Source organism: Dipteris shenzhenensis, chromosome 9, assembly GCF_047967505.1.
Source record: "Dipteris shenzhenensis isolate YYH24624 ecotype China chromosome 9, Dip_SZ_1.0, whole genome shotgun sequence".
Lineage (NCBI taxonomy): Eukaryota > Viridiplantae > Streptophyta > Polypodiopsida > Gleicheniales > Dipteridaceae > Dipteris > Dipteris shenzhenensis.
Window position 1 is genome coordinate 20,171,069 of NC_141604.1, and position 72,089 is coordinate 20,243,157.

Below are 72,089 nucleotides of genomic sequence, written 5' to 3' on the forward strand. Positions count from 1 at the left end.
ATGTCACCATCCATGCCCTTTTTGGCTACTCTTGCCATGTGTCCCATTAAAAGATGCTCAAGACTCTTAAAATATTGAGAAAGTCAAGAGTCTCCCCACATGGATCCCATAGGGACCCTCTCTTTTCCATATGTCCACATCCTCCTTATTCCACATAGGAATTCTAGAAGGATTCCTCTTGACTCCACACTCCTCCACATGCCTTCCACACGCTTGGCATGTGGCCTCTCTTATATTATTGGAACACATCAATATGAGCCCACCTCTTTATATGACTCACTCTTCCTATTTTCTAAAAACCCCATAATATCCCATACACAAATAACTCTCACCTCGTACCAAGGTATTTATAATTCATACCTATGGTATTTACAATGATAAGGTACATGTCTCTGTGTTATTAGATCTTGAATCAAATACTACAACAAAAAGTTATGAGTCTTTGTGTTTGACAAGTTTAATTGATTCCTTATTGCTGAAAGTCCTATATAATGCTAACACAATGTGATTCCGAGTAACAAACATGACAATCATGTTCCCATGAGTTAACACTAGCTTCACCCAAGCAAGCTCCCCAATGTCCTCAAACAAGAGGTCAAGGCACATGTGTATCTAGTGCCATAGGTGCCCCATTATCTTTTTTCTTCTTTTTCTTAGACCCCCTAGTGCTGGCCAATTTACTCCATTCCTTCCTAAGTTTTGGAGAGAGTGCCAAAAGCTACCCAAATGTGATTTGTGTAGTCTTCTCTCTAAGGTCTGTCAATAGATCATAACTAAGAGTCCCTTGTCCAAGAGGAAAATCAGATTGTCCAATCTTTCTTTGGGATGATTTTTTCTTCTTATGTTTCCATTCTTTCTCTTCCTCCTCTTCCTCGTCACTCCTAGTTTTACAACTTCTTGTCATTAATGGCATCAAAGTTTCTTCCTCATCTTCCTCCTCTGAACATGTTCTTTCTAAGAGTACTACACCCTTATCTTCTCTTATTTTCAATTTTGGACATTCGGGATGATAGTGTCCCTTCTCTTGACATTCATAACAGGTAACATTGTTTTTATCCCTAGGCTTATCCTCAGTTCATGGAGCCCTACGTGGCTTGGCATTCACTAAGTGCAACTTCAAATCAGCAAATTCTGTCATCAATTGTGCAATATTATGATCCAATGAGGGAGCAAATACCTAGGATGTTGAGGCTATCTCTACTCGACGTGCGAAGTCATGACACTTATAGATGGCTAAAATGCGGACTCAATTTGATGGGCTGCCTCCTTCTTCAAAGCAATGCGAAGAGCCTCTTTGAAATTATTGGTATTTTTGATTAGAACCTTTCCACGCAAGGTAGAATCCAAGCCATAAACAAATTTGCTCATCTTGAGATGTTCCATTGCCAATGAACCTTTAGAATCTCCCGTAGAAGATGAAGAAGACTCAACCACATGCAAAGCAGCTTGTTGGTACTTGATGAATAAATCCTCATATCTCATAGTGAAGGTCAAAACTGACTCTCCTTCCTTTTGAGAAATCTTCTCTAGCTGCAATAACAAGGAATTTGGTGACTCCAATGTCCCAAATCTCTCCTTCATTGCCTCAACCAAGCTTTCCCAATCATCCTTGGTATCTTTTGGCAAGGCCTTGTACCAAGTTAAGGCCACACCCTCCAAGAAATCTAGAAGTATCTCAGTGCATTCCTTCATAGACCAACTAGTCAAGTGACATGCTCGATTGAATTCCCGAAGGTAACTCCTCGGGTCTTCTCCTTCTGATCCACGAAACACTGGAATGTTGTACATCTTGCACATAAAATGAGCACAAAAAGGAAAATCTTTGCTTGTAAACAAGATGAGATTGTGAGGTTATGATAGGAAAATCCTAGGCAAAACCTACCCAGCATCTCCACCAAAAGATGTGACACAAAACTAGGGGTTTGGTTTTGGTCACGTCTCAACCCACAAATTGAAGAAGAGAGAAGAGATTTGGGCATTAGATGAAGCTTAAAGAGACACTCACTCTATCTTCTCAAATCAAAACAAAGATATAGACATCAAAGGTGAGGTTGTAATCTAGCATTAGAAATAAGAAAGGCTGAGGGGAAGCATTGATTTGAGCTAATTGGTCAGCCCCAAAAGTAAGGGTGAGCCATTGTTGGAAGAACATCTTTTTGCTCAACACAATGTGAACCGATGTGAAAGGCATGAATTGATAGGGCTGATTTGGGTGAATGGGATGGTTGGGACGAAACATAGATCTCAAAAAGACAAAGATTTTGATATCAGTTTCATTCAAAACGGAGCTTGGAACAGAAAGTTATGATGGTTTTACGAAAGGTTCTCAAAACTGCTCCAAACAACAGACCTGACCAGTCAGACAACAATAACTTTTATCCTACTAAATGGAACAAATATTTGAATACATCAATAGATAGATCTTGAAAAGATGAAGATTGTGATATAAGTTTCATTCAAAACGGAACTTGGAGTAGAAAGTTATGACCATTTTGTAGAAGACTTTCAAAACTGTCCATACCCGATTGCAGTTATGGAAAGGGCAACGATCTCCTTCAGTAGAGAAGTAGCTTCCAAGATACATGGCGAATTGAGGTCGCCCAAGGGAGTAGAGAATACCCTTAAAACAGATCTAGAAATGACTCACTCATCTGGGTACACTAAGCTTTAGAGCGAGGAGAGAGGAGCTGGAAGAAGGATGAGGAAAAAGAAGCATGAACTTTATTCAAAACATCAGAAGCAAGAAGAGGGATACAAACTGAGAGCCGAATGCTCTAGGGAGAAGGGAAGAGATAAGCAAAGCTAGATACAAGTGATGGCATAACTACAATGAGAAGAACCAGATGCTGGAGAGGGAGGAGAGAGGTCTCTTTTATAGAGCAATTCTCACCCTCCTTCACCTTGTTACATTTTCAGCCAGTAGATTCCTTCACCCCCTGGTGACATAAGGACATGAGTCACCATCAAATGTCCTTTTGGGCACATTTTGACAAGTGTCCCGTCACAAGATCCTCATGACTCTTTAAAAATTGAGAAAGTTAAGAGTCTTTCCCCTTGGAGCCCATAGGGACCCTCTCTTTTCCATATGTCAACATCCTCCATATACCACCTTGGAATTCTAGAAGGATTCCTCTTGACTTTACACTCTTCCACACTCCTCCACATGCCCTCCATGTGCTTGGCATGTGATCTCCATATTATTTTAGTACATTATGGAGGCCATGTAATCATCTGGCCCACTCAAAATACATGACTCATTTCTATTTTCCCAATTACAATGCAAATAATATATCTCCCAAACCATTCTATCCCTATACCAACGTATTTATAATTCATACCTGTTGAATTTACAATGATGCACTCCACTTATAATCACATTTGCAATCATTTTCACTAATTAGTCTAATTAGTGTCAAATCCACATTAATGATTGCATGAAATAAAGTAGTCGACATCAAAAGATTGACAAGCCACAACGAGAGTAGCCACAAAGAGCTGTCTCCTACCACCAACTTCTTTGTCACGCTTGTTGGTTCTTTGTCTCCATGGCTAGCTTTTGTCACCTTGTGGGCCCCACAAATCCTCCCACAGGTTTCAAAACAAAATATCATTTTTTGTTGTCACAATAGTATCAATTCGACCTAGTTCCTATCCCAAGCAATTGAAAATTAGGGTCCTCAAAATCTACCTATCAAAACGGCCATGGCGGAAGTGGTCCAACAAGCATGGTGTTGACATGATCGTATGTTCTCTACCAAGAATCCTACCCATGGATTCAAATATGTGCAAGCACTGCCACATGCAAGCACCAATGTGATGGTCACAGTAGCTTAAGTCCATGTGGTATACTACCACTTCACAATAGATCTGATGTTGCACGTAGTATTGGTGCAATGAACGAGGTTTCACGCGAGATGTTGGCAAGTAAAATTTCATCATAAGGAGAATTGAGGCACTCCATTTCACACCGTGAAAAAAAATCGATGAGCAAGTGTACTATTCCATGTCATCATGACTTGCTTGTTGATTTTGTAATCTCCCCACTCATGCCTATTGCAGCATGCCCCAAAAGTGGTTCCGTGATTAGCTACATCCAATGATGCATTGACTCAATTGTTTCTGTGATATATAATTTTTTAATTATTTATTTGAAAAACAAAGTGAGATACAAAGTTCCCATTGATATAACAGGCAAATAACAAGTTAAGTGCATATCATGTATAGTCATGTCGCTTGATTTTTCTGTGACAAATATTAGCCTGCCTATTGATGCATAGGACTTGAAGAAAGTGCAACGCGCGTACCATACCTACATCTTGAATGATTGAAAACATGACACCTTGTTTGTCAAGCATGCTTTTCTATTGCATTGGGAATGGTTAACCTCCAATCATGTACTTTGTACAACAATTGTGCTAGTTGTAGTTAATCCTGAAACCACCATGTTGGTTGCCATTATGCTTACATAGTGAATCCTAAACTTAGAGTGTGCTAAAGAGACTTGCTAAAAAGTGGTCAATCAGTGCTAAAATAATGCTACAAATGTACTACTTAAAGTGTTTAGAAGTGTTTAAACAATGTTAAAAAGTGGTCAAAGAATATCTTAAATCTATCATTAAGGAAGAAATAGGGCCTCAAAGATCCTTGTAAGACATGGATTAAGTTAATTGGAAGTGAACCTACTATGGTAGCCCATGAGCTAGGGGCCCCATAGCATTGACTTAATTGACATGAGTATCTTTATTTTAGAATTGGATAATCTTGGCCTTTGGATGGAGGTGGATAATGAATGGATCAAAGGTGTAGGATGCTGATGGGAGGCACCTTTGGTGGGCTCCAAATTGGCAAAGGTTGACAAAAGTCCAAGGTGTAGTAAGACTTTGCCATATGTTGTGGACCATTGGATCTTGGATAGATCTATGGTGGAGATCAAAGGATCAAATGAAGGGCCTAGATTTAGGTGCATTTTGGAGGGTGTAGATGCAGGCACTTGATGTCAATGGATGAGATTCAAGCGACCTAGATTCAAGAACCTTTTTATTGCATCTCCACCCTTGGATCTCTTTGAGATCAATGTCCCAAATCCCACCATCTTTTTCTTGCATCTCCACCCTTGGATCTATTTCAAGTGGATGGCTTGGAATGATCCGCCTTCTCTTTTGATCTCATCCCTCTCTCATAGATCCTTTCCATTTTCAAGGGTTCAGATTTGATCCCTCTATGATCTATTTTTTGATGGTATCCTTGGGATCTACACCTTGTTCTAATGGCTAGGAGTGTTCTACCACAAATTTGAATGTATCCCTTGGATTGGAGATTAGATCAAGGGCTGTGAGTGACAATCATGGGTCTAAACTATGGGTTAGAGGCCTCCTCACCTGTAAATGATTTTGTCATCTTCAACATACCATTTCCCCACACTTCAGAGCACTATCTTTGAATTGCTCTCTAATCCCTTGAAATTAGGAAACACTAATTTGAGGCCCTTTTGAGACCCCATTTTTAACTCAATGCAAACCACCGTGCTAGTTGTAGCTAATCCTACACCAATTAACCTATACAACAACTGTGCTAGTTGTAATTAATCCTAAAGCCAATGCATTGGTTGCAGTTACGCTTATCCACTAAATGTTTGTGGTCAAATAGTGCTAGAAAAGTACTAAAAGGGTTCTAAAATGTGTTAAAAAGTGACCTAAAGTACTCAAATAATGCTAAAAAGTGATCCAAAAAGATCTTAAATCGCCTTAGATCCTAAAAAGACACCAAGCTAGTTGTAACTAATCCTAAATTACTTAAATTATACAACCAACGCTATTGCAGTACATATTAGCACATTTGTTTTACAAAAAATCGGAGTGCTTTTGATACAAGAAAGCACTTGCTACAAAACAATGTGCTTTTCATACAAGAAAGCTTAGCAAATGCTTGAGATACTCAACCTTTATTTCAATTGACAAAACATATTTGCTCAACTATTGAACTACTTGACTTTTCTTCTAATTGGAATTATGATCATCAGGTTGATAATGAACTTGAGCATGTGGCCCATAGAATGTACAAAGAAACTCCCTCGATGTTGGAACCATATGTGTTATTTGATGATACTAAATTGGGTAGGTTGCCCATACATGATAGATCTAGCATGATTTATGCCAATCTACGCTTGTGGGAGAGACCTACCACCACTTTTGTGATCAAGAATGGGATGAGCTAGAGGTGAAACATAGCACTTGGTGGATCCAAAGGTTGGAGCAAAAGTGCTAGGAGATGTAGCAAGATGGTGGAGCACGAGACGGGGGTGGTGTAGGAGGGCAGGGGATGGGAGATGAGGGTGGAGCTATGTAAAGTTGACGACTGGCTACATGGTATTTTAAACAGCCACTACCCATTGGGCCACCATGCTAAAACTTGATGACCAATTAAATAGCCTAGAATTTCCTTTTGAAGGATAATTTGGATTTTAAAGGGCACTACAAGGAATTTTTTCCATTTGGCATTTCTATCAAAGGGGAGAAGAAGGGCCAAACCCCTTTGAAGGATCAAATTTAGGTGTTGGGTTACAATAATATTGGGGCTATAATGGGTGGATAAAATAATATTGGGGTTACTATAATGGGTGGATCAAATGCTTAATCAGATATGGTGATCCCATCCATGCATGATTTTTTCCTATTAATTTCATCAAGAGGTGAAACTTTTACATTGGTGTCAAAAGTTTGTATGCCCTGATAAAAATATAGGTTTGAAACATTTGCCAGGATTTGAAATTTTTATGAGGGAAAAAAATAATTTCCACCAGCATTTACAACTTTTTCTTCAAAATTCATAATAAAATATAAGAAATTATAATATATTCTATCAATATTATGAAACTAAAAAAACTTTCGGCAATATTTTATATTCATATATAAGTATAGCTTCGATAAAAACATCCCTCGATCCCATCATGCAAGCTAGATCTCTATAATTGCAGCAAGCCAGGTGGATGTAATGTCCAATGGCTATTTAACTGGATACAAGCCTGGTGGCTAAAAGCAACCAAATCAAGTCATGCCACTTAATCCTAATTGAGTTTGGAGGGGATCATAGCACCATCATTTCACCTAAATGGTGCTCTCTTCTCCATTATTTTAAGCTAATTAACTAGCCCTTTCCTACCTATTGTTATGTTATGTTACATAAACCGATTCCATGCAATTAAAGTAACCTAAGTAATAAGGATCTTGGTGAAAACTGGGAATAGTTAGAAGTCATGAATGTAATTGAATGATAGCACAAGTCCAATTAAGCAAATTAAGCAAAATTTTACCCCACCTTGGTGGATAGACTCATTGAATTAGAGATGCACTATCATTATTATAAGTGTTCACATCCCAATTAAGCCAATTAAGCCACGCATGTCATTCATCTATGGCCATCACACAAGCTTGGTGATTATAATTGAATTCCAAAACTGAACAAGGAAGATGATTTCCTCCATTGTGGCCCGGTAGAATTAGAGATGTAACATCCTCCACTTCAGCCATCATGCCTCTCCTTGCAAGAATTGCATCCTCTCGTACTTACTCCTTGCACTCCTTTTACTTCTTGCACTTCTAATTACTCCTTACAATCCTTGCACCCGGAAAGAATCTTTTGTTCCTCATAATGATCAGGATTTCACCTCATAAGTCTTCACCGTGCAATTTTGTTTCTCATATTTATTAAGGGAGTGTGAGATGTCACCTCAAGGGTTGATTGAAATTCAACTTTTGTGGGTAATACCCATCATGTCTAGCATTAGAGTATTTTGAATCATATATTAGTGTAGAATACAACCATAGCTTTGGCTATTCTTTGGAATAAGAAAGACTCTTCCATGTTTCTTCTCTTTTTAGACATTAATTTGTGTATATTGTGGACATTGTACTTTATATTCAATTTTAAATGCCAAGAGGCTCTTATTCACATGGATGATAGCCAACCCTTTATAATAGGAACTCCTCACAAGCCTACATGATTTTTCATTATTGGAGGAGAAAAAAAATAAAAAAAGAAAGAAAAAAGAGAAAAGAAAGGAAAAGCAAAATAAAAAAAGAGAAAAATGAACTGTGGGTTATGCATAGGAATGAATTTGGCTTATTGTTTATTTTAATTAAAATATGTTGCATGAGAGAAAAGAGGAGTTATTTTATTTCTTTAGATTATTAATAATGAAAAAACATTATTTTTAAAAGGAGAATTATCTAAAATCAATTATAGTAGAATTTTTAAAAAATAGAGTACTATACAAAATATGTTTGAATTTCTAGTTTTTGCATTATTAGTACAAAATGATAGTGTTAGTAAATAAACTTCTTATTTGAAAAGGAATATAGTGTCAAAAAGTTTATTTTTATTTGGATCACAATTTTTTTTTTTAAAGGAAGGATATTTTCATCAAGTTAACTTTTCATTTTGGAAGGACTTTTGGGCTCTCTTCAAAACCGAATAAGAAAAAGCTTTAAAGTGTTAGTACTTTTATCATTATTTCCCAAGATAAAGGAAGATAGTGGGGTAAAATCTGCTTTTTCTAATGGGCAATCTTCTCCTTTTTTGAATCACTTGGGTGACACACTTATAATCATGAGCACTATATTGAGGGATACTACAAGGATACATGTATGCAATATAAACACGAGTATCTTCACATAGACACACGATTGATGGAAGAGACCCATTTCACTTGTACACCCAATATCCATAATGACAAATGCAAAGGCACTTTCACGCATGCACAATCACACATAGGCGAGCTTGCCTACCAGAGGCTACAACTCTCTCTCTCTCTCTCTCTCTCTCTCTCTCTCTCTCTCTCTCTCTCTCTTGCGTGCACGCGCGCGTGCGTGCAGGTCACCGTGTGCAAACATGAGCATGTATAGGGGCTTGAGCTAGGGAAGAGACTAGACTTGGTACATCAAATTCTATGAGTCTAGTGAAAGAGCCAAAAGGGGAGGAACTTCAAAAAAAAAGACATGGCCAGCAGTGGTTGATACTGTCCCCTTTTTTTTTTAATTTCAATCGTGGGACTTGTACAAGCATCGAGGTCCTACGAGAGATCTGTCTCAAACAGTTCAATCGTGACTTGAAATATTTTTCCACATTAGAACATTGATGGTGATGTGTAGCTTCAGCTATGGTAACTTCGCTAGAAGAAGATCCAAATATCTGATGGCTCCTCAATCCTTGAGGCGATTGCACATCACAAACACTAATGAGTCATTTGTTTGTCAATTGTATAAACATGCTATCTCTAAAGAATCTTATTATCTTGTCCATTCTTTCCCATTAACACTAAGGGCATTAGCACATGATTGGCATAACATGGGTTTAGGATGGGTGGCCGTGGTCTATGATGGGTCTAGTTATACCATTTTTGACCATGGCCTCAAGACTCTAAATACCAAAATGGGATCCCCTTTCTAAGGGATTGAGAAGGATGGAAGATGATGACAGGTGTCCTAGTCCCTACCTCTTGAACACATGAGATGATGCCGTGTGTCCTCTCCCTCCTCACCCATCTCGAGTTGTGATAGAATACATTTGACTATGGATGGGATCACTTTTTGGCATGCCAAAGGCAAATGGCTAAGCATTTGTTTTGCCTTTCTCTATCTGTGGGGATTGTGCAAAGGCCTTAAATGAATGCTTTCATGGAATGATAATGTGAGAGGGGATTTAAAGGTTGTCATAATCCAAGGTTGATGTTGTCCTTAAATCAATGCTATCATGGAAGAGGGAGTCAAAGGTTCCTAATCTAAGGCTGAGGTTGTCCCATGCCTTTAGCAAGCCTAGTGAAATTTTCACCTTGTTCTTGTTCCCATCCTATGTGCTAAGGGCCTTAGCACATGGATGGGGGTAGCATGGGTTTAGAATGGAAATCATTTTGTCATCATTACTTCCATCCTAGACCAAGTGGTCTAGGATGGATTTAGAATGGGAGTAGCAACATTTTCTCCCATCTTGGACCATGGTCTCTAGACGTTGGCAACAAGAATAGGTTCCCTTTTTTTAGGGATTCAAAAACATGGAAGGATGACATGTATGCTTGTCCCCACGTGGTCCCCACCTCTTAAACAATTGAAATGATGCCATGTGCCCTCTTCCACCTAAACCCATCCCTAGTTCTATTTTTGTTAGCACATGGTGGGATATGGGAATAGGATAGAAATATGCATGGGACCACCTGGGACTACCTTTTCCCATTCCCATCCTATTTTTTTCCATGTGGGAAGCCCCTACTTGGGTCAAGTCACCTTTGCTTTGAAGTATTTGTATGGCGCTAAGAATTTGATCTGGATACAATACGTAATCACGAATTTGATATGGATACCTTCAAATATTATTGAGGGCTAGTGTATGGCGTTAATAGAATGCATAATCTCAATTTTGATATGATACATAAGTACCTTCTCTTTGAGTACGGTTGAGTAGGGGCACATATTTCACCTTCTCTTTCAGTAATTGAGTGCTAAGTGTATGGCGTTAAGAATCAACGAATTGGCAGACGTTCAGGTCTGGTACGGTAGTCCAAGAAAGTGGATCTCATCCGAACATAAGGAAGAACACGAATTTTATGTTCCAATCCGCCGACGGTCATTTTCATTCATCGCTCAAGCAAAAGGCCGGCATATACCCTGCCCACCTTTGGCCTCCACCTTTGGTGTCTCGTTGTTGCATCAACTACATGTGATGTATGATATTCTCCACCCAACCTCATTTTAGGTGACATATTCGCAGCCTTCCACTATTTCCATCTTAATGACGTTGGATATATATTATCCTTGGTTGTCTTCTGCCATGAGGCCATCTCGAGCCTCGTAGGCTTTGACCCTTGGTGAGGTTTCCTTGATTCTTTCAATGTGCGCCTTTGCTTACCCGAGGAGATGCTCACAGATGTTTAGCGGATGATTATTCTATCATCAGCGAGATCATTTATTTGCAGCAGCCGACAGAAAAGCTATATATACTTGCTGCTCCATTCCCTCGATGCAGCTACGAAGAGGCTTTCTTGGGTTATCTGACATGGGATGGAGGAGTCCTAGGTTTGCCATTCTTCTCACCAGCAACACTTGCGACTACATAATCAGAACGTATGGGGGACTGGATTCCCTGTATTATGTACTTTTGAGCGAACCCGGAGAGGTCTGGGATACATTTCCTGTCATCAACGGCGTCTTTCCGTTAGATGAACAACTGGAAGATTATGATGGTTTCGTAGTCACTGGGAGTCGTGTGGACGCATATGGCGACGAGGACTGGATTCTGAAGCTATGTGAATTGCTGCAAACAATCGACACAAAAAGAAAGAAGATACTAGGAATATGTTTTGGGCATCAGGTGTGTATCAGCAAGCCTGGGGCGATGGTGTTGTCATTTGAAAGTTCGCAAACATTATATTTCGCAGTCTTATGTTAAGACAACATTAGAGCGTCGTTGCTTTCATAATTCGTGAAGAAATGTTCGCCTCGCCTGGATGTATTACAACATTTGTCTCCTTCAAGTGGAATTTGCAGGCTGCGGTAATCCAAGCGTATCCATTCCCCGTGCGCTATAGTTTGCGGATTCTTACGCTGCTGCATTTGAGTGCGGCTACGATCGTTTAAACATCCCTACCAAAATCTCTTTGACGTGTACACTGAACAGGTGCTTACTCGAGCCCTTGGGGGGCAGATTGGAAGGTCTGCTTGTGGATGGGAAATCGGAGTGAAGAAGGTGGACGTTTCGGATGCTTTGCTATCCAAACCTTATGGGCTAAAGCTGCCATCCTCGTTTAATATTATACAGGCACATCGAGATCAGGTGCGCAACTTGTCAGGAAAAATTACGTTTGGTGTAATCATCCCAGAGTTGCACCGCCTCGTTTGGCATTCTTTATCTTTCTTGATACTTGATACGTCAAATTAAGTTCAAGGACGTATCCTATTTACTTCAACCTCGGCAATGTGGCAGGTTCTCGAAGTGCCACCAGCCGGGGAGGTGCTAGGGTGGTCAGAGAAGACAGGAATCGAGATTTTCGCCATTGGGGATAACGTTTTGGGGTTGCAAGGCCACCCAGAGTTCACAGTGGATGTTCTCGCAAACTTGTTAGACTGCTGTACTACAGAAGGCTTGATGCCGGTGGTTATACGCATTTTTCTAGCACTTGCTGCAAAACGCTCAATTCGTTTACAAGCAAACGACTATCTTTTCTAGCTCATCGTGAAGCATTGGAGTTAGTCCGTGAGATGTGTGTATGATCTGTGGGTGCAGGAGGAATTGGCAGAGGCGGCAAAGGCGAGCATGCAGGAGGAGCAACCTGATCGCGATGTACTGCAACGTCTGTGCAAATTGTTCCTTAAGGGTGGAAGTGGGGAAGAGGAACCAGGGCTGCATGCACCCACCTTAATGTGCTCATGCGGTGGTGCAGGCGAGCTGCAAGCGCCAGCTACCTTAGTATGTTCATGTGGTGGTGGAGTGTTAGAGCTGGGCAACGAGCTGGAGGCATGCCTCCAGTTTGGTGATGTAGAGGAAGCACCCTCATTGTGCTCTTCTGAAGTTTACAACCCCGTCGAGGTCGGGGGTCGGCCAGAATTTAATGGTGGCCATCAGATATTTGGATCATCTCTTGCAAAAGATGCCATTGATGAAGCTGCAAGTCCCCATCAGTTTTCTAAGTAGCTAGGAAAGCTGACATTATAGGTCAAGATTGACAAGTCTGTGACACCTCGTCTGGAGCTTGATGCTTGTAGAAAGCCTGCGGTTGAAAATTCCCAAAAAAAAGCTTCCTTCCTCAAGCTTTTCACTCATAATTTAGCATCAGGCTCCTTATCGTTATTCGCCCAATCGTGCATGTCATTCCGAAAAAGTCACCTCTTACTCTATCAGAAGTGTTTTCCATTTTCTAAGCCAATTTATAGTTTCCTAACCCAACCATCCATAAGCTATAACATAAAAACAATAATGAATGTACTTGCTTAGTTTCTAAGCCACCTAACTCAACTTTCCATAATTTATGACAGATATATTAAAAAACAATCATGAATGTACACGTCATGATTATACAATTTTGACCTTGGAATAGAACAGCATTGTATAAGCACTTAAAGGAAGCTCATTGAATATCTAAACTAAATTCATATTATAAAACCTTCTACAATCTCTTTATTTGAGTGTTTCATTTGTATGTCTTCAAATTTTAAGCCACATTAATCACAACAATATGTGTGGGTGTTGCAACAATTACATAAAAAATTAGGACCATCGTATCATAATTCATGAATCATATATTGCAAATGGATGAGTAATCACATGAGGATGTCGTATAGTTTGCATGATGAGTATTGTAAAATGATCAACTACCCCAACTTGACTCTTAAGACTAGATACCACTAGAAATAGCAAAAGTGCCAAAGCATTCCCATCACCATCATAATTTTCTTATCCCACTTAATCCAAAAATGGGCTTCAGCAACAATGCCACAAGGGTAGCCTCTAACCAGATACAAATAGTCACTTCGATCTCTCCTCCCAACCGTATGGTGGCTATTGTTATCCTAGTCCTACAGAAGGTCTTTGTTTTGAGGATTTCATTATGGCATCATTGATTTGGATGATCTTTAGATTGAGTAGGATAGAAAAGTATGAGGGGTGGATGATCGCTGCTCTTTATGGTCTCCAAAGTATAAGGGGTAAGAAAGTCATCATGGCAATTCTTTTCTTTCCAAGGTTCGAGGAAGACAAGTAGTTGAGACATCAAGCATATTATCCATCAGGTGCATGAATGTCCCCTCAATGGATGAAAAATTAGAATGAAAGTTACACGAATGAAAACCTCACATCCAGCACATGATTCATGACTACAAGTGAGGAGAGAGGAATATTCCTCCATTGATTATATGAGAAAAAGGTCATATGATGAATGAAGGATACATTTCTTGAATGATTACTTGAAGGTTTCTGCTTTTGCATGAAAAAGAAATTAATACATGTTTGTTGTATGGACATATCCACAAACAATAGTAAAATATAAAAAGTTGAATCATGAAATTCAATGCATGATGGGCATAAAATGGAATGTACACCACATTGATTCAGAGGATTTGGCATGATAATAATGTGCATCCATATTGAAACGTATGCTAGAGGATAAAAGTTAACCATTGTTTCTCTATCTTTATAAATGGATCTCCATTACATGCATTGTGATATATGCTTGATTGAAATGTGGTTTTTCACTTATTTCTCTAACTTTATGAATCCAATTCTATTACAACCATTTGTGATATATATGCTTAAATGTAGATCCACTTGCGTATTTGGAAATGTTCAATTTGCAAGAGTGTAAAACCCCCATTATATAGCACGTGTGATCAAGGGGTATTGAAAACACTCCCTACTTACAGATTTTTATAACCTATCTATACCCCTTTTGTAAATTTGGAGATGATTAAAGTATCCCTTATGTATGAAATTTTATACTTTTGGAATTTAAAAACCCCATATCTATGTATACTTTCTGTTTAAATTCTTAAAAATATAAAACCCCTTTTGTTGATCACATGTGCTAGCTTTCATATTTCTTAGTGGCATCCTCAGAGTAGAGCACATAGGGGAAGCTTAATACATTGGAACATGTAGCACCAGACAAGAAGAATAAAGAGGTTAAGTGTAACGCGAATATTTGCAAATGCCAAAGTACACATTAGCTTAAAAATACAAATACACCAAAATAAATGAAAGAGAAGAACGGAAAACCATGAAATGGAAGACGACACAAGGCAAAGCATAGGGTACATAAGAAGATGCCATGATACAAATGAAACAAAATCCCAAATGCTAGTGCCTGCAAGAGAGAATCACACCAAATACCAGGTGCACCCAAATGTGTATGCCATAATAGTGTGAAATATCACCAAAACTCAAAGCTCAAAGCATCAAAAGATGCATCTGACTCATGTGCATATACTATGCATCCATATGAGCAAATCTAGCCCAAAAGAAAATTCCAATAAGTGCCAAATGACTCAAGCATAAACACCGTCCACTGGCATATGCATCAATAATGTCTCATCCAAGAGAGCATAGCACTATCAGTGCATCACCTGCAATGTGTCAAAGCTGTCCCTCAGCTTAAAATAGCATCCATGTGCAAAGCGTCCATAAAAAATAGCATCCCACAAGGCAATTTGGGCCTATCAGCGCATCCAACAAGGACCGCAATGCATCCAAATGGCCTATAAATCATCCACTGCAACCCAATGCACACCACGAATGAGCGCACACTGCTCAAACTGCAACCAGAGTGATCTGCATAAGGTATGCTCAAGAAATCATAGTCCCACGGTAATGAGCGCTACTGAAAATAGAACCTGAGATGCCTCAAAACATGGGCACCATTGCATAATCGGAATCAGCAAGAAAATCTGCAAATATCTCTCTTTTGCCAAAACTCCAAAATCCCAACCGATGAGTGAGAAATGGGAGTCAACACTTATCCAATGCCATGTGGCATAAATCTAACGTTTCAAAACCTTAGAATGAAAAATGCATAACAGAGAGACGAAATCGAATACACAGAGATCTATAACTCTGAAAATCATCCACCGAATCGCGCAAGAACTAACAGGTAGGGGTTTTTGGGCGTCCGGAACGCAATGGGACAAACGGTTTTGGAAACCGTGGTCTCAATCACTGGGTCCAACACACGGACTGAAAAACGTTTTTGGAAACAGAGCTATCTGTAAACTCCACCGGAGTGCGAATGATGAGCAACATAGAAGTTTTAGGACCTCCTGAGTCCATCGGAACTGACAGATCTGCAAATGGTTGCTCCAAACTTGAGTTCCAACACCCGGGTAAAAAACGCAGGAACTGACACAGTGACTCAGAAATCCAATGAAATGATCCCGCATTTAAGAATAAAGGTGTTTCCAGGCTCCTGAAGTAATGTGGATATCAAAAGCAAGCAATAGTTGCCTCTACAAGTCAATACGGAGTCTCTGTCATCGAACGGAACAGGGAAAAGCTCAAAAAACGACTTTTTTCTTTGAAAGCTCTTAACAAGCTCTCAAAAACCACTTCACAAAGCCAAAGTGACTTTTCCAAAGGTTCCTCCAAGGTCTCTGCATATTCGGATGCAAGTAAAGTCGCCCACAAAGCTTCCCACAGAGCTTCTCCTTCCTCCCACAGAGCTGCTGAGCTTCCAGCATTCACACACGCTCAGCTAGATCACCCTGGCTCTGATACCAGTTGAGAGTGCTCTCAACGGAAGCAAGAACGGAAGAAGGAGAGAGAGAGACAGAGAGCCACACAAGTTTGGTAGGTGCAGAACCACCCTAATCTTCTTTTTCATTCATTTATATATGTGTTTAAGTATTGTACATAACTGGGGTTAAGGCACAGTGACCTTTAACCCCCACAGAGCGTGAGGGAAAATTGCTCTTTTGAAGATCATCGAGTTCAGCATCATTACGTTTCAATTTTTGGGGAAAGATAATGACCAGGGAGCTCTCTTTCCTTGCTTAAGTTTCAATTCGATCGTGTTTTGAATTTTCAATTTGTATTGTATTTCTAACTATTTAGGGTGTAGGAATTTCCCTAGCAAAGGGAGAAAATTTGGCAGTTTTCAGTTTATAGTTTAAATTTACAGTTGGTTTATGCTTGTATAGTGAAGATTTTCGGAAGTGGTACATGCCTTTGGAATTTTCATTTTTGGCAATGTCAGAAAAAAAAATAGCAAATAACTCTTTTAGAAATTGGAAGCAGAGGGACAAAATTCAAGGATGGATCTTGTTGAATCGAGGGCCCGATCAACACACTAGTGTCCCATCCTACAGGCCCTACTTAGTGGGTAGGATTTTAGTTTTAGAAGATGCTTTGCAGCAAATTATGAACCAATAGTTACAGGTTAACACTGGGCAAGATGAGTTGCATTAGATGGTGCAAGCCCTGTCGGCTAGGCCATCAAGGGATGACAAAGGCAAGGCTCCAGCTTAGCCTAAGCCTAGTGTGCATACGATTGAACCTACAATAGTCACGATTCCTAATATTGCAAATTATAGACGAGAAAAGTATTATGGTCGGATGACTAAGTGCAATTCGGATGTCATAGAAGTCTGGTTACACAAGTGGGAGGAAGCCTTCGCTATTTGTGAAATCAAGACTGATTTTAAAAAATCCGTGAGGCTACGCATTTGTTTATTGAGGCTGCGGATAGGTGGTCGATAAAACAACGAAAATATAAATTAGCACCTACCACCTGGGAAGGGTTTAAAGTAGACTTTCTTCCACCTGACGAAGAGTCATGAGCTTGGGATACTTATAAGAAGTCTTCGCCAGAGAAATTTATCAATAGCAGAGTACACAAACAAATTTAGAGTGTGTGTTATGAAGATATCAGACCCTCTCCCTCTGTTGGTTCAAGTTAAAGATTATATCTATGGATTGAACGATAGAATAAAAATGGAAGTTCGGGCTAAGTATGTGACTACATTGGATGAATCTATTGTAGTAGCTCTGAACTACAAAGATGCCAAAGGTAGACCGAGTGGGTTTGTGCAGGCAAGGATTCAGCATGAGTACCCGAAGAAAAGTGGGTTTCAGAGGAAATAGACTTCAAAGACTAGTGCCCCACGGCCAAGTGGCCAAACCAAGCAAGTGAAGCCGGTTGTGGGACCATCTAAGACAAGTACCACCGTTGGGGTGAAAAGGAAAGTAACTCCAATGGCAGCCCGGGCTTGATCAAAGTCCTTGTTGACCCCATAACAAAAGGAGAAGGCAACAAAGCAAGGATTGTGCTTCGGTTGCCTTCAGCCTCATCAGTGGAAAGATTGTCCACTGAACAAAGACCGTCGCACGGCTAATATGGTTATATCTGAATGCGACGCAGAGATGCAGGAGAGTCCCAAAGCGAAACACATGCATGAGTGTAGAGAGTTGATACCTCACTTGATATGCCAGCAAGCTTTGGGACACATGACGACACAGGAGGCACAACAAACTCTACGACGTATGACACGGCGTAAGCGGCAGATCTTTACGGCATGCAAATTGGAGGAGGTGATTCATTCCTTCCATGGAGGTGATCCCAATTTTGGATGGAGCCTATTATTCGAGGGGAAACCACCTATCCCTATCACAGATCCAAAAGCCTGGCACACATGTCACATAGTATTCAGCCCCACCTAATGACCGTGTAGGCATGGGACCGCATACATATGCTAGCTCGCTATACGATGCACCACAGTAGGCTCCACCTGATATGTCATCTATTCCCTGCCCCACCACTTGTCAACTGTTCACTACACAAAATGTACGAGAGCCACTGGGCCGACTACATAACCAGAGAGCATAGGATCATGAGGGGCTACGTACTGAGCACTTTGCACATGGACATGCAGTCCTAGAACCGATTCTAGCCCAGATGTCAACCATTCTGTATGCCATGGGTTCCCACCCAGTTGGAGTACTATACATAAGACATGTGATCCCATGGCCCCAGAAAACTATCGTACACTGATGATTGGTCATACCTTGGCCAAGATCTATGGGTCGGTTCTAGAGAGGCAACTGAGTACCTACACCGAGGCACATGGGCTAAGAGCCATTGGGCAAGCGGGCTTTCGAAGACAGCACTCCACCTTGGATCATATTTTCACCCTCAGAGCAGTCATTGAGGAGGCAAGGTCGAAACATCAGAAGGTCTATGCATGCTTTGTGGATTTCAAGAAGGCCTTTGACACTGTTCCACACGCTCGATTGATCAAACAGCTACAGGAGATGCACATACCAGAGAGCATTATTTGGGGAGTTATGAGCCTATACGAATCTGTTTGAGGTAGAGTTCGGGCTCCGGGAGGCCTGTCAGATTGGGTAGAGAGCACCATTGGAGTAAAACAGGGCTACCCACTCTCACCGACTCTATTTGGGCTCTACATTGACGAGATCACTTCTTTTATTGACCGCTTTGGTGGCGAGGGATCACCACTTGCTGACCTGATGATAGAGATCTTGTTATATGCAGATGATGTTGTTCTCCTATCAACTTCAGCTGAGGGCCTACATAGACACCTGGATGCGCTAGAGGAGTTTTGCCGTGAATGAGATCTGTCTGTTAACCTTGGGAAAACCAAGGTTATGATCTTCAACACCTCCCCAGCCACATTATTGAGGTTATCATAGCCCACCAGTCCCTTCTTATACCGAGGCCAGCCAATTGGGATAGTGCAATCCTACACATATTTGGGAGTAGTGATGACAGGGCCACTTTTCAGGATGACTCAGGCAGCTAGAGCTTGGCTCACTCGAGGATAGGGAGCTCTGGCACAATTAGAGAGACAGTGTTTTCAGGCACATTTTCAGGACCCACCTATGAAGGGATGGCTTTTTGATACCCTTGTTAGACCGACGGCCATGTACGCAGCACCCTTTTGGGGATGTGATATTTCAACGACAGAGTGGGCGAGATTCAAGAGGCTTCAAGTCACCATGGGCTCCAGGATGATTCAGAGTAAGCCCTCAGTTCCCCACTAGATCATGCAGGCTGAGTTTGCCACAACACCCTTATAGATAGATGCCCTCTTCCAGACAGTCACCTTCCTTCATAGGGTCCGGAGTCTACCTACATGGCGACTTCCAAGCATAGCACTAACCTCCTCCATACGACTGGTAGAGTTTGGCAACCTACAGGATTGTATGCACAGGTATCCCTCTGGCTCACCAGACATGGTATACATATGGACGACTGCCTCCTTTCCAGAATAGTCTGGATGCCCCTCCCTCACTACTCCCCTCGCGTGATGAGATTATCCGTATCATACAGTTAGACCTCCTCCAGCTACACATATCTCAAGTTTGGATCGAAGCCCACGAGCTTCCCACCAAAACTCGTTCATACCATGATCACTTCTTATGGATATCTGACGAGGGTCTCATCATCAGACCACAGTACCTCGAGGATCGATGGGTCTCACATGCCCTGAGGATTGCCATTGGACAGATGCGGGTCTCGTTACACTAGCTTGAGATTGAGGTAGATAGATCCGCAGGGACCCCCAGAGAGAGACGAATTTGCAGGCTATGCACCTCCGGAGCGATCGAGACAGAGGAGCACTTCCTATGTTTTTGCCTGGTCTACTACCAGATACGTGGACGATATCATTGCCTCTTCCTAGAGGGTTCTGGCTTTGGCCCACTGACATGACTGGTTCATTTCTATGATCAGGTATGCATTGGTTTATACCTCCTAGAGATGAGGAGACACAGAGACTTGCTTCTACGGCAGATGAGATAGCAGCAGGCAGCGCATGTAGTCGATTAGATTGACAGGAGGCAGAGGCATGTTACTGATTTCTTCACCCTAGAGGTAGTACCAGATCACTCCGAGCCAGCCGACGAGGTGATATCTGAGCTTCATGCTGACTGGAAGAGACGTTAGAGGCCTACCACCTGTACTATATAGACTCGCTCAATTTCTGCCCTCGGAAGGAATCACTCCAGTCGAGGAGTCACCCTTCATATGAGCCTCAGGATCCGTCGCACGCATAGACCTCGTCCGCCGCCACCCTGCACCTCTACTCAACAGATGCTGATTCAAGAGATCCTCTCTGCTCACCAGGCTACTTTTGCACTAGATCCACAGGATACACTCGGCCACCGACTCCGATGATATACATTGTTTTGTAGCCCTTTTCGGAGTTTATATTTCATACATTTCATAGTTTCTTTTTTAGTATTGGACAAAGGTTTAGTATACCTTTGTCCCTTTCAACCCCTTGTGGCTTGTATGAGACTTCCTATTGTGTTCATTGTCGCATAGTCCAATGAGGGCTCTTGTCGACGTTAATACATCTTTCTACACTCTAAGTCTTTGACTACAGGGGAGTGTGCAAAGTTATCGCCTTGGCATTGTGGGCCGTGGTTAATTCTGAAAAGAATAGGCAAGCTGGCCTATAAATTAGAATTGCCACAAGGATGTAGGGTGCATCCCGTGTTTCATGTTTCTCGTTTAAAGAAGTTTTTGCACCTTGATGATTCACTAATTGAGGGTATTGTTTTGTTTCAGGAGATGGAGAATAATGCAAGATGCAAATCAATAAGAATCCTGGACCGAGGAACAATGCAAGTACACAATCGAAAGATACCCACGGTGTTGGTTGCATGGCATGGTTTACCTCTATCTGAGGCTACTTGGGAATCCGTATACCAATTACGGAGAGCTTTCCCAGATTTCATCATCGAGGACGCTGATGCCTGAAGAGGGAAGGAATGTTACGCTCAAGCTGAGGTGGCATGACCTTGGAAGGGTCGGTGGGCATTTTCCTTTAGAGGATCAACTTTTGTAATATATTTTAATGTGCTTTATGTAAATGATCAAAGGAATCAATGTCAAGGTCCTTGGTGAGGACGACATGGCGGGGACTACAGGGTTCTAAGGCTAGAGACTTAGGTGTACCAAAATGTGTGAAAAGCCTAGGGGCAAGTGCAATAAATGTATCCCAAGAGAGGGGTAAAATGGTGCACTAAGGATGGGCCTCATAATGTTGACATTTGGCAAGTAGAATCCTCTAGGGAGTTGTGGGCTCTGTTGAATGCATGAAGGGAAAAAAAAACATGTGTTGTGTTGTTCGTGCATGACAAAGGTTGGCTGGGAGGTTTATGCAAGCACCATGGTCCATGATGTTTGTGATTTATTCGTATTTAGTTTTCAGATTTGCGTTGAGCGTAATTGGCCTGTAACACATTTCAATTATCTAGATGAGTGCTAGGGCTGTCCTCTTGCACCATACTTGTTTCTCTTTGTGGCTAACGCTTTGGGTTACTTCATGCATGCTACCAGTCAGAGCATCTTGAGGCTTTCTCTACTGATCAGGCAAGTGCATAACTATTGGACATTGAGCTCGCAGATGACACATCAGTGACAGTCAGGGGTGACCAACATAATCTAGCTATTGCTGCCACATCCATTGACAAGTTCTTCCTGGCTTCAGGAGGACTTGTTAATTAGAATAAATCAAGCGGTAAAGTTATTTGGATTGATGCTCAGCAAGATACTCTAGACTGGGGAGTACACAAAGGTTTTGTTTGGGTGCCTAGAGGCACATTCACCAGATATTTGGGCTTTCAGATTAGTCTTGCTGTGTCATCTATGCAACAGTTTGATCATGTGTTAGAGAGTATACGAAGGAAGCTAGCATACTGGTATGCTACTTCTTGCTGGTGTTTTCATGCTGATAGTATCAAATAGGTGAGGAGATTGCTCAAGCGTTTCCTGTGGAGTGGTGGGGATGGTTCAATGGACACTAGAGCCAAAGTTTCATGGGACACTATCATTCTTCCTACAACATAGGGAGGTCTAGGGATTCTTGATCTTGAGCTATAGAGTAGAGCTCTCCTAATCAAGCTTCTCGTGAGAGGCTTGACTCCAAGAGACCAACCTTGGAAGCGATTTCTTTACATCATATTCTTCAATGTACACCTAGGGCAGCTAGTGAGTGGCCAAGAAGAGTCAAGTGGATATTCTTGGTGGATCATCATATTCAGCCGTCCTCTCCATTGGTGAGAAGGCTCACTCAGATTTGGGATCACTTCCGTCCATCTCTCATCCATGCAGTCCTAGCCTCTAGAGAGGAGTTTGCCAAGCATCCCCTTTTCCACAACACCTTGGTGCAGTATCAGGGTGTCATCCTTGGCCAGGAGCATAGATCCAGTTTGGCATGATGGCGTGCTCACGAATTGTCTATTGGTGAGTGGTTCAGGGGAGGTCAGGAGATCATAGAGGACATTATTATTGCTAGATATTAGCCTCTCCCACCGATTGCCATTGCTAGACTCCAGATCATGAGAGCCATTCCTTAGCCATGGAGAGATCCTCACTGAGCCCCAGGAGGATCCTTAGCCTATACTCACATGTTAGCATGTTTCAGTGTGCTTGGCATATGTTAGGTGTGAAATTGGGACCAACAACTTTCCTATATTATTTTGCGGACACCTTTCATAAACTTGAACTTATGCAGCTACTGGATGAACAAGACTTATACTGGTAGAGGATCAGAGTTATAGGATGTTTGGGGAAGGTATGGTCACTTAATTCTTCTTGAGTGACTGTCATTGGAGCCGGGCTGGAGACTTTGGATATTTCAAGAGGAGACCTCTAGCAGAGTCAAATTGGGATCCAGATGAGTGGTCTCGATTGGCCCCCTCATCATCAGATTCTCCTTTTTCCTTCTTTCAGTACACGACAAGGGTAGGATATAGGATTCAGCAGAGAGATGCTCAACACTCACCCATAGCTATTCAACATTGGCGGGCACAGGGGATTATTACTGAGCAACTTATATTGAGTTTCTGGACTCACCTTTGGGGGATCATTAGAGCCAATACTTTCTTTAGCTTACCTTACACAAAGGTATTTCAGTGGACTCATGGTCGTCACATTAGATGGTCAGACCCTCATTGTGCATGAGGTGCCAGCTTGCAAAGTAATCTTGCAAGCATTGCTTATGGAGTTTTAAATATTCCCATGATGGTTTGGATCGGTATTTTCAGACTATTCTCTTGTGCTACATCCGAGTCCTTCACGATGACGTGGGGTGTAGCTTTATGGTGTAGAGGGTGTGGTTCCTTTGCTCTATATAAGTTTGAGCCTAGTGATCATGCTCTTCTGATGTAGTGCCACCTGAGGAGTGGTCCTACAAATTTTAGCACCATGGATCTGCAGAATTTGTTGTTGATTCCCATCCCATCTCAGGATACACTGTCTTCCTCACAGGTAGGATCGGCTTGGGAGATGATCTCCAATATTACTTTGTGGCAGATTTGGTGTTCAAGATATACTCATATCTTGTGTGGCCATCCATGCATGCAGCTTATACACTGGCTTCTATTTGGGCATAGATTTTATTCACCAAAAGGAGGTGGGAGAGATGTACAAGGACCTCCATTGCTGCTCGAGAGAGATTGATCTCATTTAAATTATTTTTCCATTTCATGCCATTGGGGATGTTGTGGCATTTTAGACTACCCTCATGGCTTTTTTGTCATATTCTAGAGGGTAGGGATAGAGGTCTACTCTCCCCACTCTTGTATAATTGGGGTTTTGATTGGAATAAATTGCCACTTTATTTAAAATGCAAAAATTAACTTCTTGCAACTGATTATATAGTTTACCAACGGTCAACACCAGTCAAGGCTGACTTGCTGCAGGTACTTTGACCAAGCAAGAGAGGGGAAAAAAAATTCTTCAAATCTGGCTCAAATCAGCAACAATTAGCATGAGCTCAGTCGTTTTTAGTCAACCTGTCTTCAGCAGCATAAACCGGCTTGATTTGGCACAAAACCCCCTAAATATGGCAGCAAATTTGATGTAGAAATCCAAAAGAGAGAATTTGAACCCTCCAAGGATAGCCTCAAATGCTGATGGATAGCTGCCTTAACCAATGGTAGCAACGTTAAAACTAGCGGGAGACCCCCCATTCAAGGCTAATCACGGCTGGTCCAAAAACGACAGATGTAGAAATGACCACTGTTTGTTGTATGGTAGCGGCCGGTTCATAATTAAACCCCCAGTTGAAGAGCGACGACCTTCTTTTGCTGAATGGCCGATAGCTGACAGATTGAAGAGCAACAACCTTCTTTTGCTGAACGTCCGGTAGCTGACAGATTGAAGAGCGGCGTTTTCTTCCATGTGGGCAAACAAAATGGCGGTTTCTCCACATTTGTGGCCTTAATGTGACCTCAACGTAAAACAAGAACGACCGAATTACGGCGTCAAGACGCACGGCTAGCAAAATTAAGGCGACGGCTTGATGTGAAATGCCCCCTTCTCTCCAACACTACATCCACAATCTTGAAACGACGATTTCTCTTGGGGAAAGCACTCCCCAAAAACAGCCTAGATGCACGTGACGTGGCCTTTGCAGCAGAAGACAAAAACAACAGTCCAACATCTTGATCAAATCGTGACATGATCACTTGAAAACAAAAAATGACGGCCGCAGTCGGATGCTTTCCCAATGTAAGGCGTCTTGATAAAATCATTACTTGTCCTTGAAACCAAAAAAATGGCAGCAGTTTTAGCTATCCTACCAAATCGATGGCGGCTACCAACAACTCCTCCTCCCACACAGCTAAATGTGTCAACATGATGGAAATCTCACACGAGAGGGGCAAGGGGCAGAATCGAGGGCATGAGCCAACAGCTCTGACACCAAATGTTGGAATAGAGAGAGACAATAATGCCAGGAGATGTGAAGGAAACGTACGATTAATAATGAGTGATGGTGACTAAGTGGTCATATCACACAGATATGCAAAAGTACAAAGGGATAGGGTTGTGCTAACTAAGCATACCTTGTAGGTCACATGCGAGTGTGCCTGAAACTGGCCTCAACAAATAAAAAGGCGGTAAAACCACTCCATAAACAGTAATTACAGCAATTAATATCGGATCACAATAGCAGAGTAGGATGACACGGGGAGCTAGAGTGCTCCTACTCAAAAAATAGTACACCCGATTGGCCCCAAACCGTTGGCGCCTCTTTCGGTATTTCTTTATTTCTTTGACAATGGATTACAAGATACCCAAATCCAGAATCCAGGCAAACACTGTCCCACAAAGAACAACCCTCTGCCAAAACTAGCCAACCATGGCTCTCATGCATCCAATCCTCCACACAATGTTGACCGCTGACTCAGTGCTAATCCCTCACACGCAAGTTCACCTGAATCCAGCCTGCTTTCACGCCAGCCCACAGACGGATAAGGACGGCCAGTGCCCCTCCTCCTAAACGTGTGAACTTCCAACGCGAAGCACGGAACAACAAGAACCAATTTGCGTAGGGAAGGCCTGTAGTCTTACCTGACCATCAGTCCCGTCAATATGCACGTCGAATTTAGCATGTAAACTCTGTTTCCCGCCAGCCCTATGTCCGGAAACATGCAAAGACTGATCCCCCGGCTCAAGGAGCCTGACCAAGGATCGAATTTCAGCAACCACTGCAGCCAAGAAGCATCAAAAGTGAACTCGCACTTCTTCGTGGCCAAAGACAGCAGCAAAACTGCCCAAAAATCAAGGAAAACAGGCCGTACAGCCTTATTGCAGCCAGGAACAGCCCCAAAACAGCATAAAGATGTGCGCCTCCATGCCCAACAACTCTAGGGAACAGTATCCAGCAAATCTGTCACGACAGAATGGAAGAGCAAGAGTCTGGCAAGCTCCCGTGGCAAAGAAGATATGCGAATTTTTGAAATCCAGCCCTGTATGCAGCAAAATCAGCAACGGAACACCACCAGGCAGCCAAGAAGAAGTTCGCCCAGCTTTGTGTGTCTGCTATCGACCCAGGGCGCTACTTTTAATGCGAAAAGACTGCTGTTTTTGGCTAAAAGTTGCTTTTTGCCAAAAATATGAAAATTGGAGCTTTTTCCATGCTTTCTGGCAAAAAATATACGAATTTCAGTTTTTCACTATTTTTGACCTAAAACAATGCGAATTTGTAATTGGGTTGCTTTTTCTGGCTTGGGTGCTCTAAAATAGTATTTTTATTGCACCACTCTTTTACACCCTCCTGTGTCCACCAATTAATTATCCCATGGGTCAATTAATGCACCCAAGTGTGCACAATTCCCTAGGGGAACCAGGAATTAATTCCTCGAGCCTGTCACAAAATCCAGAGCTCTTGGAATTCCTGTGCCAACGGATTTTAATTCCCCGAGCTTGGCTCACATACCAGTGCTCCCGGAATTTGCGTGCCAATGAAAATTAATTCCCCGAGCATGGCTCACACACCAGTGCTCCCGGAATTTCCGTGCCAAAAAAGCCAAAAGTATTCACGCGGGATAAATTCAATTCCGTTAGAATTTAAAAATGCGCAATATAAAAATCACGTCCGCGTGACATACCCCCTCCTCTTGACGTAAGGCAAGCGTCCTCGATTGCCACCAACTTATGAAATACATGAACAACAGAACTGATCAGATTCCCCACATGTTCCATGCATATCATAGGCACCATCTGAAAAGACAAGACTGCCCTGCCTGCCAATCAGATAACCAACACTGCATATATGATCTGTATAGCATGTGGTCACAAACCATACATCAATGCACACATACAAGTGTCTAGAATAGTGGTCATAGGAGTCCCACGGCATAAATACTGTTAGCATCAGTACCTCGGGTGAACATATAGTCTCACCAAGCAACTACTAGACATCTGAGCCTATCCCTGACAAAGGAGCAGAGGTACCCCCCTCGAGTACTAGGCCGTACTCGGGATCTGCACCCTCCTGAACCTGAAAAGCCCTAACCAAAGCCGGATCCAACACCTGTAGGTAAAGTTGCAGCACCTTAGAGTATCCTGCCAGTACACTCCTCCATTCACAATGGAAAACTTTACCAACTGACTTGGAATGCCAATTCTCTATAAAGCATCCATCTTTGTTTACGAATGTGCCTCTTCATGACCCCCAAGACGACCATGCTCCATAAAGAATCCATCCCGAAGAATAAAGTGCACATGCCACACTTCATTCCCATATGTCACTAGTTCTAGGGGCATTATTCCCTATGAACCCTCATAGTGCGGCTACACACACTGCGTAAGCGCACAAACAAAACCAAGCATGACTGTAAAAACCACAAACAAATCTCTCATGCAACCACGCTTTCTAACAATGCTTTCCCATCCAGACAACTAGGAGCTGCTTCACAAACCTTATGCCCATGGCCATCACATTGATGCCAAAACTGATGGAACATTGCAAGCATAGGAAGTTATACAATGAGAAAAATCATGCCAACAGTGCAATCAAGCACACCAACACGCAAACATACATGGATTCACCAAAAAAAAAATCAAAGTTTGCCTGTTCTTATCCAGGCTGCCCCAGAAGTAACCCAAGTCTAAGTTTACCCAGTGGATTCAGCTGCCTCCAACAGCCTGGCCTTTTCCTGGAGCTCTCTGGCCTTATCCTCAAGCTGTCCAGCATTGTTTGGTGCTGTTCTACTCTCCACAGGGTGCAGCCGCCTGCTACAGCAACGAACTAAATTCACCCTCTGCTGTACGAGTCTGTATTCAGATTCCCCGGTCTGTTTTCTTGGCTGGCCGACCAACAGAAGCTCATATACAGCAGCAGCAGCCATTATATCAGTTGGTTCGGTTAGTTACTTGCTGCCCCAGCTGTTATTGTCCAGCCTGGCTATCACACTCGAAGAAGAAGGTTACAGTTCTGAATTTTTTGAATTTCCTGCAAGCTTCTTTTGCTGAATTTGATGAAGCTCAATAAGAGCATGCTTCTCATTGAGAAATTCAATGGGAATAATTTCCCCACATGGAAAACCAAGATACGGTTGCTGCTCATGCGGGAAGGTATCTGGAACATCGTCAAAGGCACGGAGCTTCGCCCTAGAGGTGAAGAAACAACTGCAACAGTCAAAGCTTGGGACGACAAGAATGATAAGGCATTAGTATACATTGGCTTAGGTCTGCACGACAACCACATCCATTATCTCGATCTCAGCAAGACAACCAAGGAGATGTGGGATCTTCTTGAGAACCATTTTGGCAACAAGATCAACAATTCAAAAGTTTTCCTGAAACAGAAGCTCTTCAACCTCAAGATGTATGAAGATCAGACATTGACTGAGCACCTGAGCACCCTTGGGTCTATTCTTCAGTAGCTTGGAGCACTCCAGGTGAACGTGGATGAAGACGACAAGAAGGCTGTCCTTACCGGCATTGAGGAGGTCACCAGATTCTCAAAGGTACTACCTGTTCTTAGGGTTGCAAGAGAGATTAGTTTTGAAGAGATGACTACTATCCTCATTGATGAAGACCGTCGTATCAATGACGGAAAGGACACGACTATGAAGGGAGATCATGCCTTTCAATCTAGGTTCAAGCCCAAGAAGAATGGCAAGCCTATCAGATGCAACTTTTGCAAGAAGCTCAGACATTCTGAAGACAAGTGCTACAAGAAGATGGCCAAGGAACAATCGAAGCATCATGCAAACCTGGGTGCAGCCTTGGATGCGGAATAAGAAGATGAAGTTGGGCCGTCTACTCCATCACCGGAGACAGCTTTATTTGTGGAGGTTGCGGACCTCTCTCTCCAAGAGGAGATAGAGGACTTCTGCGCCTTCTAGGCCTCTCTTTTTATGTTTCCACATGTCTGAGTCTACGGTACTCTGCCCTGGGTAGTCCCCCAAAAGTGAATGGAATAAAAGTTTGGTTTTCAGAGTCATTTGTAGGTTCTCTGCCTTGGACAGTCCCCCTAAAATGATGTATTGGTCATATAGTCGGCTCCTTGTCATTTGTACCCCTGTTAGGAGCCAGGGGGGGTTCTCTTGAGCATATTGATGTATGTTTTGTCATGAGTGGTCATCTCACTAGACCACTGAGTCTATGTGCATCCATGTTTTAAAGCAAGCCTGTGAGGCATGCTTGATGAACCTCTGAGCCCTTTATGCCATGTTCACAAGCCTCTGAACCATGCTTGTTTACCTCTGAGGTTGTCATATGTCCATGTCTAGGTCAAGACCTCTTATAGTACACATTGTCATGACTACTTGAAGGTATCTTTGGAGTATCACTCACCCATTACTCCAAGGGGGGGTGTTAGAAATGTTGGACTCAGTGTGAGTGGTAAGTTATTGGCCGGTTAGGGTTTAGTCCAAACCGTAGTGTTCTAGGGTTAGGGTTAGCTGTCCTAACCTATTTATGTCATGTATTGAGTCAGTCCTCATTATTCACTTACATGGATTTCATTTGTGCTCCATTCATGTTTCCTCCCTGAAACCCTAATTTTCTACACTTTTTGTTGTTTAACAAAAAAAGTTCATGCTCAAGAAAAGTGCAATGGACAAATGTGAAGGACTTAGGTGGTGTGTGAGACTTCAAAAGTACAATATAAATTTAAACCTAAGATAGATGGCATGGTTGCAATATCTGAGCTGGAGAGAGAATCCCTACATTTGAAATGTTAGTACGGTTAAACTCACAGAATTGATCTGGTTTGATATATGATTAAGCTCTACAATCTAGTTATGTCATCAGTTGGGAACATTCCTTATGAATCATGACCTTGAGATGTCTCCTATGTAATATCTTCTCTGTGATTTGTTTGCGAAGGTCGGCATAAAAGGATAACTTGAGATCACTCCAATGTTGATAGTGCGGCACTTGGTTAGTGGAAGGGCAGGAAGGCTCTTTGGATAGGTGGCTTCTGTTGGAAGTGGGCTGATCAGACGAAAGGATGACCTTTGCCTCCGCTGTATCTGCAGCGCACTTGCATTATATATTGGGCTTTGCAAGAGATAATGTCTGGTGGTTCCCACTGAGACCCAAAGAAGAGTTTTTGTCAATCGCTGTTCCATTGTGGTTTCTCTTTCCTGCCTGTATATGAAGTTGGGCCTTTGCTGTATCATCTCAGTGTTTATGCTGCCTGCTTAAGTTCTGGATAAATGGGGTATCATGTCATGTTAAGGCCTTGACTAGATAACTGTACATGTATAATTGATGATTCCTCCAAAGAGATTTGGAAAATGCTGTTTAGAAGCCATCTTATAGGTGATGATAGAAACAAAGGGAACCCTTACACTATCCTTCACCACACCAAACATAGTGGTTTTTTGATGTTACGACAACGATAGTTCTGGGGTCTATGAGAACTAGATCATTTGAAGAGACGTAAAGGATCAGACTTACAAAGTCCGGTTGTATACTAATTAATGAAGGTGTCTAACGGACGGGGTTCAGTGGGGCCAACATAGCTAAGCTACATGACACAAAGGTGGTGAGCACTAAGGTAGTGGTCACACAGACCGACTAAGTATGGCCAAGAATGCCAGAATAGTAAATTTATGACAATGATAATTCCAGAGTCTAGGAGACCTAGACCGTCCAAAGACAAGTAAAGGATCGGACTTACGGAGTACGGTTGTAAAGTAAGTAAAAGATGGTGTCTAACAGGCAGGGTTCAATGGGGCCAGCATAGCCAAGCTAGCAGACACAAAGGTGTAATGGTCTCACACATTAGGAAAAACTGACCAAGTATGGCCAAGAAGCCCATAACAGTAAAAGGTGTCCAAAGATAGTTTGAGAGACGATGTAGTTGGCATGGTTGGGTGGAGAAACAAATAACTCTCAGTCCTCTTGTTCTGCCAGTGTCCTATCATTTAAGTGGCTTTAAAAAATAGTAACATCATGAACTATATAGCATGTTTATTTGATTGAATTTCAAGCTTACTTTATTCTTAGAGCGTATAGTGACCGTGACACACTTACAAAGCTATCTTAATCCTATTTTTAAAATTCACATGGGCTCTACCTCTTCAGATTGTATCAAATACACTGCGATAAAATAATCTGTAGAGCACATGTCTGAAAACTTCAAAAAAACAGGTGCTCTAAACAATGAAGAAAATGGATATTTTTTTGTACAAATTTAGAGTGTTCAAAACATTGCATTTTCCCAGTACTACAAGCATTTTCTGACAGAAGAAAGGCATCTGAGGGGCTCTCTCTTTTTCTGATGAGACTGGCCAACCTTGAAAAGGCTTCTTCCTGCTTGCAAAATGGCAGCATGTGGAAACTCTTCATTTGCAGTTTTGAAGCTGTCGGATTTTCCTGCTACAAATATTATTCTTTTATTTTGTTTCAAAGGAGTGTCCGTTCAATGCTTTTTTAGAAACTTCCAATGTGATTTAAAAAGATTAATGGACACGATACAAAGCATTTAAAAAATGCATTGCTTGGAATATATGCTTATTTTTTATGTTGTTCTTGTCCAAATAGGAGGATTATTTTGATGTCATGTTCGTGTTGTCTAATGTTTGCCTTTTCATATGTGGGCTGCAAATGCAGCAACATGCTTTGATGGTTCCCAACTCCAACATTTCTTACCATTGATGGGGATCCTGCCTGATGAGCTATACCAAGCAGTTCCATTCGTGTTGAGTTTTATTATGGGTATGTTCACTATAGCTAGTCACTTTTTTATTTTTGAAGGCACAGTGATTGATTAGAATATAAAAATGTGTTGTCTGCAGTCCATGCACTCAAGGTTGAGAACCCTGATCTCCACAACAAGCCCACATGTTTTCTCTGAAATCCCTGTGTTGGGCTGATTTGAACATTCCAATTTTTGTTAACAGCTCAGTTAAGCAGCAGCCATAGCCTTTCCAACATTTTCAGAATTCTTTTTTTCCCTTCTAGTAGGGAACATGTGTTTGTATATATTGATGTTTAAAGTTACTCTGTATTTTTGTCATAATTCTTTCTACCTTGAGTGGTGCATGTGCCCTATCAGCTACCCTTTCTTGTAACAATTCTTTTAATCTCTTATCATATCTATTTGGGTGAGACTAAAATGAATTAATTATTTATCTTTGCCTTCACAAATCATTACCTTGGATGAAGAGTTTGTGAGCTACTATTTTTGCAAAATTGCTGAATTTATTCCATTCAAAACGTGTTATACAAGAGGTGGGAGAGTAAGGATTCTATCCCTGGCCTCGACAATATGAAAGTGGCGTCAAATTAAAAAACAAAGAGCAATCCCAAATCCTCATAAATGAAATCAATTGCACACGAGAAACTGTAGAGGTCCCAATACATCTCTCCCACTGGCTCCAGAACTCACAAGAGCATTTGTCACCCTTTTGAATCCAGAAGGTTTGCTATGAATATAATCTGAACTGAGCTCTCCTACCCTGTAACTCCTCCAACCTCTCTTAAGTTGCCGATAACTGAGCTCCGAGGAAAAGTGAGTCTGGAAAGCTCTGCACCGTACCCTACAATCTGGCTACCTCAGCTCTGTCTGATCTCTCTCTCTGTATTTGCTTTGCTTTCTCTCCTTTGGCTTTGTGTTTGCATGCTGCGCTGACCCTCTCTAACCCTCTCAGCCCAACCAAGCCATCCATCTCCCTCTGGTCTGTCCTCTGAGAGCCATATATCCTAAAGCTCTTGTATAAACTTAGTCTCGTGAAATAAGAAGTCATGAACTTTGACAGTACTAGTGCCCCCCCGTCGAGCTGGAGACATGACCTGAGCATCACCGGATCATGGTCCGAAAAGACAAAGCCTGGCAAAATGCTCACAAGTCCTCCTTTAGCCTGGCCCCACTGGCTAACATAAAATCTGTCTAGTCTGGCTAATGAGAGTGATCCATGAGAGGACCCTAACCAGGAGAGCTGCAAGCTATCTGGAAGGTGAGAGAAGTCATCCATCCTAGATGCATCATGAAGTCCTGCATGCAACATGAAACAATCCCAACTGCCCTCTCCTTGTTTGAAATGCCACCCTCCATCTCGCCCATCTTGTCCCCAGGGAATTCAACCATGTTGTAACACCAAGCGAAGCCATGTTGGTGTACACCCAATCTTTGAGCTGTTGGCCTCTACCAGGTAGAAACCTTGTAATGTGCGTCTGTCTAAAGCCCTCCTTTGTTGCATCTATCAACTGTGTAATTTCAGGAGGGAATATAAGATGAACCTCAACTTCCTCAGGTTGGGTGACAAGAGTGGCATTGTTGTCCTCCATCGTCGCAGCTTTCGCTGTCCTGAGGGTGAGAAACCACTGCTACTGTGAGAGGGAAGAAGGGATGGATGGGGGGGGCTCAACTATGTCAACTGCCTCATGCATAAGCCTTGGTCTTTGAATGCATAATGAAACACAATTTATGCTGCCCTGCGAGGAGCCAATTTCTGATAAGCATTAATTGTGTGCATTCAACACCGAGTGCTGTCCCATAGGATGCACTGCTTGTAGCTCGATTCCTTGAGCAAATGCACCACGAACAGGCTGTCAACTGTTCCACGCTGATTCAGGCCGGGCAGCAACCAAAAAGGCCACGTTTGGGCTGAGATGATGAATACGCTGGATTCAGGTTGGGAAGCAACCAAACAGGTCATGTTGCAGGAAAGACGGGCTGATATGATGAGCACAGGTCGGGCAGCAACCAAACAGGCCGTGTTTCAGGAAAAAAACGGGCTGAGATGTGAACAGGCTGCTCCAAACATTGTCTTCCCTTCACGTTCAGCAAGCACCATCAAGAACGATGGCAGCCAGCAATGTCACGCCCCCAGAAAGGGGAAGCGACCAGCACATGTGCGGCCAACTGCAGCATAGGCATGGAGGGGGCATGGCGTGCCCAAGGGGAGGGAAGCGACCAGCAACTGCAAGGAGCTGAGGGGAGGAAGGCGATGGGGGAGACGGGTGAGCAGCAGCAGCAGGTCAGCCGAGCAAAAAATTGCAGTTCGTCTTTATCAGTACCATTTTCTCAACCGTATAACCAAGACTTGTGAGCTACTGTTTGATTAGCCTTCTTCCTAAGTGCTAGGCTTCATTATGGACTGAGTTTGCTTTGCTTCGTTGGAGCTTTGACAGAAACTCAATGCGGAGACCTTTGTATGACTGTAAGCTCTCTCTTTTTGTGTGTGTGTGTGTGTGTGTGTGTAAGCGCTCTCTCGTATACAGAATGCCATTAGGGAGTATGGAAACTGGCATATGACTAAATGGAGGAATGAGGTCAAGTGGGCAAAAAGGACAGCACAACAATTGACTGAATTCTCACATTTAAGGCCTCTTTCTGAATCAGAAAATGATTCCCTTTCACATGCTCGGATTAAATTGACTACTAATGATCAGAGGAAATTGCACAAATGGCAAATTAGAGCAAGAATGAAGCCCCTCATGGATAAGGGCTGCTCATCAAAAGCCTTTTTCCAGGGCCTGCATGCTACTCGACAGAAAAATTCATGTCTCCGGGTAAGGAAGCTAGATGGCTCTTGGACGCACTCTTTCTCTGATCTCCAAGATGAATGCCAAAATTATTTTCTCTGCTCCTGGTTCCCCATCAAATCAAATGACAGATGCGAGGAGTGAATTCCTCCAATATGTTTCTGAAATAGTGGAAATGGATGATGCTCTCACCTTGGAGAGACCTTTTACTGATACAGAGCTTGATAATGCATTGCTCCACCTCAGCAAATACAAGTCCCCTGGTTGGGATGGCCATACGGTGGAATTTTATATTTCTTTTTGGGATGATTTGAAAGATGTCCTCTTGCAAATGATCAATGTTGCCTGGCAAGAAAATCAGTTACCGCACTCTTGGGAGCATGGCATAGTTAAACTTGTGCCCAAAAAACATCTGTGTGACCATATGTCAAATTGGAGGCCTATTACCTTGATGCCTGTAGTTTATAAACTCATTGCCAAAATGATTGTGTATAGGCTTCACGGGATACTGAATGCGGGCCTTCATCCTCATCAGTATGGGTTTGTGCCGCGCAGACAAATCCATGACAATATCTCCAATTCATTGACTGCAATTGAATATGCTAAGTACTCGCATCAAGATGTGCTCATATTGCAGGTAGATATTGCTAAGGCATTTGACACTGTTCAATGGGATTTTATCTCCCAAATCATGACAAAGTTGGGCTTTGGTCCAAAGATAGCAAATGCAGTTTATTGGCTTTATTCTGACTCTACTTCTCAGTGCATTCTTGGAGGTCATCTATCTCAGTCATGGTCATTGGGTAGATCAGTTAGACAGGGCTGCCCTCTTAGTGCTCTCTTTTATGCCATTGCGACCCATCCCCTCTTAATGTATCTTGATCATCTTACAAACACAGGACAGATGACTGGTCTAAAAATCCATGGGGCTGCATCTTTCTTGGCACAAGCATATGCTGATGATTCCTTCTTTATGCCACAGAATTCTCCCCGGGAAGTTCACATGCTTATGACCACTCTATCATTGTATGGATTGGCAGCGGGATTGCATGTTAATTTTGACAAATCTAAATTGCTTCCACTGAAACAATGTGACTGGCATTCTATTCTCTGGCCAGGTCAGGTGGTGCATTCCAAAGATGTAGTCAGGCATTTGGGATATCCTATAGGATGGCATATCACCAGGAAGCAGCAATTAAAATGGATCTTCCAAAGACTTCAACATAAACTGGAATATTGAAAATTTTCTACTTGGCCTCTTCATGTCAGGCTCAGAATAGTACAGTCCATTGTAATGTCCTATGTCCAGTTCTTTTTGCCTTTGCTACATTGGTCCTCCAGAGATATTTCAGACTTTATGTCTCAAGCTATGGAGATATTATGGAGGACAAAAACTGCTGTGAAAGCATTCAAACTGATGAAGATGGAACTGGTATGCTCTCCAAGGATGCATGGTGGACTTAATATCCTCAATATAAGATATCATGTACTTGCAAGGAAGGCGAATATGCTCCATACTTTTTTCCGCCAACAACAGCCATGGACTTGTATGATAGCATCCATGTGTGTCGACATGAGGACTTTTGCTTATGGTCATTGGACTACTGATCATTGGGAGGTTGTCATTGGACTACTGATCATTGGGAGGTTGTCATTGGGAGATTTGTAGGGAAGATACCTGGCTGTCCTTTCTCTACTGCTCTAATACTTGACTGGAAACAAGTACTTTCTAAGGTCAAATGGGCTCCTCGTAATTGCTCGGGGACAAACTCAATGAGGAAAGAAAGTATTCATTGGAGTGCCATCTTTGACATACCACTCGCTTTACAGGAACCTGTTCGGGCATACAATCTCATGAAATTGGGCATTAGATACATACATGATGTGGTAGATGATCAAGGTTATGTCTTATCTTTTCCTCAGGCCACTGCCTCCTATGCATTGGGAATGCACCATAGGTCGATATGGAAGAAAATTGCTGATTTGTTACATCCTTTTCTACTTGTTCCCCCTGTGGCTGACACAGACAGGCTATTGGATTGGCAATTGCAACCATCTGCTACATGCTCTCATCCTGTTCCTCTACCTGCCTTGACCTCCATCAAAGCCTACAGGCTTCTTCTGCCTGCTCCATGGATTCAGCAATATGCTAATACTCTATGGCATATCAGGAAGCCCCTCTCATGGTGGCGGAAGAATCTCCGGATATTATGGAAGTGTAAAATGCCTTTAAAACAAAGACTTTTTCTTTGGAGATGCATGATAGGCACATTGTCAATGGGAGTCACACTTGCCAAACGTCGCATTACACCATCCACATGTTTGAGATGTCACGCTCCTTCAGAGACTGTCCCCCATTTGCTTTGGCAATGCCCATGTTCTAGGAACCTCCTCGGGAGAATTTCAGATCATCTTCGGCTCCGTTTCCTGAGTCACAGATTTGGGAAACATTTTTGGCTATTTGGCAGATTTATGAGGTCTTTGTCTCAATACTCACTATTTCTCTGTTGAGTGAGATATTGGGCCCTTTGGACAATCTGGAGTGAGCATAATTTGGCATACTTGGGTCGGCAGATTCACAAGTCATATGAATCCTTCCGAGCCTCATTGCGGCAATCCTTATATGATGCCTGCCATGAGGGTGATCTAGATGCTTCTTGCATAGAGCTTCTCGTTTTATGTTTCTGATCTTTGGGATACTCTCCATTTTGGAGAATTCCCATCTTGTAAATTTATGAGCATATAAATATAGCACTGGATATTACTAAAAAAAAGTGTGTGTGTGTGTGGTTTGGATGTGTTTTCCCACTATTTTTTACTTCTTGGTGCATGGCCTCTCCATGGGGTCTGCCCTTTCTGTAAATTTTTAGTTTCTTAATATAAAGCAGTGGTTTCACAAAAAAAAAAGAAAGTGTGTGTACAAAGACCTTTGTATGGATGTGTGCTCTTGTGCTTGTGTGTGTGAGCATACAATGATTTGGTCCCAGGCTGGTTCATGTCATTTACTGGTTGTATTCTCATGCGACTGTGCAGTGCATGCTTAGCAGTGGGTTGTCAAGGACGTGGACTATGACCCGATTAGTGAGACAGGGATATCCTCTCAGTGCGCTATTGTATGCCATTGCTACTCATCCTTTGTTGTTGCACATGGACTATCTTACAGATACTAGGCAGCTTCACGGCTTGCAAATTCCAGGTGCAAAGCCTTTCTCGGCATAGGCATATGCTGATGATTCATAAATGAGACAATGAAAGTGGTGAAAATCAAAACATGTTATCATTCATTGCAATTATTACAATACAAGATTGCATCAAATTCTATAGGATATCGCTATATCAACATAGTCATTTTGATCTTCTACATACTTTGCCATTCTGAGATTGGCTTGTGCTTTCTCACAAGTTGTTCCTGGTATTTTAACCTTACACTTCTCAATGGGAGCTTTGGCTGTGCTCCAACTCCAAACAATTGAATCCACCTAATCCCACCTCGCAGGGTGAGGTGGCATGACCCGTTTGAATCAAAAAAAATTATTATTCCTTTTCCCACCTTCTCATCCTTATTATATAGTGCCACTTTGCTTAAACGACTGATAATCTTTCATTTTTGTATTATGAAAACCTGTATGAGGATACAACACCATTAGTACTTAGTCCTCCATATCTCAAACTCTTGCATACACTACTTTTAATCACACTATTTTGGCAACAATGAAGATATATTAAAGTGCCCTTAAAAGTTTAGTAAAAAATCATAGTTTTAAAAGGTTTTCTCTTAATCTCTCTCCACTTGTGCTCATTCCTAGAAGAAGGTCCATAGACATCCATATAAGAAGTAGGCCCATGGAAATCCATTCAAGTACTAGAACGAGGTCATCCATTCAAATCCTCCATCAACTCTCTAGCAACCACTCAGAACAACCACATGGTCGTAAGTGAGGTCATGGATCTCCCTTGGCAACCTCCCAACAACCACGTGGTCATTGGGAGGGGGCCATGGGAGATCCATGATCTCCCTTACAACCATGTGGTTGTTGGGAGGAGGCCATAGGAGACCCATGAGCTCTAACGACCACTTGGTCATAACGGGGAGCTCATCAATCTCCCATGGCCTCCTCCAAACGATTGCACAGTCCTTTGGAGGAGGCCAAGGTAGATCCATGGGTTCGAACGACCACATGGTGCTTAGGGAGCTCACAAATCTCCCTTGGCCACCTCCCAACGACCACGTGGTCATTAGGGAGATCTCTCATGACCACATTGTAAGGGAGCTCATGGATCCCCCCTGGCCTCCTCCCAACGACCGCGTGGTCGTTAGGGAGCTCATGGATCTCCCATGGCCTCCTCCCAACGACCACATGGTTGTCAGGAGGAGGCCATGGTAGATCTATGAGCTCCCTTACAACCACGCGGTCGTTGGGAGGAGGCCATAGGATACCCTTGAGCTCTCACGACCACGTGGTTGTAAGGGAGCTCATGGATCTCCTTTGACCTCTCAGTCATTGGGAGGAAAAGTGCCCTTGAAAGTTTAGTAAAAAATCATTGTTTTAATCAAGGATTTCTCTTAATCTCTCTCCACTTGTGCTCACTCCACCTTATCCTAGAAATAGCCCCATGGACATCCATACAAGAAGTAGGCCCAAATTACCCTAGAAGTAGGCCCATGGGCATTCATTCAAATCCTAGGACGTCATCCATTCAAAGCCTCCATCGGCTCTCTAGCAACCCGTCAGAACAAACACATGGTCGTAAGTGAGCTCATGGATCTCCCTTGGTAGCCTCCCAAAAACCATGTGGTCATTGGGAGGAGGCCATGGGAGATCCATGAGCTCCCTTACAAGCACGTGGTTGTTGGGAGGAGGCCATAGGGGACCCATGAGCTCTAACAACCACTTGGTCCTAATATCGGAGCTCATGAATCTCCCATGGCCTCCTCCAAATGATCACATAGTCCTTTGGAATAGGCCAAGGGAGATCCATGAGCTCGAACAACCACATGGTCATTAGGGGAGCTCTCTCATGACTAGTGTGGTAAGGGATCTCAAGGATCCCCCCTGGCCTCCTCCCAACGACTGCATGGTCATTAGGGAGTAATGACAAGGGAGACGAATGAGCTTCCTTACGATCACGTGGTCATGAGAGCACAAGGGTCTCCTATGGCCTACAATGCTTAAAAATATTTAAAAATATTTTTATAAAAACATTATTAAAAAACTTTAGTAATAAATGCTTAAAATATTAATTAAAAATTTTATTAAAAAGCTTTGTTAAATTTCACCTAGCCTAACTTTTTAACAAAACATTATTTAAATCATTATTTAATACATTAGATATAAACATTATTTTTAAAAAAACTTAAAGTATTATCACATTACTATACAGATTCTTAAAACTAGGTTAAAGTAACTTAAAAGTAACACTAATGAAGCTCCTAAATTAACCTGAACTAACCTAAACCAACCCAAAACTGACCTTGCAAAAACCCTAAACTAACCTAAAACTAACCCAAGAGCAAAACTAACCTAGCCGCCCTACAAATGCCACACAGAGCCGCCATTACCATCAACGCCATCGTTGCCATGTCTGCATTGCCTCGCCATCAACGTCCATCGCTATGAACGTCAAGCAGTTCATGTATTGCAGCTAGCAGTTCGTCATAGTGAATCGCCATAGTCGTTCGTCATAAGGAACGGCCACACTGAATCGCCATAGCCGTTCGTCATCATGGCCACATTGAATCGCCATCGCCACAATGAATCACCATTACCAGACCACAGATCCACCATCGCCCATCAGCCATAGGCTAAGTTTCAAATTTCTTACATCATCCAACAGATTCGCCATCACCATTGGCTGCCCAAGAGATCCATCCAGTACAAAAGCTGCTGAAGCATCACTTTGTCGACAAAATACTTCTTTTCATAATAGTAGGGGAAGAAATCCTTACACAAGTGAAGAAATAAAATGGAAATTGTCGCTGTGCGGAGATGTCACTGTAACGACTCTGTTTGGATTTGTGCCTTAGTCGGAGCGTCTGTAAATCAACTGAAACAAGCTGGTAATCATGTCTTAAGGAGTGACGTACTTGGAGCTTCTGGGAAAATCAGGGACAAAAGGGCTCCTATCATAGTTCACAATCTGGTATCTTAGGAAGAAGCCTGAATCCCAAGCATTTCGTGGTGGAGGATTGATGGGCATAAGTGGGAAGAGGCTTGAATCCCAAGCGTTTCCTAATCTGGCAGCGTGAAGAGGTTTGAATCCCTCAACCGCATCACCACCAATAGGATATTTTACATTTAAACTACATAATGACCAATCTTTTATACATCTAAACTTCCCAACGACCAAGTGGTGAGCCCATGCATATTCCTTGGCCTACCCCTAATGACCACATAGTAGTGAGGCCTTGGCCTCCCCCAACCACCATGTGGTTATTAGGGGAAGGAAAAGGAAGATGCATGAGCTAAAGACCACGTGGTCACTGGGGGTAGGCCAAGTCAGATCCATGGATCTCCCTTGGCCTCCCACCAATGACCACGCGGCCGTTGGGTAAATGAGGGCCAAGAGACAACCATGAACACCCTCACGACCACCTGGCTAAAGATCACATGGTCGCTGGGGGTAAGCCAAGTCAGATCCATGGATCTCCCTTGGCCTCCCACCAATGACCACGTGGCCATTGGGTAAATGAGGGCCAAGAGACAATCATGAGCATCCTTACGACCACCTGGTCATGAGGGTGCTCATGGTTGTCTCTTGGCCCTCATTTACCCAACGGTCGCGTGGTCATTGGTGGGAGGCCAAAGGTGGTCATGACGGTGCTCATGGTTGTCTCTTGGCCCTCATTTACCCGACGACCGCGTGGTCGTTGGTGGGAGGCCAAGGCAGATGCATGACCTCCCTCACAACCACGTGGTTGTGAGGGAGCTCATGGATCACCTTGTCCTCCCCCCCCCAACGACGACTTGGTCGCTAGGGGGAGGCCAAGGGAGATACATGAGCTCCCTCACGACCACGTGGTCGTTGGGGCTTGGCACCTCCCCCCCCCAACGATGACATGGTCGCTAGGGGGAGGCCAAGGGAGATGCATGAGCTCCCTCACGACCATGTGAGGGAGATGCATGAGCTCCCTCATGACCTCACATGGTCGTGAGGTCGTGAGGGAGCTCATGCATCTCCCTTGGCCTCCCCCTAGCGACCATGTCGTCGTGTGGGGGGGGACCACGTGGTCGTGAGGGAGCTTATCCATCTTCTTCCTTGAGCTCCCCCAATGATCATGTGGTCATTGGGGGGAGGCCAAGCCCCAACGAACACATGCATCTTCTTCCTTGAGCTCCCCCAATGATCACGCAGTCGTTGGGGGAAGGCCAAGCCCTAATAACCACGTGGTCGTCCATGAGCTGCCTCATGACCACATGGTTGTTGGGAGGAGGCCAAGCCCCAATGACCACGTGGTCGTGAGGGATCTCATGCATCGCCCTTGGCCTACCTGTGGTAATTGGTGGGAGGCCAAGGGAGATGCATGAGCGCCCCCACAACCACGTAGTCATTGGGGATTGTCCTCCCTCCAAACAACCACGTGGTCGTTGGGGGAGGCCAAGTGAGATGCATGAGCTCCCACATGATCACATGGTCGCTGGGGAGAGGCCTCCCAAACGACCACGTGGTCGTTGGGTAAATGAGGGCCAAGACAGATCCATGAGCTCCCTCACGACCAAGAGGTGGTCGTGAGGGAGCTCATGGATCTGTCTTGGCCCTCATTTACCCAACGACCACGTGGTCATTGGTGGGAGGCCAAGGAAAACGAATGAGCTCCCTCGACCACGTGGTCATTAGGGAGCTCATGGATCATTTTTGGCATTCCCCTAATGACCACATGGTCGTTGGGGGGAGGTCAAGGGAGATGCATGAGCTCCCTCACAACCACGTGGTCATTGGGGGAGCTCATGCATCTCCCTTGGCCTCCCACCAATGACCATGCAGTCATTGGGTAAATGAGAGGCCAAGGGAGATCCATGAACTCCCTCATGACTAGGATCTGTCTTAGCCCTCATTTACCCAATGACCGCGTGGTCGTTGGTGGGGGCAAAGGGAGATTTATGGATCTCACTTAGGAGATTTATGGATCTCACTTGGCCTCCCCGAGTGACCACATGGTCGTGAGGGAGCTCATGCATCTCACTTCACCTGTTCCCAACAACCACGTGGTCATTTGGGGGAAGAACAAGCCCCAATGACCACATGGTCATGAGGGAGCTCATGCACCTCCCTTCGCCTCCCCCCAATGACCATAGGATCGTTGGGGGGAGGCCAAGCTAGATGCATGAGCTCCCTCACGACCATGTGGTCGTTGGGGTGCTTCCTCATGCCTAAATGGTCATTGGGGCTTGGCGTCCCCCCAATGCCCACGTGTCATTGGGGGGAGGCCAAGTGAGATGCATGAGCTTCGTCACCACCACGTGGTCACTGGGGGGGGGGGAGGCCAAGTGAGATCCATGCATCTTCCTTGGCCTCCCACCAATGGCCACGGGGTTGTTGGGTAAATGAGAGCCAAAAGAGATCCATGAGCTCCCTTATGACCAAGTCGTCGTGAGGGAGCTCATGGATTTGTTTTGGCCCTCATTTACCCAATGATCACGTGGTCATTAGTGGGAGGCCAAGGGAGATGCATGAGCTCCCTCATGATCACGTGGATGTGAGGGAGCTCATGGATCTTCTTTGTCCTTCCCCTAACGTGAGATCCATGTGGTCATTGGGGTGCTTCCTCACGACCACATGGTCATTGGGGCTTGGCCTCCCCCCAATGACCATGTGGTGGTTGGGGGGAGGCCAAGTGAGATGCATGAGCTCCCTCACGACCATGTGGTCATTGGGGCTCGGCCTCCACCCCAATGACCACATGGTGGTTGGGGGGAGGCGAAGTGAGATCCATGGATCTCCGTTGGCCTCCCACCAATGACCACGCAGTCATTGGGTAAATGAGGACCAAAAGAGATCCATGAGCTCCCTCACAACCATGTGGTCGTTAGGGGAAGGCCAATGGAGATCCAAGAGCTCCCTCATGGCCAATGGTCATGAGGGAGCTCATGCATCTCCCTTTGCCTCCCACCAATGACCACTTGGCCGTGAGGGAGCTCTTGATATCCAACGACCGCGTGAGGACCGCGTGGTCATTGGTGGGTGGCAAAGGGAGATGCATGAGCTCCCTCATGACCACTTGGCCTTGAGGGAGCTCTTGGATCTCCATTGGCCTTCCCCTAACGATCATGTGGTCATTGGGGGGAGGCCAAGGGAGGTGCATGAGCTCCCTCATGATATCCAACGAACGTGTGGTCATTGGTGGGAGGCAAAGGGAGATGCATGAGCTCCCTCATGACCACTTGGCCGTGAGGGAGCTCTTGGATCTCCATTGGCCTTCCCCTAACGACCATGTGGTCATTGGGGGGAGGCCAAGGGAGGTGCATTAGCTCCCTCACCACCACGTGGTCATTGGGGCTTGGCGTCTCCCCAATGACCATATGGTCATTGGGGTAGGCCAAGCGAGATGGTAATTGGGGAGAGGTTAAGGAAGATGCATGAACTCCCTCACGGCCACAAGGTTGTTGGGTCTTGGCCTCCCCTCAATGAGCACGTGGTCATTGGGGGGAGGACAAGGGAGATGCATGAGCTCCCTCATGACCACGGGAGGTCATGGATCCCCTTTGGCCCTCATTCCACCAACGACCATGTAGCTCATGGATCTCCTTTGGCCCTCTTTTCCCCAATGACCATGTGGCCGTGAGGGAGGATCCATGGATCTTACTTGGCCTCCCTCATGACCACGTAGTTGTGAGGGAGCTCATCCATATCCCTTGGCCTCCTCCCGATGACCTCCCGATGACCAGATGGTCATTGGGATGAGGCCTAGGGAGATCCATGAGCTCCCTCACGACCACGTGGTCATGAGGGGGAGGTCGTGGATCTCCCTTGGCACTCATTCCCCCAACGACCACATGGTCATGAGCGTATATATATATATATATATATATATATATAGAGAGAGAGAGAGAGAGAGAGAGAGAGAGAGAGAGGGAGAGAGAGAGAGAGAGAGTCATTTGAGTTTAATGGACATATGTACTCTGTGGAAGAGTCTACATTTCTTGGGGCAAGTAGAGGCTTATTTGCATGCTCGAAAGTGCCATGAGGTGCAGTTTTGTTTCCTTATAGTGGTCCAAAATATAGGTAGGGTGAATGGAGAGATCTATCTGCACAAGATGAGAGAATGAAGATATATACATTATGTGAGGATCAATCGTGGGGAATCACTCATAAACATGTAACATAGCACCTTAGTTAACAGAGGGGTATTTTTTTCATAGGGGGATTTACATGCCATTTACATATAGGAGGGGATTTATAAAATAGCAACTTAATGTAATTTATATGTGTATATTTATGTTTCGAATTTACCCCCATGGATAGAGGATAACCACAATGTAGCCATTCATGACTATGGATTTGTTGTTACTACACCTACAAAGGACATCAATATAGGAGATGAGATCTTAATAGACTATGATTTCTAGAAGACATTCCATAGAGACCCTCTATTTGTAATTCTCAATTTGTGTATATTATACAGTGTGGGTATTTTCTATTTTCAATGAATGATGGTTGCAATTTTTATCATGAAAGTGCATAAAGCAACGATGAATAAGTAAGCTAGCTTAGCACTAAAATTCTCCTCATTGGAATGGACAATAATAAACAATTAGGTCCTGAAGAAATGAAAATCTTATGGAAACACACATCCTTGTTAAGTATAAAACATAAGCTATTCAACTAAAAAACACACCAAGAAAGGTGGTAACAAACCATTAAAAAATCCTTTCAATTATTACAAATAGAATGGATGATTCTATTAATCTTGAGAGAATTTTATTCTATTTCGCTATTAAAATTTCATTAACGTATTTGAGTCAATGAAAACTTAGTACCGACAATAAAACTATCAAAAAGAGCAGGCACAATTGATCACCTCGTGAATGTAACTGCAAATTGCAAAAACAATCTTTGTTGTGTTGTGTAAATGAAGCAATCCATTTGAATATAAGAAAAGGAAAATGGAGACAATCCATTTGCAATTTTGTAGGACTCCAATTTTTATTGTATATACATTCAAAGAACTTGGACATTATATCGGGAAGCTTTTTTTTTTTAAATTTGTGTCATGAAAATATTTGAATAAGTAAGCATACTTAACATGAATCACAAATTCAAAACGAGAAGATGTAATCAATCAATCAATACACTTAAATGCGAATTTCATACATTTTCTTTTTCCATCAGTAAAAGAGAGAAATTTAATTGATACAAAATGCGAAAGGCACTTATAAGTGTAGCTATACTTTCACATAAATGATAATGCATTCAAAAAGTCCTAAGATGAAAGTACATCACAAGAAGAAATGTGATATTAGTGAACAAGCACACATTTCTTTTTGTATAGGAAACACCATAAAAATATTAAAGATAATGACTATACAAAAACAAGTGAGACTCGCAATAGTCTCAAAATTCCTAAAACTGTCTTACTTGCATTTTGTGAGTGGAACGGTTATAACAACGATACCCTTTCTACTGCAGAGCATATCCAATAAAGCTACATTTTTTTGCCTTTGGATCCAGCTTTATTCTTTTCTCATTAGGAACATGAACATAAGCTATGCAACCATATACCTTCAAGTGAGAAATATCTAGTTTCTTGCCTCTATACATTTCTCCAGGTGTTATGCCATGGACAGCTGCATTGGGGGTTCTGTTCATAATATAAACAGTAGTTGCTACTACTTTAACCCAAAAATAGTCAGGCATATTTTTGTCATTTAGGATCACTCATCCTACTTCTGCAATATGCATGTTCTTCCTTTCTGCAACCCCATTCTGCTAAGGGGTAGACCTGCATGAGTACTTCCTTTGAATTCCCTGTTCTTTTAGATAATCACTGAACTCTTCTTAAAAGTACTCTTCCCCTCCATCAGATCTTTGCACCTTAATATGCACACCTTTCTCTTTTTCAACCATGGCCTTAAAAGCCTTGAAGTAGCTGAACACTTCACTTTTGTGCTTCATAAAGTAAATAACATTGTATTCATTAATTTTGGACTTTTTCTTTGTTTTTGGACATGACCCAAAAATCCTACAGAATCAAAAAATGAAGACCCTACAATTTCAAGGTGCTTAGTGATAAAATATGATGTATAGTGCTAAGAATTTGGAAATTAAAAATATGAGTTGTAAAAACCAACATGGTCATGGCCATTTTCAGGTATTTGAAATAACAATACTTATCAACCCAATTTGCTATGAATTGGAGAACCATTAAACACTTCACTATCAATTTCCTATGATTTGAAACAAACACTTGTCTAACCAACTCATAATGAACTAACAATTCCTGCTTACAGTTAATAAGTAAAAAACAACTACTAAGTAATACTTAGTAACAATCATTGCCTATCATATTTTCCACACCCTACGTTGTCTTGGTATTACCTTTCAGCGAGGCATATCGATTCTTATGGAGGCGTAAATGCACATAATCCCCCTCTTCAAAAGACAAGTACCTCCTGCTTTCATCCGCATACTTCTTCTGCTTTGGCTTGGCCATCCTGCATATTCTTCTTAGCCAACTGCAGAAGGGCATCCATACTCTCCAAGTCATTTCTTGCTTGCTAATTTTTCACAGCTAAGTCTACAACTCTGGAAGGCATTCCCACTTTGCATCCATACATAGCCTCAAACGGACTCATGCTAATAGAAAGGTGTTTGGTGCTGTTGTAGCAAAACTCAGCCAATACCAACCATTTGTCCCAAGAGTTCTGTGTGTCATGATAGAAATGCCTTAAGTACTCCTCCAACCATTTATTCACCCTCTCTAATTGGCCATCTATTTCATGGTGATAAGCAGTACTAGGTGCAAGGGAAGTACCGAAAGTGACCCATAAACTTAGCATCCCTATCACTGACAATCTCTTGAGTAAAACTATGATACTTAAACACATTCTCAATGAATTTCTAGGCAACCTGTGATGCTAAGTACTGAGTCCTAGTCGGTATGAAATGGGCTTGCTTGGTCATCCTATCAACCTCCATGAATATGCTATCCTAACCCTAACCAAATCTCTTAGAACTAACCCTTATATCCACTCACCCATTTCCTTACATCCCCATCATTGGGATCCTTCTATCTCCTTCAACGGTTGCCCTCACAATGCTTCCTGCCCAAATCCTAGTTCCTTTGAGCGATAAGTTGAATGAATCCCTTTGCGAATTTCCTCTCTATGGGTCACCCTCTCTCTCCAAAATAGTCTGCTTGTTTCTCTCTCAACAACTTCCCCATAGCTGAAGGTCCAAAACAAAGGCTACAATGAAATTCCATATTGTACTCCACAATACTAGTATGATATAAACAAGAGTTTCTATTTTTATCAATCATTCTCACACCTTATATTTACTTGACATTATAGCTATAGATGGCTCCAATTCAGATAGATCTAGAACTACATTGGAGGTTGAGGTTGGAGGTTGAGGAAACACCTAAAGAGAAGATATTTGACTTCATGTGCAAAGTTGGACATCATGGACTTTGTCCAGCCATTTTGCACATTTTCAAATGTGACTTGTTCCTTGAAGGTACACTTATGTCCAACATGCCATATTTAAAATAGAAGGATGTTCAATTCACCGAGATCACATCCCAAGATGCAGTTACATTTCAAGGTGTTCCGTATGCGCACTTAAAGTTTTCGACTTCAAAAGAGAAGAAACAATTGTTGAAATAAAATTGGCAAAAGGTGCCAAAAAAATAGAAGCCGTTTACAACTTTCCATGGTGACAAAATGAAGTGTCGTTTGATGGAGTACCACTATGAATTCATTTTCTTCTTGCATATGATGCTTGATGAAAACATAGATGAAGAAGCTGAAGGCAGCAAGGAAACAAATGGAAAAGGAGAGGATGTAGATCAGGTTCCTGAAGTTATTGAGGAGATTAATGTTGATGAAGAGAAGGAGTCTAGGGGGGTCGCTCATGATATGTAATCCTATCACGTGAGTTCAATAGAAGGATATTTTTAATTTTCAAAATTTACAACAATTAATTTACATAAGGGAATTTTCAAATAGGCCTTGAACGCATGTGATATGGAGGCTTTATACATAGTGACCCCCCCTGAGAGCCAAAGGCTAGATATTGAGGAGCTTAAAAGAGTCAACACCCAAATTTTGGCTAGTGACCAGGAGTCCCTTGAGTTACAATCAATCCCAAGAGCCGTACACCCCTCATTTCATATTGGAGATTTCAAATATGTTTTGGTGTTCGATATTCAAAATATGTTCAACTTGAGGGAGGACCACTTCCTTGCCATCATACCACAAAGCCTTGAGGAAGATCAAGGTTTTGTGACAAATATTTAGATAAATATATGTTAGTAGATTCACATGTTAAGGAATATAAGTTCTAGAGTGCCCTAGGTTATTGCTACTGGGTTATTACTTATGAGGTACAAGGATGCATCGAAATACGGAGATACGCTACCTTCTAAAGAGGAATTCCATGTGGCACAGGACATACTAAATGTTGTGGATATGGAAAGAAAAAATGATATGCCAATTGCTGAGGAGAGTAATCTTGCATCGGGGAGTTCGTCCATCAACATATGGACATAGGATTTACTTGCTGCTGATGAGAATCAAAAGTTTTGTCCCCAATAATAATCATGATCGATATGTATTCTATTATAAGAGAAATGTATCCCCAGATAATAAATACAATAGCGAGTGTATTTCTTTATGGAGGAATTACTTTCTTTGCTAATACATGCATTATTTTGTAGCTATTGCTATATGAGGATGATTTTCTCAAGCATGCCTCATGGAAACACATGGAAGGATTGGGCCATGGCTCAACACTAGGAGCGTATATCAATTAGCTCCATTTTCCACAAGTGATCACATTCCACAAAATGTTTTCAAAGGAAAATGCATCTTTCCCTTTGATTGCAATAAAGACTTTATCAAGATATCTTAGTGCATTCCATGTATGGTGGAATGCAAGAAGGTCATACTTTTGGAGCGGCAGTATGTAGTTACAATTTTTGGAGAGGGACCTGGAGTGTATTCATTGAGATGTAAATATTATTTAGCATATACTTCGTACGGATTTGCATCATGCGAGATAAGGGACACAACAATGCTTGGTGATCATGGAAAAATACAATCTTTTACGAAATGCGAGGCCAAGGGTTCATTATGTGGGGCACATCGAAGCACAAGTTCATGCCAAACCATCTTCAAAAAGGGCAAGGCTAGAGGATGATGCAAGCTGAGAACAAGAGTAGTAGTAGGGACATACATTATTTTTTTATTGTTGCAAATATTAATAAGAGTTAATAAGTTTGTTGCCAGGTTTGCACCATTTTTCAAGCCCAAGTGTAATCTAATCATACATTCATCTCCACGAATGTTTGCATTTTTTAAAGCCAATCTTCCTACCCTCTTTCCTCCTAACTTCGTCTTCACGAGTGTTTGCATTTTTAAAAGGTCATTGTGCTTTCTCATGAAAGTTTGCTATTACAAAGGAAGTGTGGCATTTACTCCTATAGGACCGTTTCTTAACACTAGTCTTGTAAAAAGAAGCCACTTTTGTGGCTATTTGTATACCTTTTTCTAAAATCCATTTCTCTTAAATGATGTTGAATCTCAAGAAATCATTTTAGGGATTTGTACTCAAGATATCATGTTAGTTGAAAAAAAGTACCAAAAATAAAACTGTATTAGAAAACCTATTTTTTGAAAGTCGCCCGTAAAGTGCTTTACTAAAAAAGTTATTCGTGTGGAAGTTTTTGTCCATAACTTCATCAAAAAATTTTTAAGCTGGGATGTGCAACCAGAGGTGCAGTTGGTTGGCACCCAAACTCTCAACCATATGCATTGTGAGTCCTTCTAGATGATATCCCAGATAAATTTGTTTGTCCCATTTGTCAGTGCCTATTTGATATCTCTACCAGCTTTTACGCTTCACCATGCTACCATAGATTTCACATTACTATTTACTTGACTATCTCCCTATGTCTACCTCATGTCCTCTTTGTAAAGTAGACATTCCATTGTCATTATATATGGTGCTTGGCTTGGGAGAAATCTATCCATGACCATGAAAATACTATGATTGGACAATTGTTTATTTGAAGTCTTGGCATTGTTAGTTGGGGTTGGTCTTCTCATTCGGCAATCCTTGTAAAGTGGTCACCTCCACAACCAATACACAAAGGTGCATTTGCTGGCATGGTTGGTTGTGCCTGTTGATCATCCTTAAAAAGACAATCCTTAAGGAAGTGAGGTCCTTGACATTTATAACAACTGACTTGTTGATTGGAACCAGTCTTATGTGGACGTTCACTTACTCGATGCGGTCCCTAACAATGATAACATTAAAGTGGGTGTTGTTTTGTCATGGAGTTCATTTCACTGGCCCTTGTATGTGTGGGTACTGTAGTCTGGTATACATGGATGTACTTATCCTCCTGTAGTATGTAGTGGCTAGGATATATGGTTTGAGTCAAGCCATCGATGTACTCTTGTCAGAAGCATAAGACATTGGGTCATAATCATCACAATCTCCTTGGACTTCCTCGATCACCACTTGGTTCATTGGGGTCACTCTTGGTGGTGGTTGTTGATGTCCTAAAATTGGTGGTGGCAATGGAGTGTTAGCCACTCTATATTGATTTTGCATGGTTGGTCTAGGTTTGGATTATATGGAGGTGCAGTCAAGGCCAATTGTTTTCTTGGAGGGTATCTGGGAAAGTGTGGTACCTTTGGAAATCTGCACTAATCTATCTCATGGTTCGTCATTTTCCCACAATGTGCACGATAAAAATATGGTATGTCCCTTAATCGTTGACACTCGAAGATGGGATGATTGCCATGGCAAAAACCGCACCAAACATTGTCTCTGATAGGGAAAAGATGTGGATTGGGTGTGTTCTCCTTAGGTGGGTCACTCTTAATGTGCTAATTCAATTGACCAAGTAGCTTCACAGCTAACTCATTCATGTTGAGCTCCTTACTCTTACTATCAATATCCTTGGCATTCTTGGATGAGGTTGCCTTGGATGGTTGTGACAATTTCGATGGAGTAGCTGATGTTTTATCCTTTTGGGCCCTCCCCATCATAATATCACCAAACCGTATGGTGACTTTACTGCACAACTCAACGGATGTAGGGTTTACGGAAAAAATATGGTCGTGAAGTTTTGAATCGTATAACCCTAACAAGAATCTAGGAAGCAGTTGTGCATTGCTCAACCTTTCATGAGGTTTGCATCTAGAATTCAAGTGCTTAATCCTTGCGATGTAGTCTCAAAGAGACTTCCTCTCCTTTTGTTTCACACCTTTTGTTTCACATCATATATTTGATTTCGGGCTCCATTTGAGTCCACTTGGGGCAAAACCTATGATGAATGCTTTTCTCAATGTGTCCCAATTGGTTTTCTCTGCACCTGTGAAAGCTCTAAACCATTGACCAGATTTTCCATTGAGACTCAAGGCAAAGGCATTGACTCTCTCGAAGTCCCCAATTTCTTCAAAGATCTCGCATATTTGCTCAAACCTTTCCACATGTGTGATCGGGTATCCTTCTCCTAAGAATTTTGTAATCAGCTTGGAAATGGTTATCAATTTGCTTCTAGGAGGATGAGGATCTCTTCCTAACATTATCGGTGTTGTGGGCCCCCCCCCATTCCTTGCACTAGGGTTCTCATGGCATCATCAGTCAGGGAAGATTGTGCCACTTGATTCACGACTAGGGGTGGCATGGCCTCCTTTCATGTTATAATACCATGAATATGAGCTACCATCCCTTCCTTCTTGATCATATCCATGAAAGAGTTGTAGGGTCGGGTGCAGGACTTGGATCATCTCTTCCTTCCCTCACATGTGAGGTACTTGGTTGTTCTTGGTTAAACTCCTGTTGAGTCCATGAGGACTCCATTGGGTAGGTGGTTTCCATGGGTGGTCTCCACAACAAGGGTGTGGACACTGGTTCTTGGACAGGAAACCTTAGATCTCCCACCGTGTGTCCACAATAAGGGTGTGGACACTGGTTCTTGGACAGGAAACCTTAGATCTCCCACCGTGGGTTGATTGATTGTCCAGTAAGAGGAAGGGTTCACCTCACTTCTCGGTTGATTCCATCCTTGAGTTTGGGTGGCTATAGGAATTGAATCACTACTCATAGGCTTAGTGAAAGGGGGTGGAATCATGTCTCGGGATCTTGGGTTGTCCCGGTTTGCCCTGCAAAAGGGTTCACCATTTTTGTCGGTTCAAAAAATCCTAACCTGGTTTCCAAACTCCCTAAGAGATTTGAGAAGGACCCGTAGAGTCTTGCTGCAATGGATGGAGCTAGAGTTGTGGCTCCACTGTACTAGAATTTGGATCAATTGAGATTCTATGGTCGGAGGGTTCTCCCATATTACTATCCATGCTCATGGATTCCTCGGAGATTGAACCTTCATCTCGCACTGGCCCATGGACCGAATGGGAGCCTAAAGTGGATGCTCATGAGTGAATGGATGTGAAGCTCGGTATGTAGCTACATAAGATGTTGTTTGAGGCATTGTTGTCCGGCCCTGGCTCGTTGTCTTCTTTTTGATGAAGGTGGTGGCATCAATATAGAGAGAGAGAGGGAGAAAACGGGGGGGGGGGGGGGGGGGGAGGCTAACTTTATAACTTAGTGAGGACGAGAGAGAGAGAGAGAGAGAGAGAGAGAGAGAGAGAGAGAGAGAGAGAGAGAGAGAGGGAGGGAAGGGGTGGGGGGAGGCGAAGTTTATAACTTAGTGAGGACGAGAGAGAGAGAGAGAGAGAGAGGACCATGTGCGTATGTGTGGGGAAGAGTGAAAGTTTTAACTTTTAAAGAGAACACACAAACCAACCACTTAGGAATCACAATATCACCTTTGGAGCATTATGTGCTTCGAAATTAAAGCTCTTGTAAAAATGACCCTTGCTCCTAAAGGGGACCCCTCAAGGGTCATTTTTACATATGTTTAAAAAATACATAAATAGAAACAACACATTAAATTTCTTACATAGGATCATAACAATTAACTTTTCAGCATAACAAAATAAGAGTAATATTCAAGTTTAAAACACAACTTTAAAACATTATGAAAAGACTTGACAAGAAGTGTAAATATTAAAGATGAACAATTGAATAGTGAATGTATATATAATGTTATGAGTCGATGTTAATTGCATTGTTTCACGAATCACCAAGTTTTTCACTTTGGAATAATAATAACTGTTTTAAATGACATCATATGAAAAAAATTGTTCTCTTGCTCACAATCTTGGACCCATCTCCGCAATTGGATGCATGACCAACTGTGGGTTTATTTACAGTCGACTCATTCTTTCCTTCACTTCAGCCATGGGGGGATGTGCATCTATATTCTTATTGCACATGTCTTCTGAAAGAACCAATATACATGACATGCGAACAAAATTGGTGTGCTCATGCCATTCTTGCTTTAGATGAATAGCCATGCATTCTTTCCAAAATGTGACAATTTGAGTGATGAGCCATCCAAGAGCATATACGTCCGAGCCTTTAGAATATGCATTTAAGAATGTAGGATCTAGAGTCTTCGGGGCTACCCATACTTTCAACCATCTACTCCCTCGAATCGCATGTCTTCCTTAGTGTGTACTATCGATGTCATGCCAGGAACTCTGCTCACAAAATTCGTAGGTGGCTTGGACTCACCGACCTTTAACATAAGGCCCCAATCAATTATACCTACTCTAGGGCAGTGCTCTTGGATAAAATCCAAAACAATATTATGTGCATGCAAATCACAGTGCACGACTCCTGCACTATGCACAATGGCCATAGCATCTACAAGTGCACGTAGAATTGAGGTCATATGCCAAAAAACCTTGCACCCTTGCCATATCCTTGGTTGCAAGCACCGGATCCTCCCTTGGGCTCTTGATCACTCCTTCTTGCCTTAGCTTAAGTTCATGACACCTGAATGTACCCTTCAAAAAAGGTAGTTGCATCATAAATTGGCCTAAGGTGCCACCATTGAAGAAAGGAAAGATTGTCACCCATGGTGTTGCTCCCATCTTCACTATGCAACGCCTGAGACAAGGGTGCCCAATTTGCATTCCTTGCTCAATGTCGAAGGCTTAAAATTTCTTTCCTATTGATCATGCAATGTACTTCTTTGCACAATAGGTCACATGTTTAGGGAAGAATGACACTCCAACGAACTTGACCTTGTGACAAGCACCGTACGAACCCTTCCCAACTCTTCTTGCCACTGCATGGCATCATACGAAACAACGATCACCACTAGGCACTTGTTGTTTCTTGATGTGCGGCCTAGATGAGCAATCCCCTCTGTATCTCTTGTCACCCTTGTCGCACTCTTTTCTACGTCACCACCTCTAGCACCTTCGTCTAGTTCCTTTCTCTGACCCTTGCTCAATGTGAGTTGCGTATCTATATCCTTTGCCCTCTTGCTCCTTTTCTTCTCCTCTGCCCACTGTGCATCCCATTGTGCTATTCTTTCACTATCTTCTTGTGACACAAGCATTCCACTGTCTGTGAAACACTTGTTGATATTTTCTATCATGCTTAGGCACGTGTTTAATGACTTTTACGTGCCACAGAGCTGGATCAGTAAGGTGTGCATTCCCCTCTACTTGCAGCCGTCTTTTAGCCGCACTCAATATTGATGTCACAAAGTCATCGAGAGTCATAGCACTCGTTATCATTCGCTCAATAGCACTTGGCAACATGTGCATGATCTCATTCACTAGCTCTCTTTTAAGAGCATTTGTGACATCTTTTCTCTCCTATTTATCAAAATTTCGAGCAGGCATTCTGCAAAGCAAAGCAACTCACAATCAGACAAGACACATAATATGAAATGCAAACTTGCATTAGTCATTATGCATACAACAACTCACAATCAAAGAACACACGTAACCCTAAACCCATATCCACAAAGTTGGACATACATTATTTTTCATGTGAATATGCACAAGAACAAATATGCAATGCAATGAGAGGCAGCACGAATGCCGAGCTCTCGCGTATTGATGATGAAACAAAAATACGTGCCATCATTTTTTGTATTAAAGCACACAAAGAATGACATGCAAATTCCTAGTAAGGAAAACATCGAAATATGCATGAGCGTCGAGAACAAATATGCAATGCAACGAGAGACAACACAAATGCCGAGCTCTCGCATACTAATGATGGAACGAAAATACGTGGCATCATTTTTCGTATTAAAGCACACAAAGAATGACATGCAAATTCCTAGTGAGGGAAACATTCAAATATGCACGAGTGTCGAGAATGAATATGCAATGCAACGAGAGATGACACGAATGAATAGTGAACGACAAAGTGCCGAGCTCTCGCGTACTGATGATGAAACAAAATTACATGGCATCATTTTTCATATTAAAGCACATAAACAATGACATGCAAATTCCTAGTGACAAAAACAAGAGCATGTGCATGAGAATGACTATGCAATGCAAGAATTAGGAGAGATGACACCAATGCCGAGTGAACGACAAAGTGCTGAACTCTCGCATAGTGAGTCATGATGATCAAACATGTAACGACACACATGGCCGAATGAACGACCAAGTGCCAAAACCTAACATTGTTTTAAACTACTGTTCATGTTTCTCTGGAAACGACACATACGGCCGACCCAACGACCATGTGTTGAGACCACATAATACCCAAACTACCCACACTCCATAGAATGACACCTACGGTCAAGATAACGACCAAGTGCTAAACTATATCTAACAATTAATGGATGTGAGGGTGCTACATCTCAATGACATAGATGGTCAAAAGTATGACCATGTGCCGAAGATAGTAGCATACTTATGCGAACGACCCATCTTGCCGAATAAACGACAAAGGGCCAAGACATAGGCACCATTTGCATGGCCCTAATTTTAAATGAACTAACTATGAAACGACCCATTGTGCCGAACTAATGACATAGGGCCGAATCAAACAATAAATTAAAAAAAAACAAAACAAAACTTCAAATACAAGAATTTTAAATTTACATGAAAAGTAAAAATTGAGAACTCGAGAGCAAAAATCGGAGGCTTAGAAGTTGGAGAGGGAGGCTGGCAACCTGGTGGAGCAGGCTAGTAGTAGGCAGGAGGCAAATGAGCAGTGAGCGGGACGATCGGTAGGCCCAAGATATATGAAAATAAACTCCGTTGGGCTTATGGTTTTTCTTGCCAAGACCTGCCGAGATATCACAGTACCTCGGCGAGCTCTGACAAACCCCACCAAGCTTTTGATACAACCCGATGGGCCTTGGTGGGAAAATCCATAAGCCCGATGGGATTTTGCAGGTCATCAGGTTGTCAGCCACTAGTATGTTAACAATACTTTAATCATGTGATTATGATAAATTGTGATTATTGGTGTTAATACTGTGAAAAAAGCATGTGATTATGTAATTACTTAAACTGGGGTGGCCATGGACTGATCACCTTTTTTTGTCTACCTTTTTAAAAAAGGACGGCCATGCATTGGCTTTCCCATTTAGAGTTTAGTAGAAAACGGTGCCATGCATTCGCCTCCCTTTTTTTAGTTTTGGTTTCAAAAAATGGTGCTCGTGCATTAGCCACCCTTTTTTGAGTTTGAGAAAAAAAGGGCATCCAATGCATGGCTAGCCTTTAAATTAAGGGCAAGTTTGAAACTATCCACCTTTCTTTGTAGTGTCAGCATTGGATTCAAATGAAATTTGGGAGTTGGTGGTTTTGTCTCAGGATAAGAAAGCAAATGGATGCAAGTGGGTATACAAAGTGAAGCATAATGCAGATGGGCTTGTAAGCAAGTACAAGGCAAGATTGGTTGACAAGGGTTATTGCGTAGACTTATGGCATAGGCTATGAAGAAACATTTAAGTATGGTTGCTAGTATGCAACTATGAGAGTAGAATTTGCTATGGCTGTAGCTAAGGGATGGCATTTAAATTAGATGGATGTAAAGAATGCTTGCTTGCATGATGATTTGCAAGAAGAGTTATGTATAATGCATCCACCAGGATATGAGGATGATCATCACCCCGATTTTGTATGGAGGTTGTGCAAATCCTTGTATGGTTTGAAGCATGGTCACACAATATAAGGGAATATCTTATCACTATTGGCTTTCATATTAGAAAAGTAAATTTCTCACTTTATGTAATAAAGAAAAAAAAAGAAATCATGTTGTTGGTCATCTATGTTAATGACTTGATTGTTACGGGCGATAGTGAGGAGTATATCCTTCAGGTGAAGATGCTTTTGAATTAGAAATTTGAGATGAAAGATTTGGGAGAGCTGCATTATTTCTTGGGCATTGGGGTACATTAGGGGAGATTTGGAGTCAAAAAGGGCCTCATAAGGAATGGATTAAGGAAATGCATTAGGGACTAAGCAGGCCTAGGATGTGGGTCCCTATCCTCTTACACCCTCTTACACATTGTCTTTCCCTAGGCATGGGGGTGGGTATTGTCCCCCCAAAAAGTGCACTTCCAATTCCCAATGCAAGCTCCTCCTAAAGTCTCCCTTGGAGGGTCCCCATCCCCCTAAAGTGTCCCGTGTATGCCACCTCACCCAAAAATTTAAAATTTCTGAAAAGTGTTAAAAATGGCTTAGAAACCCCTCCAAACTTTTCCCAAACCCATACCTATTGACCAAAGCCATTTTTCAACCTCCAAATCCATTTTTCTGTCACTTTATGGCCTGGATATCATAGCTTGTAAAACCCTCCCAAACTTTTCCAAAACCCATACCTATTGACCAGAGCCATTTTTCAATCTTCAAATCCATTTTTCTCTCACTTTATGGCCTGGATATCATAGCTTGTAAAACCCTCCCAAACCCATACCTATTGACCAAAACCATTTTTCAACCCCCAAATCCATTCTTCTATCACCTTATGGGTTGGATATCATCCCAAGACTCCCACCTTGTTTGACCTCAACTACTTTTCATCCCCCAAACCTTGCCTTGTTGGTTTTCTCTAAATTTCGTATCCTATAATGGCTCCATTACAAGATGTCACCAACATGAAGCGCAAATGTAGTTTGCATATTGAACTTCCAGTATGCCACAACTTGTCAGTGCAATGATAACAAGAGCATGGATGGAGACACTTTGCATCTTCTACAGGAGGCGGGATGCAAGCATGTCGATCTTTGGAATAATGGTATGCTCTATCTAGTGGATCCTCACACATGTGTGCCTCCCACATTTCATAATTTGCCAAGTTTGCTTCAATATGTTGGAGATGGTCATGAAGGTTTGCTTGGTTATTGCAAACACATTACTGGCAATGATGTCCAAGCACAATTCGCAAGATTGGAGCTTCCTCTATTGCAAGAGAAATATGGAAACCTCAAGATACTCTTCACAATTTGCAACAGAAGGTAGTAATGCTCTCCATATCAAAGCTTGCCTCATACAACAATGGATGGATAGTGATCAGTTACCTACAGTACAATGGGATTGTACAAATCATAAACAAATTATTCATTATTGGGATTTGGTAACACAACTCTCCTTAACAGAAGAAGCTGACATCATTTATCTTGCTGAATAGAAAAGGCTTCGAGATGGTGCTCTGGTTGCTATAGAGAAAGATTTAGCCACGGCAACTACAAGTTACAATACTACCTAGATGACAAGCCTACTAAATGAGAAACTTACATTGGCTTCCCCTTCCAATATGCCAACTCGCCTCAAGGCCACTACAGCTTCTCAACCTCTCTCTCCTTCTTGGCTACCTCTTATTGGGCAATATCTACAGCTCCATCACCAAATGTAGACTATCTTTGATCAGCTTGAAGAGGTAATTAATCAACTTGGTCTTTGAGGGACTTCAATCTCCAAAGGTCATGCCAAACCTCTTCGTTACTACCTTTGTACCAAATGTGATCAAGAAGCTGATGCATTCCATTCCTGTTCCAGAGGATGATCATCCTGATCTTGCTGAATCCTCCTCTCCACCAGCCAACCTAGAACCACAAGCATCTGCTCACATGGTGAGTGCTGCACTATTGGTATGTCCTCTCACCCTTTCTTTCCCCAACATCTGTCCTTATACCCTTGATGCCCTCATTGATACTGGTGCTTCTGTCTCATTAGCCAAATGGCGTTGTTTCCCTGTTGATTGTTGGCAACCCATTCCTCACCCTCCTATTCTCACATATGCCAATAACCACAAACATCACCTCCAATATCAAGCACTTGTCACTGTCCTCCCTCCTTCTACCCCTCTTGAGCTTCTCTTCTATGCTCATGAAGACCATGGCAGTGATTTACTTCTTGGTGCCCCTTTTCTTCATCATCATATGCCGTATTCCGTTAGTTTTTCCTTTACACATCATGGAAGCCTGGTGGATTGGCCAGCTAAAATGCACTAGTAGCAACAAATCAAGCCCAAAATCATCTCTTTCTCAGTCCATGTCTACCCAGAACCTTGAGCATACGATTGCTTTTATCATATGGCGACATTTGTCTTGCAACGGAGGACTAAAACTCGACTCGAAGGGGAAGGCTTCTAAGGACTTAGGGCCATGCTGGGAAAAGAATGCCTTGACTGAGGGCCCAAGGGTCCTTATATAGCTAGAAGTGCTACTACTCATGGAAGCCAGCTGAAATCGCACTCAAGCGACCATCATTGCTGGGTAGCTTCAGACAATAGTCATGGCCTAGAGAGATCATGTAGCACAGATACTGACTACATCACCTTTATCTCAGACTATCATCATGCTCTCCACTAACTACGCAGCATCTTTCTCTTTATGGTACCACTGGGGTGGACTTCACACCAGTGAAGTTACGAGTCGATTGACTACCTTACCGGATCACCCTCAACCTGGTATTAAATTACCAACATGCCGTACGAGACGGATGACGCTTCGCACATCCACAAGGTTTCTCCATACCTGACCATTTCCCCCTAACACCTTCAATGGCCTTGGGGGTGAGCCTTGGTGTGTTGGGCTATGATGCTTAGTCAATGAGGACGGATCTAGATCGCATAGCTTAGTGAGTTGGGAGCGATCTCAAAACCCAGTCCTTGAGTATCTAGTTTCGAGAGCCTTTCTAGAGCTAAAAGTTGATCTCAGTTTGACAGAATTTTGAGTTGTCTAGAGTTAGATTGAAGTTGTCTAGGTTCTAGGGTTGATTGAGTCCTAGGCCTTTAAATTCATTAACCTTGGTGAAGGATAAAATAATAATAATAATAACCATATCCATTAAAATAATAATTAAAAAAAAGCCATATCCATAAAGTTATTGGAGTATTAAATTGATATTGGAGGCGATGTTTGTGGTTATTGGCATATGTGAGAATAGGAGGGTGAGGAATGGGTTGCCAACAATCAACATGGAAAAATAGCCCAACTTATTCAAGTACTAGACCCTATGGCTAAAATCATCCAAAGTATGCATCAAAACAGAAAGCTCACGTGGAGAATTCTTGGGCATAAAATATCAGCATATGCCTATGCCGAGAAAGGCTTTGCACCTGGAATTTGCAAGCTGTGAAGCTGCCCATTATCTATAAGATAGTCCATGTACAACAACAAAGGATGAGTCCATTGTTCCCTTAGTACCTCAGTACTAGACCCTATGGCTGAATTCATTAGGCCAGGAGTCCTCTTTGATGCCGGTGAGGGAACCTCATGGAACCCTCAGCCTAGACTGATACCCGTGGCACCCACATCCCACTATAATACATTGGGGTCACAACCCAACCCACTGAATACATACGTCCCCCCAAGCTCAGGATACTATGAGGATGGTATGCCATATCAAGGCACTTACCACCAGGGTGTCTATTACCCTGCACCCGCTATGGAATCAAACCCAAGGTGGAGATTTCCTCTCCAACCTCTACCATCTTTAGACCCATTGCTAGGAGATATTCTAGAGGAAAATGAGGAGGAGACCACTCGCTCCCAATCCACGGGGGTAAGAGCTCCAATCCCTCCTCCAACAGAAGTCCCCACACTAATCAGAGATCAGGGACCCGCATCGGTCCCTGTACTAGGGACAATAGCCAATGGTCCAAGTCTTGGGACCATGGCTCTGACCGATATTCTGATGGGACCAAGACCCACACCAATTGGACCAAACCTACGATTGATGCGTACATCGATACCACTATACCCGCCAATACTCCCACCACCAAGACCAACAGGAGGTGTGCCACAACCCCCTCCTGCAGGTACGGCTTTCTAGGAATGGTGGATCCAAAGGCAGCTTACGGGCCCCACCAACATATTACCCACCCTACTATCCATACCCCCCACCAGCCACCGAATCACTAGCTCTCACAAGAGCTATAGAGGTTCTTGGAAGGGGGGATGAAGAATTAGGTCGAGGAGCGGCTGCTGTAGCTCCCCATCCTCATCGAAAACCCGTCCATAAAGTCAGACCGCACAATGTGGTGAAGCTAGTACAGAAGTACACAGGGGAAGGTGATCTGATCTTCCATGTAGAGCAATTCGAGCAAGTATGCACCACCTTTGGTGATCTTGACAATCCTGACCAAGGTTGGAGCATTCGAGCTCACAATGGAAGGCAAAGCAGACCGCTGGTTTAGAGCCCTTGGTCCTGCCGAGCTAATCACCTTCATTGCCATCAGAAAAGCTTTCATTGTGGGATGAGATTAGACTTTCATGTTGAGATTACATTCTCCTAGGTTCAAAGCTTTTTCAAGTTTGTATTGTAAACCTATTAGGTAGGTTGCGCAATAGGTGAGGAGTCTTATGCTAATCACCCAAAGGCGTTAAACTAAAAGTAGTATAATGTAAAATAAAAAATTGACATCCACAAAGGCAAGGTAGATTCCATCAATAGTCACTAGATCACATAATTGCAACTCATATAACTTGTACTTTAGAAATGAGTGTCATACTTGCTTTTTAATTCATCTATTTTTTCTAGATTCTATAATAAGAGACTCATCCACTAAGTCCTTGCCCCCAATGGTTTTCAACAAATTCGGATTACAATATGTAAAAATGCTTTGTATTAATAAAATATGATGAGTTATTTATTTACAAATTTAAAACTTCAAAGAGAACACTACCTAAGTTGATATGCCTTCATGTTTGTCTTTGATATTCCTTTGCATTCGTTGGAGCAACTTGAAATAGGATCCTTAATTAGAGGCTTACATTTTCTTTTGTACCTAAAAGATCAATTAATCTTAAAATAACGATAGCATGTCATATCCCATAATAATGGGTAAGCATTAGGGATGATGGGGATGCAAAAGGGAGACACTGTGATTTTGAGTATCGATGGAAAATTTGTTGGCAAGGGATCTATTCACAATATTGAACCAGCTACAGTTTGTCACTTTGTAACCCTTGGTCACAATGGGGTTTCTATTCTTATTCAAAAAGCAATAGTTAAAGATTTCATGCTCCCTTATCCATTTGAATATGTTTCTATATTACAGCATGCAATTGGAACCTTTGTGATGTGGGACATGAATAATGTTTGTAAGAAGCCTACAAATGAAGAGGAAATTGGTGTGATGACAAAAAAATGCAACATGTGATGATTGGGTTAATCAAAAGGTTCTTCTTTGGTCTTCTGATCATTTGCAAGTGTTTGTTGAAGGATACATCTTATTGGCATATCCTTATGAGGTGACAGAGTATGAAGAGCTTGGAAGTGATCACGTTCGAATTAGTATCTCTAAAACCTTTGCAAACCTTGCAGTGCATCAAATGGAAAATGTGTCTCATGATGTCAATGAAGTGGAAAATCTTAATGTTTAGCTCCTAAAGTGTCCAGTCACATAGGTGACTTTGAAGGATGGTAGTAAACTTATAGGCCACTACCAAGAGGATGACATTTTTGTTGAATTACATGGACACGAAATGTTATCTTTTCACGTAGATCCTAATAAACTTGTACAAGTCATGATAAAAAGAAAGTATAAAGTGGTAAACAAAAAACCATTGGTCAAGGATAGTATCTTAGAGTTGTCAAAGACTACATGCCTTTTAATATTTGAAAGCATCCATGGGGTTTCTATTGTTGATTGTTGTGATAAAAATTGTTGCTATCATGTGGAGAGGAAAAAGATTGAAGAAGCTTGACAATAATATTGGGGAAAAAATTCATCTGATAGGGTTACCTATGTATACGACATGATTCAAGCCTCACAGAAGATAGAAGGAAAAGAAAGGCACATATTTATGCCCTTTTGTGGACAAGTTGTATGTGGAAAAGCATGGTACACAATACATGGAATATCAAAGGCTTCCTTTTATAGGTATAAAGTTTTTTATGAGCACGGGGCAAGGAAAGCAATGCATGGAAACAAAGGGATAATATGTAGACCATGTGAACATGTGGATATGGCTAAAGCAATCATCTAAGAGTATGTGGACAACAATGTTGAGATTATGGCACATAGAAGAAGAACAACATTTGAGGGAGATAAGGACACTCAACATGTTTTGGCAGGAGTTTATAAGCAACAAGATATTTTGCATGAAGCCAACATCACACTCTCAACGTTGGAATACAAAACCATTTCACATTCTACACTTAGCAGACTTTGGAGAATAGAATTTAAGCAAGTGTCACTTTCCAAATCTAGCTCATTTTCAAAATGTGACATTTGTACTTCAATACAAATGAAGCTGGCATCAACCAAGGTAGTGCAAGATCATGGAATTTTGTTCAAGGAAAAATGAAAACACATTCTTGCACAAAGGACATGTCATAATTTGTACTATAGTTGGAAACATAAATCTCTGTGTGAACCTAGCAAGTATGTGTGCATTATCCATGACAAAATGGATCAAGTTAAGACATGCATACCTCGACTAGAGCCCCATCCTAAAAGTTTGAGTCATGTAGTGCAACTACCAATTTCAAAAAGGTGGATATGGTCATTTTGCAATGGGGTATTGGCCTGGTGATCCAAATTTCATTATGGGGTCACTTGCAAGATGCTTGAGGCATATGGAACTTCTAGATGAGGATATTAAGGAAGATCTCAAATTCAAAGGGCAGCCATAACAAACCATTTTGGGAAATATTTTATTGAGGGATGCATTTGATAACCAAAAGAACACCCAAAAGAATGGAGGAAACACTAAACTAGCCATGAACGTTGACATCGTTTCTCAATTATGCTATCTACCACGAGTTGATAATGCTCTTGGGAGTGGGCAATGCTCTATTGATCAAGGAAATGGTGGTTTTAAATCACCACCAAGAGTGGTGTTCCTGTAGCTTGACAATCGTGGTTCTAAAAATAAGAACCGGTATGTTTTTGCATTTCTCTCACTTCTCACAGCAAGGGGCATATTTGAGATTGTTCATCTTGGATTCCTAATGGTCGATCATACGCATGAGGATGTGGATGCAATGTCTAGTAGGCTTTATGAGAGGCTTCGATCAAATTGTGTGTTCTCTTTTTGCCACCTCATGGATGCTTTCATTCAGAGTTCTTGCTTTTTGCTAGTTCCATACTTGATGCAAGAGATACCAAACTTCAAAAGTTTTGTTGAATGCTATTTGTGTGATGGGACAGATGCATTGGTTGGACACAAGAAGTCGCCCTTCAAGTTTGTTTCTTTGTTAGAGATGGAATCTATGTTAAGCAATACATGATGAATCCCACAATAAAGACATGGAAACCACAAGAAGGGATACAAATATGGAAGCAAGATCCACATGGTCATCCCATGCTACCAAAAGAAGACCCGCTTTGTAGTGCCACTCTTTGATACTCTCAAGGATGGAAATGCAGTCATGGATGGACTAAAAAAGTACATTGGTTTTTTGAAGAGGTCTACAGAGAGTAAGAATGTTAACCCTTATTTCAAGAACTTTATTTCCCCTATCATTTCATATTGGGAGGACGTTACAAACACACTACAAAATTATTGCATCAACAAAGAAATGCATTTCCTGGATGGTTTCTGGCCCAGAACAAATTGGATGATCAATAATGAAACAGAATATCCAAATGATGTGGAAGTAGAAGAAGATGGTGATGAACACTATTGTGGACCAGCCAAAGGGAAGACAAAAGATTCTTTCAAGCCTCACATGGATGTGCACAAAGATCAATTTGTTCTAGTGCGACCAAATGAGAATGTGTATCCAATTTGGCTAGGTGTTGCGCTTTCAGATGTTGATCAAGATAAAGGTTATCCAAACTACATAAAAGTCTTAGTGCAGTATTGGGCTCCAACATGTAGAGGTAATGTTTTAATTTTAGAAAGAGTCAAGGATTGTTGGATAAAATAATGGAGAAGCAATCCTTTAGATCCGGAGCATTGGGAGCCAACATCACTGATAGTATGGAGTTGGAGGCCACTGTGACATCCGAATTTGTTGAAGGTCATTAAAATTCCTCCCAAAGTTATGGAAAGTGTAAAAGCAAACTTAGCATTAGGGGGTGACATAGACAGTGAAGACTTGGTACATGAATAAGTGTGTTATCATACAAAGATTTCAATGCAATACATTTTGATCCATGGAATGTGCTCATTTGCATTATATTTGGTGATTCCATGTACAACGTCATCGCTTTACAAAGTGATGGCAATCATGTTGATTTCACATTTTCCAAATGTATAAACAATGATAATAATATTTGAAGTTACTTGGGTTTCCATGAGGTTTGAGCATTATAATGTTTAAATCTTGTGTACTATTCAAATGTGTCACTACTATTAATATGTAAACATTCCAAATATAAATTTCTACATTGTCTAATATATAACTATTTGATTTGACTATGAATCATTCAATTTTAAAAATTGGATTAAAAAAATATAATAAGCAAATTAGATTTTATTTATAAATACAAGTTTTTTAATTATTATTTTAAAAATACACAAATTTTAATAAGAATATTTACCTAATTACATGCATAGTAAGCAAGCCTCGAAAATGTCATTGACATTGAACAACTCGAAGATTTCCAAATGTATAAACAATGATAATAATATTTGAAGTTACTTGGGTTTCCATGAGGTTTGAGCATTATAATGTTTAAATCTTGTGTACTATTCAAATGTGTCACTACTATTAATATGTAAACATTCCAAATATAAATTTCTACATTGTCTAATATATAACTATTTGATTTGACTATGAATCATTCAATTTTAAAAATTGGATTAAAAAAATATAATAAGCAAATTAGATTTTATTTATAAATACAAGTTTTTTAATTATTATTTTAAAAATACACAAATTTTAATAAGAATATTTACCTAATTACATGCATAGTAAGCAAGCCTCGAAAATGTCATTGACATTGAACAACTCGAAGAAGAAGAAGATCAGGTTCAAGAGTGAAAGAAAGAGGAAGATGTTCTATATTCTGAAAAAGAAGAAAGAATAAGAAGATGAAGATAAGAAAGACAAGAACAAGAACACAAACAAGGTCAACAAGAAAGGACCCTTGGGGCAGTAAGCCTTTAATAACAACGATGTGATGAGATTGAACTATGTGGCACAATCTTGACGAACTTGTTGCATACACCATTAGCACTCACTGAAGTCTCAAAATGTTGCACAAGTCTCAAAATAACTAAATATGTCTTCTTAGCTTAATTATCCCTCGTCTGGCGTTATTATTTTCCCTTTTTTTATTCCTTAAAAATCCCTACATTAAGGGTCCTTTTTATCCTCCTAAACCTTAGAGTATATAAATTTCTCCTCTCCCCCCCTTTATATTTCCATTCCCTTCCTCCCGTCTGCTATGCTAACCTAGGTACTTTATTACCATTAAAGTGCAATAAGAAACTTTCTTTAAAGCCGCCAACGGGGTCATAGCCTGGTGGTTGGGGCAGGTGTGTGTGTGTGTAAGGGTGCGTGAGCTCAACCCTAGGCTTGGCCCCTGAGGCACAACACAATACAGAAAAACCTTTCTTTAAAGCCCTACTATGGACAATGTCCCTTGTGCTTGGCCATTCCTTACTCCTTGAGGCAAAAGAGAGGTCTCGAGGGCCCCTCTTAATATTTTGCAACATGGAGCCCCTTACACATTTTTATTACCCTTGTGGACCTCCCCTGGATTTTTTTTTTTTCTTCATCATCTTCAACCTAATACAACTCCTTAGCGCTCCTTCTCCAACCTTCACCTACTCCCTCCTATAGAAGTGATTGCCCAGTACGTTTCCCCTTTTTTCTTTCTCCATGTCCTCCTTGCGGCTTAGCTAGTTGCCTCAGGTGCCCTTAGCAACACTGAAAAACTCCTCTCCCATTGCTCAAGTACCACCAGAGACGGCCTTCTCTGCTCATACCTGAGCAATGGGAGAGGAGTTTATTGCACTTTAATGGTGAATAAACTCCTCCCTATACTCAACTTGTTTATTCCTCGACGATGCTTCTCCCATCGGAGCATTTTGTTTATCACACACCTAAGAAAGCTTCTACCTGAGTCTAATCTTCATGCGGGCTAATGTTGCTTGTGAGATCCATGGCCCTGTAATGTCTCCCTGACCATCTCCTTTTGCACATCTTTTTACCTCGCATTTTTCTCGAAACATGACGTGCTAACCAGCATGCTTACCGACATGCTTACAAATGAAGCATGTCTTTAATCGATACCTACATACTCCCCCTCGTTCCTTGACTCTCTTATCCTCCTACCTCACGGCGCTCATCACACTCGGATGGCCTTTTTTTCCCTTAGCCATGCTTAGTTTGTCGTCTCCCTTTGCTCTCTAATAAACTTTGCAAGGTGGAAAACTTGTTCTCTTGGTAGGTGTTAATATAGCCCTTTGATTAAGATCGTACGCTTACCTCACCCCACTAGATGGCACTCTTCACTTGGGTCTATTTCATTAGATAGCACTCCTCACTCAGCTGGATTCACTAATTATCTCACTCGCTTATTTCCCTATTACGGAGTGTTTATGTTGGAATACTATGGTTAAACCCAAACCTATGCTTATGAATAATAGAATTTTGCTACTAAGTAATCCCACTTATGGGAAATGGTTGTAACAAGTAGTGCCCACCTTTTTCCTTTATATGGCTTCTTGGCCTACATTCTACTAAAACAAGCTTCTTTGCATACACGTACTCGAGTTTTCCTCTCCCGATCGATCTTAATCTATTCACTTCTCGCATGCATTCTTTCCTTCACATGGTATCAGACGTTAGGCTTCTCAAAGCTTCCATCTCCATCTTCCCGCAAAGGTCCATGTGAACAAGCTCTAGACGAGCCTTCGCTCTGCTGGCCTTTTTGGGAAAGGGTCGCCGATGCTGCTTGCCCATCATACAAGCTTCACATACATCTGGCAAATCTGTAATTTTTGGCAGGTCTGCAATCATACAAGTTTTGTGCATCTCTTTCAAAGAAGCAAGGTTTAGATGACCAAACCTCTCATGCTACAGCTTACTAGTGCTCACATCAGCTCGAGCACTGAAAGCTGAGAGTTCGTAAACATTGTTGCGTCGTAAACCTTTTCTGACGACCTTCCCTTGAGGTTCCAGGATCTCTGCACCATTCTTGTTAAAGTGAACTTTGAGGTCCCAATCCGTAATCGCAGAAACTGACAACAAGTTCCACCTGATGTCTGGGACATAAAGAACATCGGACAATTGCTTTACAACTCCATTTGACTTGAGAGCTATCATACCTTTTCCTTTGGCTGGGCACTTTGCGTCATTGCCGACCGCTACCAGGATGCCATTCTCTACCGATTGTAGAGAGATATACTAGTCCTTACGACTGGTTATGTGGCGTGATGCACCACTATCAATGATCCACAAATTATCCGCAGGTACCTGAACTGCTTTCGTGCAAATCTCCTCAATCGTGACGAACAGCTCTATCGGTACTTCCTACGCACTGTTGTCGGACTCTCTCTTTACACCGTTCTTCTCATTTGTAAGCTTCTTTCGGCACTTTTTTTGCTTGTGCCCTGACTTGTTTCAGTAGAAGCACTTGATCTTCTTCAACCTCTTTTTGTCATCTGAAGAAGATGGGTTACCAAAGTCCTTACCCTTACCTTTCTTTGTTCCAGCCCAAAAAGCTGAATATTCTCCGTTCCTCATATTTTGACGCATCTCTTCCTCCATAAGCATGGCGCTGAAATCCTCGAAGTTGAGAGGTGGATTTCTGTTCTGCGTATTCAGCACTATAACAAGGCCATCGTACTTAGGCGGGAGAATCCGTATGCACCTTCGTGCTAGATCCTCACTTGTGATGGTGATGCCAATCGCAGTCATTTGGTCGCGCAGGTTTTTCACCCTTATGATGAATTTTTCTACGTTTTCAGACTCCACTAGTCGCTCATTCGCGAGTTGATTTTCCAAATTCTGGATCCGCGTCTAATTGGTGGTCTCGTATTGGTTTTTCACGACCTTCCATGCCTCCTCTGCTGTGGTGACATGTTGAATCAACGCCATGACCGAATCGCTCATGCTGCAAACAATAGAACACAATGCATCTGCATCTCTTATTGTCCACGCTTGGATCTCTACCGCAGTTGGCCCTATATGTTGCCCTGCATTGGCCAAGTCCGGTCTTGCAACCGGCCTCACATCTGCCCCAGTAGCTGTATCCCAGAGCTCATATGCGCTCAGGATTGCCTTCATTTTGAACTTCCAGAGTGGGTAATTTGAGCCATCCAACTTTCCGCTTTCACCGAATGGTGGGATACAAAGTCTTGCGGGCTGAGCCATCTCTCACAATCTATTCGCAGAAAGACACTACCAAATCCATAGAAAACCCAGCCTACCATTAGATCTCAGTCGACCACCTGGAGGGCAGTCGGCCAGGCCCACCCCATGCCCAGTTCCAGTCGGATGGGGCCTGGGGGCTGTTAGGCCAGTTTGGGCCAGTCGGCCATCTTGAGATGGGGCCAGGGGTCTAGGGCAAGTACCAGGGTAGTCAGCTCAGCAGGGGCATCAGGTGGTTCCAGTTTGGGGCCAATCGAACGACAATCAGTTTTGGGCCATGTGGTGGGGCCAAGCTGTGGGGCCAGGTCCAATGCCAGGGAGCAGTACCGGAGGGAGCCAGCATACTAGAGGACAATGTCGGGGGCAGTGGACACAGGAGGAGCAGCCAACAGAAGGCAAGCGACCACATCCAGGAGGTCAGCCCTGGCCAGAGGGGGTCGGCCCTACCGGAGGAGGTCGGCCTGTTGTAGGGGGGTGGCCGGCCTACCAGTAGGTGGGCGGCCTATTGATGGAGGGGTGTGGGAGCACGCCCTATATAAACCCCCTCCCCCTCCTCATTTCTCACATCCTCTGCCTCCTCTGCTCCTCACCTCAGCTTCCCCCTCTCCCCTCCTTTCTCCCTCAGCCCCTCCAGGCCTGTGCCATGGGCTCCCTGCTCCTCCCTCCTTGATCTCGCCTCTCCTCCCTTGCTGCCCTGCCTCTCCTATACTTCAGCCAGCACGTGTCTACCTAATCCCGCCTTCACGGGAGCATGGACATTGGTGATATCTTGTATTCAGTTCTGATTTTATATGAGCAGATTTGTTCCAGCTCTCTCTTGAGCATTCTCCTTGTCTATGTGATCATTGGTGGGCAGTTAGATCTTGCTTTATTGCTGTTTATTCTTCCGCTGCGATTGCACACCACATTACAGCACTTTTCCACATGGTATCAGAGCTACGGTGCTCTTGATTTTGATCACGCATATTCGGCCTACTCTCCAAGCTTCTTTGGAGGTATAGGAGGGGCCAGACAGGATGAATTACACGTTGGCAGGAGTGAACTTCACAGAATCCAGCAAGTTGGATGGAAGCAATTATCCACTGTGGAAGTACAAGGTGAAGACACAGCTGGTAGCACGGAAGTTAGAGAAGGTACCGATGGATGAGGTAGATTTACCCTCATCATCAAAGGAGGGCAGCAAGGACAAAGGGAAGGAACCAAAGACGGATCATGACGAGAAGGATGCAGTGACCATGGCTATCATCGGGATGACGGTGGCCGATGGGACCATTCCTCTTATACAGACGGTGTCGTTGGCACACGAGATGCGGGAGGATCCTCTAACCTTCGAGAAGGTGGCTGGTCTACTTCTTCAGGAAGAGCTACGGACCAAGACCTATACAGAAGGAATTGAGTCGGCACTCGTGGCTCATGCACAGGGGACGGGTAAGGGCAATTAGTCCAAACCCAAGGGTGAGTTGTCCACCAACGAAAGGAAGAACAAGAAGGTAACAAGCTTCTACTGCAAGAAGAAATGCAGGAAGCTGGATGCTGAAGAGGTTCCCCCTTCAGAGGGGGCCAGGACTTCG

General features: G+C 42.4%; 1 protein-coding gene and 1 long non-coding RNA gene across 2 annotated transcripts; one reads left to right on the forward strand and one right to left on the reverse strand.

Annotated features, from left to right (window-relative positions):
* Nucleotides 1-11,024: 11,024 nt before the first annotated feature.
* Nucleotides 11,025-12,930, forward strand: LOC147898343 (gamma-glutamyl peptidase 5-like). The gene is made up of 4 exons (XM_087379609.1): nucleotides 11,025-11,358; nucleotides 11,665-11,820; nucleotides 11,971-12,138; nucleotides 12,271-12,930. The coding sequence occupies exons 1-4, from the start codon at nucleotides 11,044-11,046 to the stop codon at nucleotides 12,676-12,678; spliced, it is 1,047 nt and encodes a 348-aa protein (XP_087235735.1). The 5' UTR covers nucleotides 11,025-11,043; the 3' UTR covers nucleotides 12,679-12,930.
* A 12,635-nt stretch (nucleotides 12,931-25,565) lies between these two features.
* Nucleotides 25,566-26,302, reverse strand: LOC147898344 (uncharacterized). The gene is made up of 3 exons (XR_015541482.1): nucleotides 26,086-26,302; nucleotides 25,856-25,992; nucleotides 25,566-25,729 (listed from the first exon to the last, which is right to left on the reverse strand). It is a non-coding gene; the product is annotated as an uncharacterized LOC147898344 (long non-coding RNA).
* Nucleotides 26,303-72,089: the final 45,787 nt, after the last annotated feature.

Bases quoted from the DNA above. Each gene is read 5' to 3' on its own strand.
- LOC147898343 (XM_087379609.1), top strand. From the start codon at position 11,044: ATGGGATGGAGGAGTCCTAGGTTTGCCATTCTTCTCACCAGCAACACT. The intron at 11,359-11,664 runs GTGTGTATCAGC...TACACTGAACAG, and splicing joins GAATATGTTTTGGGCATCAG to GTGCTTACTCGAGCCCTTGG. The intron at 12,139-12,270 runs GTGGTTATACGC...CTGTGGGTGCAG, and splicing joins CTACAGAAGGCTTGATGCCG to GAGGAATTGGCAGAGGCGGC.